At 43.0% G+C, this 60,948-nt stretch overlaps 1 protein-coding gene across 1 annotated transcript; it reads left to right on the top strand.

The window, feature by feature from the left end:
* Window positions 1-11,344: 11,344 nt before the first annotated feature.
* On the top strand, window positions 11,345-32,562 carry LOC306897127 (uncharacterized protein). The gene is made up of 5 exons (XM_079461611.1): window positions 11,345-11,523; window positions 11,750-12,179; window positions 31,164-31,502; window positions 31,645-31,787; window positions 32,045-32,562. Exons 2-5 carry the CDS (start codon window positions 12,080-12,082, stop codon window positions 32,243-32,245), a joined length of 783 nt encoding a protein of 260 aa, XP_079317737.1. The 5' UTR covers window positions 11,345-11,523; window positions 11,750-12,079; the 3' UTR covers window positions 32,246-32,562.
* The last annotated feature ends 28,386 nt before the right edge of the window (window positions 32,563-60,948 follow it).

Genomic DNA, 60,948 nt, shown 5'->3' with positions numbered 1-60,948 from the left:
GGTTACTGTAGAAATACATTTTGAATAAATGTTTTAAAAAATGTAACTTTTAAAGGTATTCTGCGTGAAAAACATATATGTTATCATCTCTAAAGAGGGCGCGTTTTTGACCAAATACATAAAAAGGGCTGCACTTTTCTACCCAAACACATAGTTTATTTTTATCCCATTACAAAACTCCCGTTGCGAAAATTGTACAATTAAACCCGTATCAACGGGGTAAGTCGCTTTGGATAAAAGCGTCTGCTAAATGACTAAATGTAAATGTAAATGTAAATGTTTATGTGTGAAAAATTCCTTTTAATTACTACAAGTTCATTACAGTATGTACTTCTGATTTTTGTAGTTTTATATTTTCCCTGCTTTGGGAAAAGGTACATCAACACCACCTTCATCTTCCTCTGGTACTATATTTCCTATAAAAGAATTACATCATTACCAGGGCCAGACGGAATCTGCAGACTTTTTTTGTTAATTCTGCGCAGAATTTTTTTCTTAATCTGCCGAATAGTTTTTATAGTCAATTAAACCTAAATAAAAACGTTATCAACATGTTTTATAAACACCATTATTGAATATAGACCTACTTGTTTATTTATAATATACATTTAACATGCAGAATGATATATTTTTATAATGATGATCATACATGTAAATGCTGTTCACAGAAATATCCGCGGGTACCCGCGTTTCGCGGACGCGCATTCCGTCTGGCCCTGATCATTACAAATACCATCAATTTAATTATTAGCAGTCCCAGAAATATTCAAAGCATTTAAGAGATCAAATCAAATAGATGTGACTTACTTTAGCTTTGCTGCTATCCTGAGCAAGCCTGATCACAAGCAAAAGTTTTTGAACAAATCTGAACCACGTAATATTCTGTCAACAATCGATAACTCCTCTGCCTGCCATCTGCGAAACGAATCCTAAACTCCGATGAATACAACTAATAAAACTATTTAATTAACGTTCAATCTAATTTAGCGCCCTCAGTTTAAAATGAATGACGAAGACGAGCAGGAAGGCGGGATCTCGCTGATGAGTTAATCCAATCATAGCCCGTTGGCGGCATTGCCTCCTCTCACGTGACTTTTCTCCATTCTTTTCAATTACCCCACTCAAACTCACGGCACACTTTAGGGGTTATACGTAAAGTCAATGAGCTTAGAGGAGGCAAGAGAAACGCTGCCTCCCTTTGGATTTCTTTCGAGCGGGGTCGCTGTTTCACACTGTTTTATACGCTGATTGATCTCATATTTCGCTTAATGCATTCTATCAGCTGTCCTATTTTATTTCTGAACTGTTAATAATATTCTCATTCGATTATTTTCGAGGGGGAGGGGAGGCACTGCTTCCCTTGCCTCCTCGGAGGAAACGCCCCTGTTCCTGAGGTACTTTTTACTTAACCAGTCATTAAATTACTTTACGTAAAAGCCGACTACAACTGTAAATGGAAAGTTAATAAAATAATGTTAATAGAAAGTACATTAAATACAGTATTTACTTGAAGAAAGTCACGAAATATGAGATAATTGCAAGCATGGACCTTAACGTGTTGTGGTCAAGCATTCGTTACTGCGCATGTATGCATTTACTTCTGGGTTTGAGGTTGCAAATTCATTATTTGAGTAAGTGCGTCTTAAGCAAGGTTTATTTATATAGCACATTTCATACACAAAGGCAAATCAATGTGCTTTACACAAAATGAGAAATAAGACGTTTCTTTGAAATGCAAATAAAACTTAAGATTTTAAGACACAATAAAACAATAAAATGTGAGCCACCTCACGGTCGACTGCCGGCCATAAAACAAACACAAACTTAACACCGGTTTTGGTGTGAGTGGTCCATTTGAGCTCATCTGTAATAATGACACCAAGGAACTTAAAATTGTTGTCTCTCTCCACTGGTGCTTGGTTGATGATAGGACTGTGTTCTCTGTCTTTCCTCACTAATGCTGAGTTCACACTGCATGAGTTTCAAAGTCGATGTTTCACTGTCCATTTCACACTGCATAACTATCTGGGGTAGCTATTTCAAGTTACTGTATTTTTATGACAGTACCACACTCCCCATCCTGTAGGATAACACTTGAATTAAGGTGTGAGGCTGTTCAACTTTAAATGGGGAATAATATGGTGTTGTTTCGAACATAATGGAGTTTCTAATATAGAATGATACATTTAGTTAGTTATAGGTCTCATGTATTTTTTTGATTTAATATGGGCCCATATATGTGAGTTTGAACACCTGCACGCACACTAAATATTTTATTACACTAAGACTAAGGAGATTGGGAGCATAAAAGGACGAGCGACCGGACTGTCAATGAGAGAGGACCAGGCCTGGAGTTTATGTTGTCTTACGTTTGTATGGCCGGCAGTCGACCGTGAGGGAGACTATGTATTTTGTTGATCGCACAACTCTTTTCCCAGAAGAACACCGGGATGAGAAGAAGTGCCACTTGTATGCATACAGGTGCCTAGTGGCTGGAGGTCTGGACTGAGTGTTAGTATTTACGACTGTGGGAGGCAGGTCACTCAGGATCTCCTCGTCCTGGCCAGGAGCCAGACGTGGAGGTTCCAGAGGTCTGGTCTCTGGTGGCAAACCGGGCCCTTCCCCTGAGAAAAAAGGTCCTTCATCAGGGGAATCGGCCAGTAAGGAGTCGTCATCAGTAGTGTCATCTCTGAGAACCAAGTCTTGTTGGGCCAATTGTCACGCTAATAAGAACAGTGGAGGCAAATGCAGGTAATCTGGTTTATTGTACAGAGTAATCCAGCTAAACAATTTAGCCGTAAATATTCCTCAGTGACAGTCTGAGAGTTCACAGACAGAGTCCGAAAGGAAGAGTAGCGCAGGCAAGTCCAGGGCAACTCGGTAGTCCAGAGGATCAGAGAGGTGATGTGGTAATTCCAACAACAAGGCGTGAGACGAGAACTGGAAACATAAACACGGGTAACCAGAGCTGCAACACAGGGACACGAGGAAAGACTGCACAACACCGGAGACAACAATCTGACAACACAAGATGTTCAAGGTGAGTATATATATATACAATTGATGATGAGAATCAGCTGGCGCTGATTCTCCCTGAGGATCATCAGTGACCACGCCCACAACAATGCAGTAAACACATAAAAACAGTGCAAGGAGGAATCAATGAATTTCTCAACCATGACAGTACCCCTTCCCCTAGGAGCGTCTCCTGACGCTCCCAGAAGAGCCTACCTGCTGATTGTAATCATCAATAAGAGACTGATCCAGGATGTCCCCAGCAGGAACCCAACTTCTCTCCTCCGGACCGTAACCTTCCCAGTCCACCAAATACTGAAATCCGCGTCCCCTCCGTCTCGAGTCCAGAATGCGATTAACCGAATATGCTGGTTCCCCATCTACGAGTCGCGGCGGTGGGGGAACCGGGACCGGCGGATTAATGGGAGAAAAAAATACGGGCTTTAATTTGGACACATGGAACACGGGATGAATTCTCCTGTACGCAGGAGGAAGTTTTAGTCGGACTGTCACCGGGCTAATGATCTTTGTGACAGAAAACGGGCCAATAAATTTAGGAGCTAGTTTGTTGGAAACGGAGCGAAGCGGAATGTTCTTTGTAGAAAGCCACACTTTGGAACCGACGACGTATACGGGAGGTTTCGACCGGTGGCGATCGGCTTTAACCTTGGTGCGTGCCCCCACCTGGAGCAGAGTCTCACAGGCTCTGGTCCATGTGCGGTGACACCTCTGGACTAAGGCGTGGGCGGAGGGGACCGCGACTTCGGATTCCAGGCTAGGGAAAATAGGTGGCTGGTACCCTAAGCTGCACTCAAACGGAGAAAGGCCCGTAGATGACACTGGTAACGAGTTGTGTGCGTACTCCACCATAGAAAGTTGCTGGCCCCAGGAGGAAGGGTTCTTAGAAGCCACGCATCGCAACATTCTCTCCAAATCTTGGTTGGCTCTCTCGGTTTGACCATTGCTCTGGGGGTGATAACCCGAAGACAGACTGACAGTCGCCCCCAGTAACTTACAAAACTCCCGCCAAAATTTGGACACAAACTGGGGCCCCCTGTCAGAGACCACGTCTGTCGGGAGGCCATGTAAACGAAAGACGTGGTCGATGACAGCCACCGCTGTCTCCTTGGCAGATGGTAATTTAGGCAAGGGGATGAAATGTGCCGCCTTCGAGAACCGGTCCACTACGGTCAAAACAACCGTCTTGCCTTGGGAGGGTGGGAGGGCGGTAATAAAATCTAGCGCTATATGGGACCAGGGTCTCGAAGGGACAGGCAGCGGTTGGAGTAACCCATCTGGGGGTCGATTGGACGTCTTACCCGTGGCGCAAACCGAGCAAGCCAAAACAAAATCTCGAATATCACGAGCCATTAAAGGCCACCAGAACCGTTGCTTGACCAAAAAACTGGTACGATTTACTCCTGGATGACATGCCATGTTAGAACAATGACCCCATCGAATAACGTCGGACCGTAATCCCTCCGGCACAAACAACCGACTCGGCGGGCAGCCAGGCGGAGGCGTTACCCCTTCTAAGGCAGTCTTGACCTTCGATTCGACCTCCCATGTGAGTGCGGAGACGAATAGAGTCTCTGGTAAAATACACTCGGGAGTAGACGGGCGTTCGGAATGATCAAAAATACGAGATAAAGAATCGGGTTTGATGTTTTTGGAACCCGGGCGGTAAGAAAGCGAAAAATCAAAACGACCGAAAAAAAGTGCCCACCGTGCCTGCCTGGAGTTGAGTCTTTTAGCAGATTGAATGTATTCCAGGTTCTTGTGGTCAGTCCAGACGATAAAGGGTACCCCCGACCCCTCTAACCAATGTCGCCATTCCTCCAACGCTAACTTGACCGCCAACAATTCCCTGTTACCAATGTCATAGTTACGTTCGGTCAGGGACAAACGATGAGAGAAAAACGCGCATGGGTGCATCTTGTCGTCTGTGGAAGAGCGTTGGGATAGTACTGCCCCTACCCCCACCTCTGACGCGTCGACCTCCACCACGAACTGACGTGATGGATCAGGGGCTACAAGAATTGGAGCCGAAACAAAGCGGCTCTTCAGTTTGGCGAATTCAGTTTCGGCTGTATTGGACCACCTGAACATCGTTCTGGGAGAGGTCAAGGCGGTCAGAGGAGCGACTAGTTGGCTGAAGTTACGAATGAAACGTCGGTAAAAATTGGCAAACCCCAGAAATCTCTGTAGGGCCTTACGAGAATCTGGACTTGGCCAATCCACCACAGCCTTAACCTTGTCAGGATCCATACGCACTCCCTCAGGCGAGATGATGTACCCTAGGAAAGGAACAGACTGTGCATGAAAAACGCATTTCTCCGCCTTGACAAAAAGCCCATTCTCTAGCAACCTCTGAAGCACTCGTCTAACGTGCTGAACATGTTCCTGGAGAGACGAAGAGAAAATCAATATGTCATCCAGGTAAACATATATGAACTGGTCTATCATGTCTCTCAGCACGTCATTGACGAGTGCCTGAAAAACCGCTGGGGAATTGGAAAGACCAAAAGGCATGACCAAGTATTCAAAATGTCCCCTGGGGGTGTTAAAAGCGGTCTTCCATTCATCCCCCTTCCTGATGCGGACCAAATGATAAGCATTACGTAAATCCAATTTTGTGAAGATAGAAGTTCCCTGCAATCGTTCGAAGGCTGATGACATCAATGGCAAAGGATAGGTATTCTTTACCGTGATGTTATTCAGCCCTCTGTAATCGATGCACGGTCGCAGGGAACCGTCCTTCTTCCCCACAAAAAAGAACCCCGCCCCCGCCGGAAAAGAGGAAGGACGGATGAACTTGGATGCCAGAGAATCAGAAATGTATTTCTCCATGGCCTCCCTCTCGGGAATAGAAAGAGAGTATAACTTGCCCTTAGGCGGAGACGTACCTGGCAGAAGATCTATAGCACAGTCATAGGGACGATGTGGAGGAAGAGAAGCAGCTCTGGACTTACTGAACACTTCCTTCAGGTCAAGGTACTCGATGGGCACGTTTGACAAATTCACGAACTCCTCCTGCAAGACAGTACTAGAAAAACAAGAACCTGCAGACATTAAACAAGAGGCGTGACACTCTGTGCTCCAGGAAGAAATGGAATTATGTCCCCAATCTACCCTGGGGTTATGCTGCACGAGCCAGGGATGACCGAGGTTGAGGGGAGTGTGAGGAGAGTCCAGTAGCAGAAAAGAGAGTCGTTCGGTGTGATTGCCAGATGTGGTGAGTGTCAATTGAGTGGTGGTGAAGGATATGGGGGGTAACTCCTGACCATTGAGTGCGTTGACGGAAATCTTGCTGGTGAGGGGTTTGGTGGGTATCAGAAGCTTCTGTGCCAGAGACCAATCCATAAAATTACCCTCTGCCCCAGAGTCGATGAGTGCTTGACATTGGTGAGACCGAGTTGCCCATTGCAATCTCACCGGAAGGAGAGTGGAAGAGGGTTTCTGGATGGAGACCCCGCCCGACAGAATCCTCTTCTTTAGTGTCGGGCCCGATCTTTTACTGGGCATTCACTGATGAAATGACCCGTACCTCCGCAGTAAAGACAAAGCCCCCGGGATCTCCTTCTCTCTCTCTCCTCCCGGGAGAGCCGGGCTCGACCCACCTGCATGGGTTCGTGATCGTCCCTGGCTCTGACCGCATCACTGCCGCTGGCGGCCTGAGAAAGTCTAAAAGTTCTAGGTACCGGAACAGAAAGGTTGCGTTGATCCAGACGATGCAGACGAGCATCCACCCTCAGCGCCAGTTCCATGAGACCATTCAAGCTGGTAGGTAGATCCAGGATGTAGACCTCTCGTTGGATGCGGTCCGCCAGCCCATGCAGGAATCTATCCCACTGCGCCTCCTCGTTCCAGCGACACTCTGCCGCGAGGGTGCGGAACTCAATGGAGTAATCCGCCACGGATCTATCGCCTTGGTGGAGGTCTGCGAGTAGTCTTGCCGCCTCCTTCCCGGCAACCGCGCGATCAAACACCCTCTTCATCTCCTCTGAGAGTGCCGCGAACGATGAACAGCATGGGTGTTGATTCTCCCAGACTGCCGTTCCCCACAAAGCTGCACGACCCGACAGCAGCGTTAGTACGAAAGCCACTCTCGAGTTCTCCGTGGAAAATGTCTGTGGCTGAAGAGCAAAAAACATAGAGCATTTAGTTAAGAAAGCTCTACAAAAATTTGGCTCACCCGAATAAGGCTCAGGATTGGGTAATCTTGGCTCATGCTGTCGATCGGTTGTGGGGGGAACGGTTGGGAGTAGAGATGGGGGTGGCGCAGTGGGTATAGCCAGCTGTTGTATCTGCTGGGTGAGCCCGGACACCTGCGCTACCAGCGTCTGAATCGCACGACCAGTCGAAACGAAATTCTCCTCGTGTCTGTCCATGCGCGCCGCATTATGCGTGAGAAATTCCGCTAGGTCAGATGATCCTGCTGCCTCCATCTTGTGGTCAGATCGTTCTGTCACGCTAATAAGAACAGTGGAGGCAAATGCAGGTAATCTGGTTTATTGTACAGAGTAATCCAGCTAAACAATTTAGCCGTAAATATTCCTCAGTGACAGTCTGAGAGTTCACAGACAGAGTCCGAAAGGAAGAGTAGCGCAGGCAAGTCCAGGGCAACTCGGTAGTCCAGAGGATCAGAGAGGTGATGTGGTAATTCCAACAACAAGGCGTGAGACGAGAACTGGAAACATAAACACGGGTAACCAGAGCTGCAACACAGGGACACGAGGAAAGACTGCACAACACCGGAGACAACGATCTGACAACACAAGATGTTCAAGGTGAGTATATATATACAATTGATGATGAGAATCAGCTGGCGCTGATTCTCCCTGAGGATCATCAGTGACCACGCCCACAACAATGCAGTAAACACATAAAAACAGTGCAAGGAGGAATCAATGAATCTCTCAACCGTGACACCAATAGGACACAACTAACAGGACGTTATGCTCCTCTTCCCTGACCTTGCGCAGGAGGATGCTCACTGGGGGGAAGGTGTACTTCCCCTTGTCCCACAGCCAGCTGTGCGCTAAAGCTCCTGTGCCGAAGGGGGCATCGGTCAGGGGGTACCATAAGGATTAATGGGAAGTGTGCTGGGAGGCGAACAGGTCCACCTGTGCCTGCTCAAGTGCGGGGGTGGAGTCCCCATTCTCCGCGGAGTGTGACCTGACGAGAGAGTGCATCAGCTGTCTGGTTGAGGTTGCCCGGGATATGAGTTATACAGATAATAATTTATACTAAACAATAGTGCAAGTGACTTAAGTGTGCATAAATTATAGACATTAGCTATTAAAGTTGCGGTTGCGGGTGCAACGCACTCATCGAGGAGGGGGTCGGACACGACGTCTGACTCAAGTGTCTGGACTCCAGCACGCTGAGGCAGCGTTTGTGGATGCATCATGCCCGCACTGCAGGCGAATGATGATCCAGATGTTGCGGTCACGAGTGGTTGTGTTCTTTCGAGATTCAGCCACCACCTCGGGGGAGGGGCTCTACGTGGTTTCTCGGGACCAGAAGCTTTCCTGACGGGATGAATCCAGGGAGATCAAGTCCACCGGGCCCGATCCAAGCCACTATATCGCTGGAGGGTCGGACCGGGACGCAAGTCCGACCCTACCCGCCTTCCAGCCCTCGTCAAGTCCTGCCCTGCCGGCCTTCCAGCCGGCGTCAAGTCCTGTCCAGGCGGCCTTCCAGCCTGCTTCTCCGCCGGCCTTTCAGCCGGTCTTCCAGCCGGCGTCTCAGCCGGCCTTCCAGCCAGTGTCTCAGCCGGGGACTCCTAGAGCCTCTATGACTCCCCCTAAGACTGTCCCACCTTATCCTTACCCTTTTTGACTGCCCCCTAGGCAATCTTGTTTGCCTCCCCCCCCCCTCCCTTGTTTGTTGTTTTTATTGTCTCACCCCAACCCGTTTGTGATTATTTCTTGTATGCCCTTAGTCATGTTTGCAATGTTCTGTTGGTTTATGTCTGTTACCCAGTCTGTCTTGTCTTGTTAGTTGCTCCCTTGGTGAACGCCAGGAGTCGTTCATTAAGGGGAGGGATTCTGTCATGATTCTGCCTTCTCTTGTCTTGATTTTCTGGTCTAGGGGCAGAATCATGACAGATCCACGTGTTTTATGTGGAGAGAAACATATTATTGTCAATCAGGACATAATATGCGTTCTCTCCTGTCTCGTCATTTGGCCCCGCCCCTCTCGTTTCTAGTATAGCTTTCTTCCTGTGTCGCATTACCCACACCTGCCCATCGTTATCTCCTTTGTTAGTCTCCCTATTTAATGCCCTTGTATTTTCTGTCCTGTGCTCGTTTGTTCTCGTACTTCTCGGTAACTGTATGCTCTGTGTAACTACTCTGAGGATTTGTCCCTACGCTGTGTCCCAGCGTTAGCGTCCTTTTTTGTTACAGCTGGTTACCTGCCGTGAGTTTTCATCCTGTTTTTGCTGTCTTTGTTATGCCCTGTATTTTACCCCCTCGTGGGTTTTTGTTTTCTGTTTTACTTTATTAAAATCTGTTACCCCGTATTGCTGCCTGCGCTTGGGTTCTTCTCTCACCTTACCTGTTTCGTGACAGAACTGGTTGCGTAAATTGTGCGTACTTACATTCAGGCAATCGACAGAGCTTGTTACAACAAAACACAGTGACTACATTTATTTCCAATGGACTGAAAATCCAACCACACCATCCTCGAGCCAGACAGGCACAATTCCTACGTCACATGTCTGGGTGAAGTGACGTTACATGCTGAAGTAACGTTAGTCGTAAAGGTATTGCGGTCACGGCACATGGCAGTGGTCGTGATATGGGAGTCCCGGTGGGCATAACTCCGTCGCAGTATTGCCACGGAGTGGCACAAGTCCACTTCATCAGCCTATCTGCCGCGATCGCAGCAGCCCCGTACCTCCGCCCCCGGCTCCGGTGACCCTTCTCAGGTGGCCCCCCACGGACTGAGGTTATAACGGAGGACATCAACTCCCTGCCAGGAAGCGGCTGGCAGGAGCCACCCGGGAGATCCAGGACATCCGGCGCAGCTCCAGCCACACGATCGCTGTCGAGCTGCATGGGATGGTCCTTGCCATGTCCCACATCAAGCCGGGACCTTCTCAGGAGACCCCACTTGGTCTCCTATAGAGCTTTCTGGAGCCCATATCTGGACCTGGATGGGATGAGGAGATCCGAAGTGATCTGTCTCCCGCTCTCGTGAGCATGGTCACTCGGGCAAGAGCACCACCACTAGGCAACTGTCACTATAAGTGGCGCCTCTTCTCGCCATGCTGCGCCTCCTGCAGCACAGAGTCCCCCGACCTGTGTCGCTATCCGTACCCTCCTGGGAACTTAAAATGGTCCTGGTGGGCCCCGTTGGAGCCCCTGGAGGACCTGATTTTTCACTAATGATGAAGACGCTTCTCCTGTCGGCGCTCCATCAGGAGGGTAGGGAATCAGCATATGTCTAGCGGGTGCCTAGAGTTAGACCCCACATAGGCTAGACCCAGAGTCCCCACCACCCCCACGCGGACTAGGTGGTGGGGAACCTGCAGGCGTTCCCCCTGGGAGGAAGTCCCAACCCTTTCCCTGTCATGTCCAGTACATGCCCTGCACCTCTACTTTGACCGAACACAGAGCTCTCGCTCTGAGCAGCTCTTTGTCTGTGTTAGGGAACAGCAGGGAGGCTGTCTCCAAACAGAGACTGGCACACAGGATCGTGGACCCCATCCGACATTACATACTTAAATGAGATGTGTCCCTTGGATGTTCCCTTGTTTTTGGATTTACCGGTTCCCTTGGATGTTCCCTTGTTTTTGAATTTACCTGTCCCCATGGATGCTTACCTGTTGTTGTAGTCACCGTTGTTCATTAAATACTCTCTTTCACCATCAGTCCACTTGTGTCCTGATCTATCTGTCAGCATGCTGTTACAGAATACCAGACAGACAAAAATATTGGATTACTTGCAGCTCAACATATCTTTAGAGGACACATAAAAACAATTGCCATAAAGTAACATTGTATTTTTAACAGTGCAACTAGGTTTATACTGAAAATAATATTCCCTTACCATTTGCTCCACTTAGATTTAAACAGCTACATAAAATTGGGGGTGTGAACATATGCTTCAATGAACCTTACACTTAAAAAAAAAACGTGCAAGTAAAAACCAAAAACTTTCTGTTTGGTTTATGAGTATGGAACTGTTCTTTTGTTACACTTTCGTGTACTTTAGTGTAAAGGGGTAAGCCTAGAATTATTGTCACACTTGGTCAAAACAACCTTTTAACAGCTTATTCTGTCAGATATTCATATTACCATAATAGATACAAGTTGATTTTGTAACTAAGGCAGTACGCCAAAATTTAGAGAAGCGATAAAAGACAGCCACAAAGACAACCCTCTTCATTGTGAAGAATGAGACTACAACAGATGGAATGTTTTAAGACATTTATGATCCTCTTTAGTCTCTGTCTTTTCCACATCACCTTAACTAAACCACACAGCATGTGCCATGGTAAGACTTATGCCTTTACTCTAGACTTTATTTAAAATAAAATTACTTTTTTAATTTGATCTAATATATGTTATTTTAGAAAGAATTCTTTATTTTTGCAACTAAAAACATGCACTGCATCAACATGTTGTTATAAAAACGATTGGCCTAAAGTAACATTGTATTTTTAACAGTGCAACCACGTTTATACTGAAAAGAATATTCCCTTACTTTTTCCTCCACTTAGATTTAAACAGTTACATAAAACTGGGGGTGTGAACATATGCTTCAACGAACCTTACACAAAACAAAGAAAACATGCAAGTACAAACCAAAAACTTCCTGTTTGGTTTATGAGAATGTAACTGTTCTTTTGTTACACTTCCGTTTACTTTAGTGTAGAGGTAAGCCTAGAATTATTGTCACACTTGGTCAAAACAACCTTTTAACAGCTTATTCTGTCAGATATTCATATTACCATAATAGATACAAGTTGATTTTGTAACTAAGGCAGTACGCCAAAATTTAGAGAAGCAATAAAAGACAGCCACAAAGACAACCCTCTTCATTGTGAAGAATGAGACTACAACAGATGGAATGTTTTAAGACATTTATGATCGTCTTTAGTCTCTGTCTGTTCCACATCACCTTAACTAAACCACACAGCATGTGCCATGGTAAGACTTATGCCTTTACTCTAGACTTTATTTAAAATAAAATTACTTTTTTTTATTTGATCTAATATATGTTATTTTATAGATAAAACTTTATTTTTGCAACTTAAAACATGCCTCAACATGTTGTTATAAAAATGATTGCCATAAAGTAACATTGTTTGTATTTTTAACAGTGCAACTAGGTTTATACTGAAAAAAACATTCCCTTACCTTTTCCTCCACTTAGATTTAAACAGTTACATAAAATTGGTGCTGTGAACATATGATTCTAACTCTAGTATTCGAACACAAAACAGGGAATGAATTTCGTTTTTTTACACAGTGGGGGGAATTCCCGCCTTCCATGAGTAACATGGGGTATTTTGGGGAAATTAATTTTGACTGTTTCTTGATCTATTTTTTTTAAACATTGACATTTATTCATTTGACAGAAGTCCAAAGCGACTTACAACATGCTAAACAGTACCATTACTTTATAGAAGTAGTATAGTTAGTTTTATATAATTGTTTATTAAACTTAAAACAGATTAAAAATGCCAGGTTACACTTTATAGTATAATACACAAATTCATTATTAACTACTAGTTTATTAATATGCATATTGGTTGGATATTAGAATGTATAAGCACATGTTAATGCATTTTTCTGCATCACCTTATTCAACGTACCTTAATCCTACCCAGTGCCTATCCTAGACGTCTGGGGGCCCTAAGCAAACCATTGTAGAGGCCCTAGTCAGTTAAATTTAGATAAACATGTAAACTGTAAACTATAAGAAAGAATGATAACACTTTACAATAAGGTGATATTAGTTAACATTATTATTAACATTTATCATTCCATGTTAATACAGTTATTCATGTTAGTTCACTGTGACACCGTTTGATTTTGTATTAGTGTATTAGTAAATGCTGAAATCAACATTAATTAATGTTAATAAATGTTTTAAAAGTATTGTTCGTTGTTATTTCATGTTAACTAATGCATAAACTAATTGTTACCAAACACCTTATTGTTACCGAATAAAAACTGAAAAAGAAAAAAACAATAAGCTGACAATTAGAACAATTAAGTATACATTTAATTTCACATTTTTATTCACATTTAAATAATTATTTACCTAAAGTAAGGTGTGGCTCTGGAACCATTTATCTGGACAAAAAAAACTTTAACACGCAAATGTGGTGTTTAACCAAATGAGTGATTAACAAAAAGAAAACATGATAAATATAGTTTACTTAAGAACACAAGCTTTTAAGTGCAAACCATGACACAAATGTAGCAGCGTATCACATGACAACCATTTTGAGCCAGAGGAAAAGTATGGATTTTCTTCGAATTTAAGATTTTCATAAAAAATAAATATGTTGCCCTCGTCTCACAATCCCAATCCTCCAAGTCATAATTAAACATCTAAAATTATCTTCATTTGTTTAAGGAAGGATCGGCTCTGATCCTACCCTATATCCTACCCTACACCTAAAAACTACCTTATTAAAGTATTACCAAATGTACAAAATTCTTGAATAAAATCTGTGTGGTAGACTCATTTAAACTATTACATCATCTGGTTTTAGAGCACATCTAGGTGATGATCCATGAATATACCAATAGCAAAACGTGTATTAGTAAAGGGATCTAATATTCAGCAAACCGAGCCATATTATTTGTTTATTAATTCATCCACATTATATGTGATTTTTATGAAAGTACCTGTAAATAACGTTTTTCTTATGTATTTACTAGTGTGGGGGACAGACGCAGTTTCTTTATATGATATTTTTGAGAGTTGTGCATTTTGTGTTCTGAGACATGAGATGGCTATAGCAGGCGGTTAGTTAAGCCACTCTGTCTGCTCCCTGACCTGGCGTCTCATTTATAAACGTTTCTTACACCACTTTCCACGCAAAGGTTATGATCTATTAAAAAACACTTTACGGGAGAATGTGCACACCATTCTGGAGCAACAAAAATGGTGAGTTAGTGAGCTCAAGTTAGATTGCAAAAAGCATTTGTTAAGAAAAACTATTGTAAGCATGTATGCCTCACACACATTTAATTTCACATCATATCCTTTAAAGATCCACATTATCACGAATATTAAATCTGCAGAGGTTTTTGCGCTTGTATTGAGTATGATTTGTATTTGTGCTTGTATTGAGTAGAAATACGATATCTGCAGAACACAGTGTAAATAAATAACTAAATATATTCTCCTTAAATTCTGTGAATAATCATCAAATGTCTGGAAACACATCCATCAGGCTGTCGCACAATCGTTTCTCTTTATATCCTCTTTATCAGTCCTAACTATGTACATAATTGCTGCAGATACCATCATTACTATAATTATTAATGACCACCATTAATATAATTATTGCTTATATAGAGAGAGTGTGTGCTGATCCCCTACCCTCCTGATGGAGTTGAGCGCTGACAGGAGAAGTGTCTTCATCATTAGAGAGAAAGATCGGGTTCTCCAGGGGTCAAACAGGGCCTTACGCAGGCCCACCAGGACCATGTTAAGGTCCCAGGAAGGTATGGATAACGGACAGGGGGGATAAGCCCCCCAATGCGCACCTTAGGAAACTGCTGATCGGGTCGTGCAGCCCAGCACAATCCAGATCGGGGGACTCAGGGCTAGAAGAGGTGCCACGTAAAGTGACAGTCGCCTAGTGGTTGGTGCTCTTACCCGAATGACCATGCTCACGAGAATGGGAGACAGGTCACTTCGGATCTCCTCGTCCCATCCAGGGTCCAGACATGGGGTTGCAGAGGTCTGGTCTCGGGTGCCAGATCGTTCCCCTCTCAGGGGAATCGGCAAGGGGGAGTGGCCGTCAGAGCATGGGCTCCGAGAGCCAAGTCTGGTTGGGCCAACCGGGCGCAACTAGCAGACTTAGATGCTCCTCTTCCCTGGCTCCGCACAGACCTGTGCAGGGAGGCTCACTGGGGGGGGATGTAAGCTGTTAGCAACTCCAGACAATTTGATTGCCACTGCAGGTGGGGGCCCATCCAGCGCCCCGACACTGCCTGCCCGTTGCACCCCAGCCGAGCAGGGAGGCGTTGCACACCTCACCACCTGCGCTAATGGGACTCCAGCCCGGAGTGGACATGTCTGTCTGAGGGGCTAGGGTGCGCCAGAAGACAGACGCACTGGGAACATGCCTTGTGCCGGTGTGCCACGCTCTCCAGGAAACCGACTCTGTAGCCAATGCTGAAGCGTTCTCATATGCATCAACCCAAGCGGCATTGCTGCCCACAAGGACGCCATATGCCCCAGGAGCCTCTGAGTGTTTCAGGGCAACTGCTGACTGCTGCCTGACGAGGGCCAGGCAGCACAGCATTGACTGGGCACACTCTTGTGAGGCATGCTGCATGGTAACAGAGTCTGGTTCCATACCAGGAAAAGAAGTGCTCCGACAGGAGAGAGCATTCTCTTGTCATAGCTGACCCGTAGGCCCAATCGGTCAAGGTGCCAGGCACAAGGTCCCTGTGCGTAGGCCACAGATCCCATGGGTGACCTCAAAATAGGTCAGTCGTCAAGATAGTTAGCATACGCAGCCTACGTGACCTTCGTAAAGGCACAGTGAGGCTGGGCCAGAATAAACGGTCTGCCGAGAATCGAGACACAAAGTACGCGTCCTTCAGTAGATTACCACAAACCAATCCTGGTGTCAGACGGACTTCAGGATGCGCCTCTACATCAACCTCGCAGGATGGGGCACAACCCCTCACCATACTCTGGGACGATGAAGTAGGGGTCATCTTGGCTAGAGGGACAGGCTCGATTGCCCCCTCCAGAAGGGTGGCGACCTCGGGCCGAAGCAAGGGAGCGATCTAGCCTCTGTTGAGGTTAGAGAATTTCCCTTGGGCGGGTGCCTGGAAAACCGAATCGCGTTGCCGAGACGGATCATCCCAGCTGTGACCAGGCCCCCAGACGTTGTGATGCAGGAACTAGCAGGGAGATCTGCTTCATTGCCCCCGTGAGGGGGAGGTTCTTTGGTGGGCAGCATGGCTGTCCCTAAGTCTTTGCTGCCGAACGTACCGTTGCTTGTGCGGAGGGCTGCGGAACTCCTTCCTGGTGGAACATTCTTCCTAACGCAATCCGGTCAACTACATCTCTCACAACATTCAAAAACTACTTAAAACACACCTCTTCTTTGAATACTTGACAGACAAATGAAAAAGAAGTACACTAACCCTCTCTTTTCTCTCAACGGGTAGTGGTCTAGCTTTTGTTGAATCTTTGTATTAGCACCTAATGTACTATTGCTCTTTTAAGACATATCGCTTATTAGTCCCTGTGATGGCTACGGCCACACAGGGTAACATCACCTAGATTCTGAACATTTGATTTCCGTTTATTAGTTTGTTGCACTGATTATTTAGTCATCTAAACTGATATTTAAATAACAAACACAAGACAGTTTATTTTGCTTTACCCTACATTGATTTACAGGGAGTGCATTAATCATATGTTTTCTTTGAGTTGCCTGGATCATTGGGGGCGGTCACTTCCTGGTTGGGCGAAAGGAGTGGCAAAGGGCTGAGGAGACCTATATCCGGAAGCCAGCTCATTAGGCCATACCATGTCTCATCATGTGCCTGGGCGGATTTTGCCTTAAGTTAATTCTTGTGGTGTTAAGTGTTAGTTTGTTTACCCCTTCTATGTTAGTTGGTTTTGCTTAGCCTTTATATACGCTCCCTTCTGTGTCTTTGTAAGAGGTCAGTTTTTTGTTCAGTTAGTCTTGGGTTACAAGGCTATGTACATCAGCCTATTTGCCATCACTGGTTTGTTGATTGTTTTGGGGCCTAGCTATTAATTCTGGTCCTTGTGTAGCTCCTCAACATCTTGGGTAATAAAACCCCATTTGTTCAAAAGACAACTTCATGTGTTTCTTTTGCCTCACTGTTTCGGTCCCTTACAATTGGTGGCAGCGGTGGGATCTTTCAGTGACGGACACAGGATATTTTTTTTCCTCTTTGCTGTTCCCCAACAAGAAGACATGAATCGTGGTGGAAGAGGTGGAAAAGGTAGACAACAAGGAGGAGCTGCAGGCCAAATTGCATCAGACAGGCTGTTAGTGAAGACGAAAATGGAGTTTCTGGAGTGGAAAACACTGAGGATGAAGGAAGGGAGTAAACCCTGTCTGACCTGGCAGCTATTCTCCGAGCGCACATGGGACAGCAGGAGGCCTGAGATGAGAAGCAGAAGGAAGCAACTACAAGACAGGAACAGAGGTTTAAAATACTTCAACATCAATTTCAGATGCTGCAGTTAGAGGTACAAGCCCGAACATCTCCACTGCAAGGGCTCCCACCAACAGATTCTGATCAAGATCTGGAGGATTTTCCACCCAATAGACCTCATTCTCAAACCCAAATGGATCCCACTCCAGTGATTGTTTCAACTACAACAGCAGCAGGTCAGGTCCCTCCACACCATGTGCCCAGATTAGAGAAATTTACTGATGATGACGATATTGAACACTTTCTCATTGCATTCGAGCGTATTGCTGTAGCCTGCAGATGGCAGAAGCTTGACTGGGTTTTTCATTTAATGCCAAGGCTAACTGGTAAAGCTCGAAATGCTTATGTGCATATGGATATTGATGACTCTGTGGATTATGACAGGGATAAACATGCAAAAAGTATGACATTAACCCTGAGACCTATAGGCAAAGATTCCGTTCCTTGGAATTGAGCCTTGACGAGTTCCCAAAGGAAATGTACGCAAGACTCAAGGAGCTGTATGGAAAGTGGATCCAGCCAAAAGGTAAAACAACACAAGAAATTGGTGAAAGGATCATGCTGGAACAATACTTGAGAATGGTGTCCCCTGAGCTGCAGATTTAGATCAGAGAGCATGACCCAGGTTCTGCCATGGAGGCTGCTAAACTAGCGGATGTGTTTGTGGCGGCGTGGAGAAAAGGACAGCCATGGAGCTACAACTCATGGAAGTCCCCAAGAGACCGACGTAAACCCCCTCAGCCGAACCAACCAAAGCCAGAGGCCAGCGGGGGTAAGGTTCCCACTGGGGAGAACCAGTCGTAGAAAACTAATTTGCTATCTGTGTGGAATAGAAGGCCATACCAAGCCCATGTGCCCTAAATATACAGCAAAGTTGCCTCAGATGTGTGTTGTACCACACCCTCATGGGGATGCTGCCTCAAAGACTGGCCAAGCTGTAAAGATGGCTGATGTGAAAGTTAATGGAACGCCTCTCAAAGTGGTAATTGATACCAACCAATATTATCAGCTCCAGAGATACCATCCCTATATGTTGTGTGCATGGTGATGAGAAGAGTTACTCAACTGCTGATATGTATATCAAAGTTGACAATCAAACATATCTCTTGAACATTGTGGTCATTGATAGATTACTGTAATAAAGTTCGTTATAAGGGAAGGAAGGAGGCGGGAACCGGCGAACATTCAAACTTTAAAACTTTAATTAAATAAACAATAAACACTGAAGTAACTGACCGACAGCCACCTCACGGTAGACTGCCGGCCATAAAACATACACAAACTAAACATATGTCCGGGCCCGGTCCTCTCTCGTCAACAGTCCTGCCGACACGTCCTTTTAAGCTCCCAATCTCCTCCGTGATAAGATGCGGGACCAGTGCGCGCACAGCTGCTTCCACTTATCACTCACGCGACCTCCCAGTACTGTTTGATTTGTGCCAATAGACAAACCCAGAAGATGCTATGCTGCTGTCACCAGGGGGCAGGTTAAGTCATCTAACGAGCACCTGGAGATCCTTAGTACCTTGCCATTCTACAATGACGAGGCAACACCCGTGAAGTCACGGATTTAGGATTTCAAATGCCAGCCAGTATCATAAACATGCAGAAATTTGATCCATCTTTAGCATCTCTTTTTCAGAAAATTAAGAAGGAGACAGGAGATGAGCTGGACATGAGCAAAGAGGAGTACATCTTGCAAAAGGGCATTCCTTACCGTCAACAGGAGTCCACATTGCAGCTAGTGGTCCCCCAAGCAGCCAGAGAGGCTATACTGGCGTTGGGGCATTATGTTCCCTGGGCTGGCCACCTAGGTAAGCACTAAACCACAGCCCGCATTAAACACCACTTTCATTGGCCTGGACTGTGTAGAGATGTTGCTGAATTCTGCAAAAGTTGTCCTCAGTGCCAAATGACATCTGCCAGCCTTCCCTCCAGAGTCCCACTCTTACCCCTCCCCATCATTGCCATTCCATTTGAACGCCTTGGGATGGCCATTGTTGGTCCCGTTGAGAAGAGTAGAGCTGGGAACCGGTACTTGCTGGTTATAACAGACTATGCAACCAAGTATCCAGAGGTGTTCCCATTGAAGCCTATAAAAGCTAAATCTGTTGCTTTTTGTCTATCAAGTTTTTTCAAGGGTGGGTTTCCCTCGTGAAATATTGACTGATCAAGGAACTAATTTTATGTCAACATTGTTGAACCAGGTCTATCAATTACTGGGCATCAGGAGCCTGAGAACCACCCCTTACCACCCCAAACGGATGGGCTGACAGAACGCTTTAACAAAACACTGAAGCAGATGTTTCAAAAGTTTGTGAACAGCAGTGGTACAGACTGGGATCTCTGGTTGCCCTATCTTTTATTTGCATACAGGGAAGTACCCCAAGCCTCCACTGGGTTTCGTACCTTTGAACTTCTATATGGGCATGATGTCAGAGGCCCTCTTTCTCTGCTGAGAGAAAGTTGGGAGGGAGACCAGGGGAGAGGGGATTCTGTTAATGTGGTATCCTATGTTGTGCAGATGAGAGACCGATTGGAGAAAATGAGCGAGCTTTCCCAGTTACACATGGCAGAGGCCCAGAAAGGGCAGAAGTCCTGGTATGATCAGTCAGCCCGCCAGAGATCCTTCAGCCCTGGACAGAAAGTGTTACTGCTTCTCCCTAGTGATGATAACAAGCTTTTGGCAAAGTGGCAAGGACCATTTGAGGTCCAGAAGAAACTTGGGCCTACCACCTATTGAATATTGACCACAGGTCAGTCACGTTCCAGTAAAGTACTGCATGTGAACCTCCTGAAGGAATGGGTGCAAAGACCTGGAAAGAAAACAGAGGTGATGCTCGTCAGAAGCATTCTGGAAGAGGAGGAAGCGGAGGAGCAATACTTACCTTCTGAAGGTGGTCCAGGGGACTTTGATCTCCGTCACCTCTCTGAAGACAGACAGCAGGAGGTCTGTAATCTTGAAGTGTTCTTCAAGATGTAATCTTGAAGTGTTCCAGGGGAACCCTGGGAGGACTGACCTTGTTAAACATGATATTGTCCTTAAAGAAGGGGCTTATGTGAGACGACTCAGTTACAGGATCCCTGAGCGCCTGCTGACCCCACTGAAGGAGGAGGTGGATCTCATGCTGTCCCAGGGTATCATAGAGGTGTCAAAGAGTGAATGGTGCAACCCGATAGTCCTGATACCGAAGAAGGATGGTAGCATAAGATTCTGTATTGATTTCAGGTACTTGAAAGTTTCTCAGTTTGACTCCTATCCAACACCCAGGATTGACAACCTGCTTGAACGGCTGGGAAAGGCAAAATTCTTGACTACATTAGATCTTAGCAAAGGGTACTGGCAGGTACCCCTGACCGAGCGATCGAGAGAGATGACTGCTTTCTGGACTCCATGGGTCCATTTCACTTCACAGTGCTTCCATTTGCTCTTCATGGGGCGCCAGCAAATTTCCAGAGGCTGATGGACCAGGTACTTCGTGATTCCCCTGCTTTTGCGGCAGCCTATCTCAATGATATATTGTTGTGTACAGTGACAGCTGTGAGCAACATCTGGAACATCTGTGTACCGTCTTGGGCTGTCTTCACATGGCTGGGCTGACTGTAAATCCCTTTGTGTGCCTTTGCTGCATCTGAGACTGAGTACCTGGGCCATATCATTGGGAATGGGATGATACGGCCACAGGTTTGTAAGATCCAAGCCATTGAGTCATGCCCTTTACCCCAAACAAGGAAGCAACTCCGATCCTTTTTGGGCATGGCAGGCTTCTATCGTCGTTTCATTCCTCAGTTCTCTATCAGGGAGGCTCTGCTCTCAGACTTGACTGGATCCCGGTAATGGGGAACAGGTGTGAATAATGACAATGATTTGATTAGCTAAAACAGAGACCAGGTGGGAGGGGAGTAGAGATGATAAGTAAATGAATAAAGACAATATATAAAAAGAAAAGAAAAAAAGAAAAGAACGAAACACACTTAACACAAAAGTGTCATGAAGATACAGCCACATGGACCTTTGGTGCACACACCTTAGAATTCATATGACACTGTTTACCAGAACGATTTGACCAATCAAAAAGCTTTTATTAAATATTATTTAGGGATGTCTTTAGAACCCATATACCAAATTCAGTGCAAACAAGACAGCTTTTGTAGGAGATGTTAAAAAAACATAATTCTATATGGCGAATGGAAAGTAGGAATGTGACAACTTTGATATCACTAGGTGGTGCTGCCACTCAATTTTTATGAGACAGACAAGATGTGCCAGTGAGGATGTATAAGTGTCATGTCAATAAATAAAAGTATCACGAATGACCTTTTGGCGAACACGACTTAGAATTCATTGGCGCTGTATACGAGAACCATTTGATTTATCGTTGTTCTGCCCTTTGTGTCAAACTCCTTGCTCGACTCGACAGTCAGATAACGCCTCCGAATGACAACAGACTCGAGAGAATCATTTTTAATGCCTTACTGTCATGGGATAACGTAAAACTGTAAAATACAAATAGAAAATTCTAAGAATACAATAACAACATGCTCACACAGGAGAAATAAATGCTATTTGCGTGGAACATAGTCAGTATTTGCTATAATAGCGTTAGCTAGAACAGTTTCCCAAATACATAAAATAAACATCCTTTCTGGTATCTAAAGACATAATAACAAAATATACTTTCGTGGGATAATATAATAAAACAATATTACATACCGAAAGTGCCTCGGAAACTTAGATCGAGGAGAAATTATAGCGATGGCTACACAGCATCCTAAACCGCTTCTAACTCACATAAATGATGTCATCAAAAAGGGACTTGGACAAATAGCACGCAATACCCAACTTTGAACAGAGGAGGTCGCTAATCTACCATTTATAATCAACCCCTATGCAAACTGTTCATAGGAAACGGGACAATCGTCAGTACTGTCTGTACTGTCTGTACACAAATGTCGTGCAAATCTGACAAATTTTGTTGGAGGAGTTTGAAAAAGTAATTCAATATGGCGGACAGGAACTATGGTGGAATATGACAAGTTTGATATCAAAGCACTCGGCTTTAGCCAACAAATATTCTTTGGATGACGTTATGTAGATTTTTTCATATGTTATAAGCATTTTAATTAATTATATTTTTTTCCTATAACTTAACAGGTCCTCTCAGAACTTTACCTCAATGAACCATACCAAGTTTCCTAGCAATTTGTCATTGTACTCCTTATTTAGTAGAAGCAGTAATATATATTATGTGTCTCTGACATTTATTCTGATTAGCAGGAGCGCTGTCATTCCTGTGCATAACTGCGTGTTCGAAAAAGTATGTTTCATAGCAGAAGAAGAATAAGAAGAACACTATCGTAAGCAAAAGGTGTTTACGGCTCTTCGTGGCTTGACCCCTACATATAGCTGCAAGCAGCAATTATACGAGGTGAACCCCAAACATGACCCAAAGAGAAATATTTTAGACATGTCAGATGATCAGATTTTGAAAACCAAATTAAAAAAGGGAAAGGCATTAAGAACATAATAAAATTACTTATACCGTTTGACCACTTGTTCACAAAAATTTGCACAAAGACGACAGGGCACAAAGCAGATTAAGAAACATATGTAATAGCATACTAATAACTTTTGAACAGTAGGTGGCGCTATCCCTAAAATGTACCAGTGATGATACCAACCAAGTTATGTGTCAATATACAAAAGGTTTGCAGAGATACAAAAACAAGATGGTTTGCTTGCCTGTAAATATGTTAATACATTGAAAAAGAAATGGGTAACACTTTATTATAACTGCAGGCTATGAATCATTGATCATTTATTAAGCATTTGCTCCATATTAATAGACAGAATAATAAAGCATTTTATAAATACAGCTATAAATGTGCTATTCTTGATTTATAAGCATGTATATAATATGCTTAATAATCTAATTTCATACTTTATTAAGGATAAATTCATAATTTCTAAATTAAAGATTACATTACTTACAAACCAGTTAGTTGGGAGTTGTCAGTGGTTTATGAGATCATTTAGAAAGTGTTAGTAAATTATTAATTAACTCTTTGAATGCACATTTATATATCTTATTATTCAGACATTTAGTAACAGTTACTCAATGTGTTAATAAATGGTTTATTAACACACATTCCTGCTGTAATTCATGATTACTTATTACTTATTTAATAGGCATTAATAACAACTTAATGCTGTATGTCGTAAGCAGAACTAAACAATAAATAAGACTTATTCAAAATAATTTTCTAACTACTTATTAATTACTTATTAACAGCTGCTAAACATAATTATATAAATTAAACTAGTTATATATAATTTTGATCACTATTAAAAATAATATTTTTACCTTTTTTGTCAAACAGTCTCATTTGGATTCTCCATACCTTTTGAACCGTACAGAGGTATAACAAACTTTGCCAAATTTCATAACATTCCCATACCTTATGATTAATGAGCCCACCTCTTGTCTATTTGACACTGTGACGCAAATAAATGTACCATACTAAATCCCTTTTCTTTGTTTGGTTGTTTGTCGCAATCGGACGATCCTGCTTACTTCTCCGCGCTTTACTCTGTCGCTTTTATACTTTTATGTTTTATCTCCTTTTATCACCTAATTTTAACTTAAATGCTTGGATTACTACACAAATCCGAATTATCTTATTTGACCAGCCTCCCACTGAAAGCTTACATTCCGGGGAAGAGAAAACACAACTGTCTACACTCATAAGGATAAGAGAAAATGCCTTCTCTGGAATCTACTTGCTGCATAAACTGCCACAAACTTTTACAAAGGATTGCAGTTCTTGAAACAAAGTTACTTGTGGGACCACCAAACCAGACGGAACACAAATCAGAGCTCCGTCATGGCAGCCTCAGCACACAGCCGGTGAGTCCCATAAATCTAGTACTCCTCGACCGGCCATTCTGAGTGTAGAGAAACAAGCCGATCGACTTACAAATAGATGGCATAAACAGGGAGCGAGACCTAAAGGCACTCGAGACATCAGACTGTCACGAGTATCACATATTGCCGCAGCAGCATCCTCTACCCCAAATACGGCTACAAGGATTGCAAACCACCGAACACCGCCTATACATCTTAAGAACAGATTTGAAGTATTATTCAATGAGGAATCCCCAAATTTGATGAATGTGTCCGAACACAGACTAAATCAGCCAGCAGCTAATTCTGATTTTAACAGGCGCTCAAGGTCGAACAGACAGCAGAACTCAGCTCAAAGCGCAGCTGAGCCCAGGACTCTGATAGTGGGTGACTCCATAATCAGAAACATTAGTAGCAGGGATACAACTACATGCTGCCTTCCACAAGCAACAACTTCTGATGTAAACAGGGAACTTCAGAACATTCTGATTAAACATAAGACTGCAAATCGACTCATCATTCATGTGGGGAAAAATGATATTCATAAACAGTCAGAACTTCTTAAGAAGGATTTCAATGAACTCTTTGAAACACTAAAAAGACTGAATGCCAGATTCCCAGTGAAATGCTCTCAGACAGCAAGTGCAGTGAGTTTGCTTCTTTCTTTTCTGATAAAATCAATAACATTAGAAATGTGATCAGCAGGAACAGTGTGGTCAACAGCCTCCCACCTCCACTGTGAACAGCATTGGTAGGGCACTGTTTCCCTCTCCTGAGGCGCCGGACGGTTTTCCAGAATCTCTTCGAGGCCAGTCGATAGTCCTTCTCCATGGCCTCACCAAACTCCTCCCAGGCCGGAGTTTTTGCCTCCACAACCACCCGGGCAGCAGTCTGCTTGGCATGCCGGTACCTGTCAGCTGCCTCAGGAGTCCCACAAGCCAACCAGGCCTGATAAGACTCCTACTTCCGGTGTCCACCACCGGGTTCGGGGATTCCCGCCTTGACAGGCACCGGAGACCTTATGGCCACAGCTCTGAGTGGCCGCTTCGACAATGGAGGCGGAGAACATGGTCCACTCTGACTCAATGTCTCCAGCCTCCCTCGGGATCTGGTTGAAGCTCTGCCGGAGGTGGGAGTTAAAGATCTCTCTGACAGGAGACTCAGCCAGGCGTTCCCAGCAGACCCTTAAAGTACGTTTGGGTCTGCCGAGTCTGTCCAGCTTCCTCTCCTGCCATCGGATCCAACTCACCACCAGGTGGTGATCAGTTGACAGCTCCGCCCCTCTCTTAACCCGAGTGTCCAAAACATATGGTCTCAGGTCAGATGAAACGACCACAAAGTCGATCATCGACCTGCGGCCTATGGTGTCCTGGTGCCACGTGCACTGATGGACACCCTTATGCTTGAACATGGTGTTCGTTTATAGACAAACTGTGACTAGCACAGAAGTCCAATAACTGAACACCGCTCGGGTTCAGATCAGGGGGGCCGTTCCTCCCAATCACGCCCCTCCAGGTGTCACTGTCGTTGCCGACATGGTCGTTGAAGTCCCCCAGTAGGACGACGGGCGGAGTCCCCAGTCGGAGTACTTTCCAGCACCCCTCCCATAGACTCCAAGAAGGTCGGGTACTCTGCACTGCCGTTCGGCCCGTAGGCACAAACAACAATGAGAGACATAACCCCGACCCGTAGGCACAGGGAAACGACCCTCTCGTTCACCGGGGTAAACTCCAACACATAGCGGGAGAGCTGGGGGGCTATAAGCAGACCCACACCAGCCCGCCGCCTCTCCCCATGGGCAACTCCAGAGTGATGAAGTGTCCATCCTCTCTCGAGGAGTGTGGTTCCAGAGCCCAAGCCATGCGTAGAGGTGATCCCGACTATCTCTAGTCGGAACCTCATGTGCTGATCACCTTTCTAATCTCGGGGTCTTGTTCACGAGTGAGGGAAGGATGGAACGGGAGATTGACAGACGGATTGGTGCAGCTTATGCAGTAATGCGGTCGATGTACCGGTCCGTCGTGGTGAAGAAAGAGCTGAGCCGCAGGCGAAGCTCTCAATTTACCGGTCAATCTACGTTCCTACTCTCACCTATTGTCATGAGCTTTGGGTCATGACCGAAAGGACAAGATCCCGGATACAGGCGGCTGAAATGAGCTTCCTCTGCAGGGTGGCTGGGCGATCCCTTAGAGATAGGGTGAGAAGCTCGGTCACCTGGGAGGAGCTCGGAGTAGAGCCACTGCTCCTCCACATCGAGAGGGGTCAGCTGAGGTGGCTTGGGCATCTGTTACGGATGCCTACTGGACGCCTTCCCCGGAAGGTGTTCCGGGCCAGACCGACCGGGAGGAGACCCCGGGGAAGACCTAGGACACACTGGTGGGACTATGTCTCCCGGCTGGCCTGGGAACGCCTCAGTGTCCCCCCGGAAGAGCTGGAGGAAGTGTCTAGGGTGAGGGATGTCTGGGCATCTCTGCTTAGACTGCTGCCCCGTGACCCGGCCCCGGATAAGCGGTAGAAAATGGATGGATGGATGGATGGAAGGTGATCAGCACATCCTTGAGTAGCGCTGGGGTCAGACAGATCACACCACAACCTGAGAAAGTAGAGTCTGATTTTGAAGAAATTGATGGCAAAAATTTGGAAGAAACCGTTCCAGACCTTAAAACATCAACCTGCGCCCTTGACGCACTTCCCACATCTTTTTTCAAAAGTGTGTTAAACTGTTTAGAAGCAGATCTCCTAGATGTGGTAAATGCCTCGCTTCTCTCTGGAAGTTTCCCAAACTCCCTGAAAACTGCTGTTGTCAAACCCCTCCTGAAAAAGAGCAATCTGGATAAGACCATATTAAACAACTATAGACCGATCTCAAATCTTCCCTTCATAGGTAAGATCATTGAAAAAGTTGTCTTCAACCAGCTGAACAAATTCTTAAGCTCAAATGGATACTTTGACAATTTTCAATCTGGGTTCCGCCCGCATCACAGCACAGAGACAGCACTCATTAAGATAGGAAACGACATTTACTTAAGTACTGATTCAGGCAAATTATCCGTGCTGGTCCTACTCGACCTCAGTGCTGCATTTGACACGGTCGATCACAACATACTTATAGACATTCTGGAAAACTGGGTGGGGCTTTCTGGGATAGTCTTAAAATGGTTCAGGTCATACCTAGAAACAAGAGGTTATTATGTGAGTAAAGGTGACCATAAGTCTGAGTGGACATCCATGACATGCGGAGTCCCTCATGGCTCAATTCTTGCGCCTCTCCTATTCAACCTGTACATGCTCCCATTGAGCCAAATAATGAGAAATAACCAAATTGCTTACCACAGCTATGCAGACGACACGCAGATATACTTAGCCCTATCGCCTAACGATTACAGCCCCATTGACTCCCTGCTCAAATGCATTGATGAAATAAATAGTTGGATGTGCCAAAACTTTCTTCAGTTAAACAAAGACAAAACTGAAGTCATTGCGTTTGGAAATAAAGATGAAGTTCTCAAGGTGAACGCGTACCTTCACTCTAAAGGTCAAACAACAAAAAATCAAGTCAGGAATCTCGGTGTGTCTCTAGAGTCAGACCTTAGCTTCAGTAGTCATGTCAAAGCAATAACTAAATCAGCATACTATCATCTGAAAAATATTGCAAGAATTAGATGTTTTGTTTCCAGTCAAGACTTAGAGAAACTAGTGCATGCTTTCATCACCAGCAGGGTGGATTATTGTAATGGACTCCTTACTGGCCTCCCCAAAAAGACCATAAGACAGATGCAGCTCATACAGAACGCTGCGGCAAGGATTCTGAGCAGAACCAGAAAATATGATCATTTCACCCCAGTCCTCAGGTCTTTACACTGGCTACCAGTTACATATAGGATAGATTTTAAAGTTTTATTACTGGTATATAAATCGTTCAATGGCCTAGGACCTCAATACATTGCAGATATGCTCATTGAATATAGATGCATAAGAACACTCAGGTCATTAGGATCGCATCTGTTAGAAATACCAAGGGTTCTGTCCAAGCAAGGAGAGTCTGCATTTAGCTATTATGCGAGCCGCAGCTAGAACCAGCTTCCAGAAGAGATCAGATGTGCTCCCACAATAGTCACATTCAAATCCAAGCTCAAAACACATCTGTTTAACTTTGCATTTAATGAATGTGCACTGTGCCTCTGACCGTCCGACTGTTTGTGCTGTACTTTATTTTATTTATATTCTATTCTAAACTATATTTTATTTCATTTTTTATTCTTAACTGGTTAATTTTTATTTTCTCATTTATTCTAAACAATTTTTTTTATTCTTAACTGGTTACATTTTATTTTTCTTATCTCTTCACTGTTTTATCAAATGGATATTTTTAATTTATTCTATGTAAAGCACTTTGAATTACCATTGTGTATGAAATGTGCTATATAAATAAACTCGCCTTGTGTCATGGAACTGAAGGAGAACCCAATTGCAGGCAGCGAAAACGGAGATGAAGGGGTTTACAAGACTTTAATATATAAAACAGAAAACAAAAGCCCACAATGGGGTAAAAGAACAAACAAGAACCGAAGAAGGACTTAACCGAAACAGACTAGAACTAACACTCACAAAGACTAACTAATACAAAACACTAAGACTAGACTTGACTTACTAAACTCTAGCAGGCTAGAGGTACAAGAACGGCATACAAATACAAATCCAAGGTACACGTTAAAACGAACGAGCACAGGACAATGAACACGAGGGCATTAAATAGGGGAACAAACACAGGATAACTACTAAGGGGTAGGTGAAGGTAATGAAACACTAATGGGAAGGCTAACGAGACAAAAGGGCGGGAAACACTGACGAGACACGAGAAAGCACATGGCTTTCTCACACAAAACCTAAGGCTATGCCATGACTCCGCTGCAAGACCAAGAATAAACATGACATGATAGCGGAATCATGACACCTTGCCTATGCAATTTACCAGAGTTGGATTAACAATCCCAGTGCCATGGGCATTTTCTTCAACTAAACAACTCCCTAGGATCTAAACATAGTACCTTAGCAAATATTTAGCAAGACCAATATCTTTGCATCAGAACCAGAAGTGTTTTGCACTGGCTAGTGTTAATTGCAGTACATTAGCTTGCTAAGCACCTCCAATATCATTTGTTCGCATTTATATTTTGTCTCTTTGTCATGATATCCGTTAATGAAACATGGACCGGAATACGATCCAAAAAATGTCCTCCACTCCATAAATCCAACTATTGGTCTAAATACCATCACACATCTTTTATTTGTACGAAAATGTTGTGTGCTCATATTGCTTAATGTCAAACATGTAAAATAACCTTTTGTAAAGCATCGCAAATGCAGACTTGGTTGTTGTATACCATGGATATCAAACCCTGTTCCTGGAGAGCTACCGCCCTGCAGTCTGCAGCCCCAACCCTGTTTCAGCACACCTGTTTGTAATTAGCAAGCAACCCTGAACATCTTGATTAGATGGTTCAGGTATGTTTAATTGGCGTTCGAGCAGAAATCTTCAGGACGGTAGCTCACTAGGAGGAGATTTGGAGACCCCGGCTGTATAAAGCTAAACGTAAAAAACATAAAACCCTAGTAGATGAGTTGTTCTCCGAGAACATATTGGATGGCTGTGGTAGTTTTGGAGCTGTTCAAACACTTCTGCAGAGGCAACAAGGGTCAATTTCTTGAAATACTGCATTGTATCTAGGGCAGCACGTTTAAATGCAATTGCCATTAAAATCGTGTTTAAATCGTAGTGGCTATCGCAAAACATTTACATTTAGTAATTTAACAGACGCTTTTATCCAAGGCGACTTAAAACTATGAAAGCATTTGGAACAACATAAGGACAAAAAAAACCATAAATGCAATAGAAATGTTCTCACATAGCCCACCAGAGTATACGAAGCTACATTTTTTTTTGATAGAAAGATTTGAAAAGAGATTTAAGTCAGAACTGATCGGTCAGGTGTTGACAGAAGAGATGAGTTTTCAGCCGATTCGTAACGATTGCTACAGAATCTGCTTATCTTGCAGCGGGCAAACCATTCCACAAATGTGGTACCTGAGATAGATTTTTCTCTTTGGGGATGGCAATACACAGCGTCGTTCATTTGCAGAGTTTAGGGATCTGGCATAAGTCTGCGCTGGCGAGTGAGGATAAGGGGGTGCCGAACCAGTGGTGGTCTTGTAGGCCTAGAGCAGAGCCTTGAATTTGATGCAAGCGACTATAGGGAGCCAATATAACAGTGAGGTGTTACATGTGCTCTCTTCGGTTCATTGAAGATCACTCTGTAGAGGTTCGGTTGTGCAAGCTGAAAAGCCAGCCAGTAGCGCATTGCAATAGTCCAGTCTGGAAAGAATAAGCTGCGATTATGTTTTTATGCGTAGCTTGTTCGTGAAGGATGACTCTGTGATCAGCTTGATCTAAAATCACTGTGAGGTTGAGTAGTTTATAACATGCTTTGAAAAGCAATACCCATCACAATCATTATGAATATACTTTATTATCATGAACATACCTGACGAGGCTTGAAAAACAGTTATAGAAAGTGCAGATAGGAAAATGGCATTTCCTCGTTATACATGTCATACTTCTTCTTTGAAGCAAATTTGAAGTTTCTCCCTGAGAGCACCCTCTCTGACTGTCACTGACAAGCTGCGCATAAAATAATCACAGCCAAACGCCAAATCGTGTGTGGTTTATTTTCGATTAAACCTGCAGCCCTAATTGTATCCGATAACAATAAATCTCTTTGAATGTTATTCTGTTCTAAAAACTAAAACTCATATCTCCTCCCCACTGTAGGTAATCTCCCACCAGTTAAGTATGTGGCACTAAACAACAATGTTACCGTGGCTTGCCCTACACTCAGTGGAATGGAAATGGACTTCATATTATATAAGGGCCCAGATAATGTCACCTCCAATTCTATTGTAAATAAAACATTGGATAACAAACAATACGACAGCCCAAAGAGCGATTTTCCTTTTCTACGTTTTAATTTTACAGAGGATAGTGCCAACTTCATCCTATTTAATGTGACAGTGAATATCACAGGCCTTTACACATGTGAGGCAGTGAAAAACTTTCCCCCTCCATTTCTAAAAGTGGAGCAGATGCCACAAACTATTGTGTTTGCTGAAGGTATGTGTCCTATTGTTTTAAAAAATGTTGAAGCATTATTTATTGAATTAAGATAACTGTTATGTTCTAAAGAAATACAGAGAATCTTAACAAGGAAATATATAATCTAACATTTAATTTCTTTATGCCTGTCTGTCAACAGAAACCCCAAGGAAACAGCTCTGTCAACATGACATTTACGAGGTTCTATGGGTAGCACTTGGAGGCATGGCCATATATGGGCTGGTAATGTCTTGTGTGGTCCTAAAACTCTTGGTAAATACATGTACAAATATAAGCAATCAATCACTACAATATATTTAAATATAAAAAATCAACTAACTTGTGTTTGTTACAATGTATTAGAAAAGATTGTTGTCATTTTCACATGAATAATCAACATCATCAAGTTTTTATTTAAATTCAAAGAGTAATTTAAGACGTAACCATCAGACACTATTCTAATTCATAATTAAACTAAACCATAATTTATATATACACTAATAATATGCTTATTTATATTACATACAGTATTGTCAGATCAGATCATTTAATGTTTCTCTATTATAGTAAGCTGCTCTAAAATAGAAGTGGTGTATAATTGCCTTTTTTGTCTTCCCATGCTCACCCACCAGATAAAGTTGAGTCAAATAGACTCTTGCTTTTATGGATTAAAGAACACAAACTTTAGAGAATGCAGACAGAAATGGCAAGGAGTTCAACACCCAACCCTGCAGAGTTTCTGCATAGACACTATACCATGAAGCTGTCTGACAACCTTGGCCGAAAAAAGCACCATTCAAATCATAATATCAGACAGCAATGTTGCGAAAAAGAACATGCTTTAGTTGTATCTGAGAAAAGCTTTTTAACATTTGTATTTTTCATAGTGTTCATATTTCATTTTAAATCATATAAATCATTTTACTTTACTCTCTATCGAACGTTGCATGATTTATTTTCAATCTTATAATAAACATAATAAATAAACACAATAAACAATAATATCTCCCCTTTCCTGTTTGCAAACACATAATAAACACACACATTTCTTTCTAAGAAAGAATCATCTATGATATGAAGATTTTTTTACCTACTGTACAAAACAAATTAAATAACGTTTCAGAATAAATCGTTTCAGTTTCAAAAGGTTTTAGATTGTCATTGATTTTGTTTTATGTTCCTTCATAAAAGAAGTAATTAATATTATCCACAATAATACTTCAGTAACAATAACTGCATTATATTTACCTATACACAGAGATAAACTGTCAAGTTTATCAAGCAGTTACCCAGTTATCACAGTTATGTTGTGAGGGCGTATCTGGACAAGACCATATTAGTTACACCGAGGTACCAAATAATGTTCCAGTGACGTAACTTTGTAAACAAAATTATAAACACAACACTTTTGTTTTTGCCGTCATTTTTCACGAGCTGAACTCAAAGATATAAGACTTTTTCTATGTACACACAAGGCCTATTTCTCTCAAATATTTTTCACAAATCTGTCTACATCTGTGTTAGTGAGTACTTCTCTTTTGCAGAGATAATCCACACACCCACCTTACAGGTGCGGCATATCAAGATGCTGATTAGACAGCATGATTATTGCACAGGTGTAAAAAATGTGCACTTTTACTCTATCGTAACGGGTAAAAAAAAACCATCTCCTTCGTTGATCGTTTTTTATTGTGGCCTGTGGAATTTTGGTCAATGCCTCTTCAATGTCTGTGCAAAGTTGCTGGATATTGGCAGGAACTAGAACACGCTGTTGTATATGCCGATCCAGAGCATCCCAAACATGATCAATGGGTGAGATTTCCAGTGAGTATGCTGGCCATGCAAGAACTGGGATGTTATCAGCTTCCAGCAATTGTGTACAGATCCTTGCAACATGGGGCCATGCATTATCATGGTGCAACATGAGGTGAGGGGCATGGATGAAGTGTACAGATCCTTGCAACATGGGGCCATGCATTATCATGGTGCAACATGAGGTGAGGGGCATGGATGAATGGCACAACTTTGGGCATCAGGATCTTGTCACGGTATCTCAAATCAAAATGCCATCAATAAAATTAATCTGTGTTCGTTGTCCATAGCATACGCCTGCCCGTACCATAACCCCACCGCAACCATGGGCCACTCGATCCACAGCGTTGATTCATACACGCTGTCTGCCATCTGCCCTGGACAGTGAAAACATCTTGGTTTTATTTATTACACATATTTTTATTGATTGATTTTATCACTTAAACTTGATAAGTAATGAAAAAAAAGAGTTGGATTTTGTGGGGGAAGTTTTCGTCTTTTACTTATTTTTACTTTCCTTTTCTAACTTTTGCTTTATTCATTTGTTGAGTATGGGACAAGAAATATCTAAAACCACTACCTGCTGAAATGCCGGTAGATTTTATGTACAGAAATAAAAAGGGTTATTGGACACAACCATTTGTTGATAATCTGGCTGGATGGTCGGAACGCGCCTGACCGCAAATTGACGAATATCCCAGATTAGGTTATTTTAAGAAAGAAGATATGGAGTTAATCAAATCCATGATTAAGGGTGGATGAGGTGATCCCCAATGGAATTATAAATATATGTGTGAATCGTAGGAAATTTGGCATTTTGTGTTAATAAATTGAACAAAATATCGATCGATGCACCGTCACCAGTACAGGCACCGCCACCTTATGATAAAGCCGTGATTTCTGTCCTAACTCATGCGCGGACCAATTCAAATTTGTATCTCTCTTTGCTTTCATTTTCCTCTACTGGACAACCCCCTTCCGAGTTAAACAAATAAACTTTACACGCTGCTGCTCAGCCGTCAATGGCGGGGGTGCAGGAGGGTCCTAGAATTATTCTTAAACCTTAAAAAATAATTCAAATAAATTTGTAGATGTTTGCGCTCACATACAAGATTCCCACAATTATGTGGTTCTGACTATAGAGCAATCTTATTACGAGTTTTGACTGATGATGTTACTGAATCGTCTCTTATTGTGGAAGTCTTGATAATGATGAATTGGATGGCGCGGGTATACAGAGAGACCCTCATGAATTTTGGTGGGCCGATCCGGATAATGTCACTTCATTTATCGAGCAGGTTTAACGTTTTCTAGAAGCCCGTGCTCATGTCTGTAGGAATCTAACACATGCCACGAATACCAAACAAAATAAGGGCGAATCCGCTTCTGCGTTTGTTTCTCGGTTTAAACGTGTGTGGGAAGAAGACGCTCATATTCCAGTAGGCGGTGAAATGTCCTCACTGTTTATAAATACGTGGTTAAAATAATATGAATCCTTATTTGGCACGTTTGGTTCTTATAACAACTGCAAATTTGATGCAACAAACTGTTTATTTTGCAAACGCATTCGTGAGTTAGATGTATCTGGTGGTTTCACTTCTATTCTGTTTAAGCCGAAACAGGAAGATATGCTGGCAGCTTCGCAAAAGCAAATGGCTGCAGTGTTGGTGCGTCCCAGACGGAACCAAAGGGGCGGACCTCAATATAATCGGGGCACGCCTCGGGGAGGTCATAAAAGGTCTGGGGTATGTCGTTATTGTGGTAAACCAGGCCACTGGGAGAGAGAGTGTAGGTTGAAACAGGAACAAGACATCGCACGTCTGCCTCGAGCACCACAGATAAACCAAACTCAAGCACCATTGTATGGGAGTGGTTCTGCTGATCAATATCAGGTGTCTTGGGTGAACAAGAGGGATGAACAAAATAATCCATGTTTAGGGGTGCCCACAGAGCGATATCAGTCCAAATGCACAGTCAATGATTTGTTTTTCTTTTAGCATTCGCACAGATGAACTACCCATTGTATATTTAGAAGTGAATGGGGTAGATTACTCATTTTTAATCGACACTGGTGCTACTTGCTCATCTATTTCTGTTAAATTTTATGAAGGGCCAATCACAAATCGTACTATGCGCTCTGTTGAGGTTTCAGGGACTGAAGTAATTTGTCATATGACACATGCCATTGAGGTCAGGGCACTTAACCATATGCCTTTCTTTCACAAATGTGTAATTTCTCCAAATTCACCATTACATCTTTTAGGCAGAGATCTCATGCATAAACTTAGCATTCAGATTGTATTTTCAGACAGCTCTGTAAATTTTTCTTTGCTTTCAGATGTCACAGATGCAACTGTGGAATTAATGCCACACTTCATGAGTAATGATGAACCACAACCGTTTACATTACCGTTTGATGAGGTAGACCCGATGTTGTGGTCAGAGTATAAAGATGAATCAGGCTTTGTTGGTATACCCCCTTACAAGGCGAAGTTGATCACACAGAAGCCTGTGTACATGAAGCAATACCCATTGTCACCTGAAAAGGTTGAGGGTATTCAACCGGTAATTGATAATTTTTTTTAACCATGGGTTATTGTCCCCACTCACTCACCCTACAATACACCAATCAATCCCATCAGGAAAGCTGACTGAACGAGTTGGCGTTTGACGCAAGACTTGAGTGTTATTAATTAATAAATAATTCCTCTGGCCCCGATTGTGCCTGATGTGCCAACTATTCTGAATTATATACCTCACAATCACACACTTAACAGTGGTGGATTTGTGTGCAGCCTTCTTCTCTATCCCTGTCCATGCAGATACTCAGCCGTTGTTTGCATTTACCTTTAAAGGTGCGCAGCTGACCTGGACACGCTTTGGTCAAGGATTTATTGACAGCCCAGCTGTTTTCTCTGCTGCAGTGAAACGTGTTTTGGACACAATAACTGATTTGCCATCCACATTATGTGTCCAACAGTATACAGATGAAATTTTAATCTCCGCTACAACTGAGGCTGACTGTTTGGAGGCCTCGATTGTGTTTGTGATGTGCTTGCAAGTGCTGGATTTAAGGTCTCGAATGACAAACTGCAGTTGGTGCAACCTAAAGTCCATTACATAGGCCACATTATTTCACCTGGCCTGAAAGTCATTTCAGCTGAGAGGGTGCAGCTGATAAAGACTATACGAACTCCTGAAACTGTGACACAGCTACAAAGTGTTTTGGGGTTGGTGAACTATTGCCGTGCATGGAGACCTGACTGTGCATATCATGACAAAGGCCCACGATGTCTTATTCAACATGGCATGGGTCCGAGGGACTGATTGAACTGGACTTCTGAAGCGGAAGAACATTTTGATGCATTGAAGATTGCTATCACATGCACTCCTGCATTGGGGCTACCAGGCTATTCAAGGCCGTTTCACTTGTATACAGGGGACGCTATGGGTGTTGCAATCAGTGTTTTGACCCAAGCGCATGGTGGCAAACCACGTCCTGTTTCTAATTTGTCCAGGCAATTAGACCCGATAGTCTATGGTATGCCTGCATGTCTTCATGATGTGGCTGCAGAGTCAGTGTCAGAGATGGTAAGAATGGCTGTAAAAAATGTTTTATCACATCCTCTGATTTTATATACCACTCACTAGGTGGGTGTTATTTTGCACAATTTGAAGACACAGCACATGACGGCCCAGAGGAGATCTGGCAATGAAGCAACACTGTTAGCCACAGAAAATGTAACCATTAAGCACACTTCAGTTCCTAGCCAAGCAACTCAGTCGCTGTATGTTTTATCCACATTGATAACTGAAACTGTACCTCATGATTGCTTGAATGATATTGGGCGCTCCACTTCGGCCAGGGCCAATCTGAAAGATTTGCCCCTGGATTGGGGGGAGCACTTATATATAGATGGCTCATGTTCAAGACCGTCTGATGGAGTGTATCTGTGTGGATATGCCATTGTGACACAGAAGAGTGAGAGGGTGGAGGCATATCGCCTGAACCATAACTCACCACATTCTGCAGAATTAATTGCAATAACGAGAGCCTGTGAGTTAACAAAAGGCAAAAGAGCCACCATCTATACCAATAGCAAATATGCTTATGGGGTCATTCAAGATTTCGCCCAAACTTGGGCTAGACGAAATTTTCAGACATCTGAGGGCAAACCAATATCACATGCAGAGTTGGTGGGAGATTTATTACAAGCTGTAATGTTGGCATCTGAACTAGCTGTAGTGAAGGTCAAAGGACATGCATCATGAGATGAAAAAGACGCTGTTGGTAACCGAAATGCTGATGAAATGGCCAAATGGGCCGTAGAACATGCAGAGTTTTCCCCATATCAGAGAGCGCAGAATAGGGACATAGAAACAATGATGTTTGCACATATATCATGCGTTCCTGACATTGATTTGAAAATTTTGCAAAGTCAACCCACACAAGGAGATGTGAAACATTGGGCAGAAAATGGATGCGCCCCAGATGCTAACGGTTTGATTAGAGATAAAAATGCCAGATTTGCATTACCAAAGCTGTCTTTGGTGGTATTGATAAGACATTACCACAGTATTTCACACAACAGCGCGTCTAAAGTTACACAGATGATTAATCGCTTGTATTGTATACAGGATACAGCAAAAACGGTCAAACTAATTCTAGACTCGTGTTTGATATGCGCCAAAACAAACCCTCACAGAAAAACACCACATGACGCATTACCGTTTCCAGAAGCACTTTTTCAGTGCCTTCAAATAGATTTTTCTCATATGCCAGTGGTCGGAAATCAAAAATACATGCTAACTATCGTTGATAGGTTTTCAAAATGGCCTGAAGTTTTTGCGTGTGCGAAGGAGGATGCGAAAACGGTTGTGAAAATACTGTCGAAAGAAGTTATACCTCGCATCGGCATTCCCATGACTATCGAAAATGATAACGGCACGCCTTTTACATCAAAAGTGACCAAACTATTGGCTAAAGCATTATCCATAGATTGGCACTATAATATACCCTATCATCCGCAGTCGTCGGGGGTGGTGGAACGAACACACCGAACAAACAAAGATAAGATCACAAAAGCCTGTATGGAAACAAGCAGGAAATGGCCAGATGTGCTACCAGCCGTATTGGCAGAAATAAGAATAACCCCATCCTCAACGACAAAATACTCACCATTTGAGATTTTAATGGGTAGACCTTTCGCAGGCGTTTCTTCCCTAGGTGACATGGAGGTGATCCTGGATGACTACGTGATTTCCCTTATTGATAAACTGAATTCTGTGTGTGCTGATGTTTCTCTTTCTCTCCCTATTCCGTCAAATAAGGCCACCCATAATTTCGTTCCAGGCCAACAGGTGCTGATTCTGAGTCTGAAACCAGTCGCCGTGGGGAACCGAGATCTGGGGCCAGCTGTAGTTATCGCGGTAACGAGAACTGGAGTGCTGACAGATCATCAACCGCAGTGGATTCACACATCCAGGCTGAAGTATATGCCAATATCCGCACTACCAATTGACACTGTAGGGCCTAAGAAGCCTGCCCAAAGTGTGTAACAGGGCACTGGTGAGAGGGCTTGCACCAGACAGAAGATCCTCTCTCTAGTAGTGAGTGAGGGGGCCACCTGTCGGCTGAACATAGGGCCTGGGCATATTTTGCCCCATTTATAGCTTCCCAATCACCTCTGAGGGTTCCCTGTTACACATTTGGGTCTATATTGTCCAAAATGTCAGTCATATTTCTGGTATTGATCATGGCCGGTGCACAAGCAGTGAATGACACCACTAGAATATTTGATAACTGAAAGAAGAAATGAGAGGTTTAAGATTAATGACGTAACAAAATAGACTGGTACTAGACCAGCTAACAGCCTCTCAAGGTGGTGTATGTGTTATTGTTGGCGATAGTTGTTGTACTTATGTTCCAGATAATGATGCGGATGGACATTTGATCGACCAAGGCATTAAGAGCATCACAAGAGCAGTTGCAGAAATGACCCGTCGAGAGGGGAATGAAGATGAATGGGACTGGAGTTTGAGTTTTTCCAGCCTGTTCTGTAAAATCGAACATTGGCTGATTGTAATCGTTATAATTATTTCATGCATTCTGGTTTTGCTTTGTTTATGGCCCTGTATTATGGCTATCATTCGCCGTGCATTAAAATAATCTATAAGTGCGATTATGAAAGGGTACCATGTTGCTCAGGCAAGACCAGGGGAAAACATGACCACAAATTTAGATATAATGCAATGTCTGAGATAAAACATCTGCTCTGACCAGATGTGGTCCTTAGATTAGGAATTTCTTTATTATTTAGCATTTTTACTGTTTATGGATGCAGAAAATGAACTGACTTAAAGAGGGCAACTGTTAGATTTAATTTCTGCATAAATGAATACAATCCCGCAAAATAATGGATTGTGAAGTTGTTAAGCTCACTGAATACATTCCTGGCCAAATAGTTGGTGGAAGGGATTCTTATCTGGTTATCTTTGTGGAGGAGGGGATCCCCTCTAAGCTTAACATTCTTTGTTTTACAATGCTGTACCTTATTGGTCATTCTGTGAATCCCTGGAAATATGAAACATTCCAGATGTCTTTTTGGTACCATATATAAATACTTGATTGTACACAGACACGGGGCTGCTCCCAGATAGGAAACGTATGTGGGCCACTTCAGGCAATGATGTGACACTGCAGGCCTTCTTGTGGCCCGGAAAAAGTGGAGGTGAATCTGAAGTGGCCCACATGTAATGTTACAAATGTGGCCCAGTTGTATTAAAATGTATCTGGGCCAGATTTGGCAGAAATATGGCACAGTTAGTGCTGGCTCATGTGGGTTTGAGTCTAAAGTGGCCCACATGTAATTTTGCAAATGTGGCCCAGTTGTATTAAAATGTATCCGGGCCAGATTTGGAAAAGATATCCCAGATAGCATGGACTTCCGGGCCTCATCTGGGCCAACTATGGCACAAACAGCTCAGTTCCGGTAGTGGCAAAGGCCATATGGGCTGTATCTGGCCCATACACTTCAAGCCGGTTTTAGTTTGAGTTGTAGTTTGCTGCATGTGGGCCAGATGTGGCCCGTGTGCAACAAGCCGGTTTTAGTTTGAGTTGTGGCTTGCTGCATGTGGGCCAGATGTGGCCCGTGTGCAACAAGCCGTCTATACTTTGAGTTGTGGCTTGCTGCATGTGGGCCAGATGTGGCCCGTGTGCAACAAGCCGTCTATACTTTGAGTTGTGGCTTGCTGCATGTGGGCCAGATGTGGCCTGTGTGCAACAAGCCGGTTTAAGTTTGAGTTGTGGCTTGCTGCATGTGGGCCAGATGTGGCCCGTGTGCAACAAGCCGGTTTAAGTTTGAGTTATGGCTCGCTGCATGTGGGCCAGATGTGGCCCGTGTGTGAAAGAATGGTTTTAGGATGCGATGTGGCTTGCTGTGTGTAAACCAGATATCGCCTGTGTTAATCAAACTGGTTTAGTGTGAATGTTAACAAAATTAATAATTATTTCTGAACCATGTCTGATGCATGAGTGGTTAGGCCTACTTGGTTTCTAAATGTTAAGGAAAAAGCCTGGAATTCTTTTTACTTGTCTTTTTTTCTGGATTTGACAAAAGCTCCTTCATACACTCTGAAAGTGCACTATATAAGGCAACAGATTACAATAAATAATTTCAAAATATAACTATGCTGTAAAATGTTAATCAATTAAATTCCTGAAAAGTATCACAATAAAATGACAAAACATGCCATGTAAAATGGGAATGTTTCTGAAGTTTTTTTTAAACTTATTTTGACTTAAGTTATTTAGTCTAAAATAAAATTAATAGACTGGTCTCAGTACTGCCATTATTGTTTATTTATCACTTCATTATAATAAATATTCTTCCTTCAGCCATAAGCAGAAACAATCCTTCTAAACAACCGTAACCACCAAACTCAAAAAATAATGAGCATTAAACACCAACAAAGTTTTATTCTTAATGAAAACAAAATAAAAAAGCTGAATTTAAAATTTACAAAAACAGTCATTTGCAAAGCATGTTTGGAACTACAAATCCACTTTACAATTAGTTATATCAACAAAAATTATATTGGTAAATTTTAATAATTGATTAAAAAACATGATAAAAGTTGAATTCACTCAACAACTGGTCAAACAAAATTAATTGAATCTTAACAAAACAATAAATAGATTGTATCCCAATTTTTTCACAACTTTCACTCAAATTTTGGTTATAAACACAAGAACACAATTCTATTCAATCTAAGGCACAGAATGCGTGCCGCCACTGTTCGGTTACCAGTTATTTTCAAAATATCTTATTTTTTTGTTTGCGGAAGAAAGTCATACAGGATTGAAAAGTCATACAGAGGGCTCTCTCAACTTATATTTTACATTTTATATATTGTACATTGTATACATTTTCAGAGGTTTGTAGGTACAGATATCTGTTGTCCATGGGTGTTCATGATAGTTTTGCTGTGTCTTTTTTAATATTGTTCATATTGTTATCAGAATTAAATCGTTTTGACCAAAATTAAGAAATATATTGCAATATAAATTTTGCCCATATCGTTCCACCCTAGAATGACCTAAAGCTGAGAGACTGATGACAGAAATAGTTCTTAATCTGTTGTTTCTCTTTCATTATAGGGTAGTGAGCATCCTGTGCTGGAACTCAGTTGGCATATTCCTCACCTTTTTTATTTTAGACTCTGTACACAGTTCACTAGTGATGAATTACAATGAGTGCAGCAATCTTAGAAAAAGGGCCCTCAAAAAAGTTGACACTTTTCTTAAATCAGTGTATGATGATATGTATGAACATACTGATTCTCCTGACATCAGCCCTTTCAGTAACATTCCTTCTTGTTGCGTTGCCCCTGACAGCAGACCTCTAGTTGGGAACCCTGCTTACATTGCTAGTGAGAATGCAGATAGTAGCTGTAATCGTAGCAGTACTGGTGAAAAAAACAGTGATCTTAGAACCAGCATTACTAACTGGGCACTTCGGTTTGGTGTATCTCTCGTTGCACTTTCTGCTTTATTGTCAATTCAATTCTCTGCCAAAGGATGGAAGGTCCCTTTTGAAAACGAAAACGGAGTACAATATGGAGATGATTGCTGGTGGATCCTTCCACTATATCGGTATTATATGCTTTCAGAAACACATTGAGAAATGTATGTTCGTTTTTTTCACATGGGCACACGTTCAACATTCAGCTAAATTTTGACGGTCTCCCACTCTTCAAAAGCTCTTCAGTTCAACTTTGACCTATTCTTGGCATGTTGAAAGGTCTGTCCAAAAAACCTGTTGTCATAGGCGTGTTTTGTGGGACTACTAAGCCAAAATTTATGTCAGAGTATCTCCTTCACTTAGTTTGTGAGTTACAGAAGTTAAGCAGAGGTTTTGTTTTTGGTGGCAAGACTTTCTTTGTCAAGGTTTCATCAGTCATATGTGATGCTCCGGCACGAGCGTTTATCAAAGGTATAAAATCCCACACAGGCTACTACGGCTGTGACAAATGTCAGCAAAAAGGGTCATATGTGAAACACTGCATGACGTTTCCTGAGAGCAATGCTTCCTGTAGAACCGATGAAGCTTTCCGACTAGAGTTAGATGAGGAACATCATCTAGTACACTGTCCTCTTCTGGAAAGTGACATTGATATGGTTACAGGATTTCCACACGATTACATGCACCTTGTGTGTTTGGGTGTAATGCAACGTCTAATGGATCTGTGGTGGTGTTAGACTTTCTAACATTCAAGTCTTGGCTATTTCTGAGAGACTGGTACCATTGAAGGAGTTCATTCCAGTAGAGTTTGCCAGGAAGCCTAGGGCTCTCAGTGAGAGACTACGTTGGAAGGCTACTGAATTCCGTCAACTGTAGTTGTACACAGGTCCCATTGTTTTTAGGGGTGCATTATCAAGACAGGTTTATGATAACTTTATGTTGCTTAGTGTTGCCATCTACATTTTGACAAATTCACAGTACTGTCTTGAAATTAATGATTTAGCTCACTCCTTTTTGGTATCATTTGTTGAGCATTATGGCTTATTGTATGGCGAAGAGCATGTGGTGTACAACATTCTTGGCTTGGTACATCTTGCTAGCGCATTGGGCCTTTGGACAGCATATCTGGCTTCCCCTATGAAAATTTCCTTGGTGAGCTTAAGAAAATGATCAGGAAGCCTCACAATCCACTTGCGCAGATAATCCGTAGGTTGTCAGAACGTGAGGAAATGCAGTGTTATTCCACTGATGAAATATCACTATGTGCCCCCACATAAATGGACCTGTACCACAGACACTGCCAGAAGCAGTACATCAGTTCAGACAGCTAGCGGCTGATGGTATCATTCTACAAATATCAAGCAAAGATGATTGCATTGCTCTGCGTGGTAAAGTGATATCTGTGAAAAACATAATAGTTAAGGTGGTAAAGAGTATGTGATGTTTCAAGAGTACAGAGAGAAAGAGGCCTTATACACTTACCCTCTTGACTCCCGAAAACTTGGAGTATTCATGGTTTCCAATTTGTCACCAGTGATGCAGTGTACTGAGCTCACAAAACCCTGGCAGAAGTGTATGAGATTGCCTGTTGGAGACAAATTTGCCGTCTTGCCACTGTCTCACACGTTTTCTGCCTAATCTCACAGAAAAATGTACATAGTTCCTCCAAAGTAATAGTTCTTGATTTCTGGATTGTATTGTCAGACTATTTTTAAAGTAAGTGGCATTTATATGAATTTAGTTTTTACTGCCTTCTGAAACTAATTACAACTCTGTTTTACAGAGAATGTGTCATATCGCAATCTGTGAGAAGACAAACGAGGTCGAAGTTGTCCCCCAAAGTTGGGTCAGGGACAATGTTTGTATGTGGCCGAACAGAATTAACAGAATTAAGGCCATAAAATCAAAGGTAAACCCAGGACCAACCTGGACAAAATCTAGATTATTTTTACAAGAGGTACAGTACATATCCTTAGCTTCAAGATAGGAGTTTTCTCTCTTTCTCATATGATTTATTCTTAATTTCGTCATATATTAAATTGGTCAGAATCTTTGTTATTTCTTCACAGAAACATACAAAGAAGCACAGAAAAAACTACCGGAGGCAGAAATGCACACAGATTTTACAGACAGGGACTCGCCTCCCATTAGAAAGAAAAGACGAATGTAAATACAGCATATACAGAGCAGAGTATGACTGCTGAATGAGGTCAATAAACTGAATAATCTGAAGAAATTTTGTTTTTTCATCAGTAAGGAGGTGCGTTTTTTTGATGATAGTGTGACAGAAGACGAGGCTAGCCTCCCACTTCCGGCAGCTTCAAAAGTGCCAGTCAGTCCCATCAGTGAATGTAAGTGATGAATTTATGGAACATTTATTGCTTCAATGATGTTTACTTGCCGATGTTCAGAGACTGTTTAATTGTTTTTAGATGCAAATTAAAACCTCATGGTGTAGGTTGTTGTGACTCTACACAAATTATTTCTTACACAATTACTGTAAATAATTGTAATTACGAATTTCTTTTCTGAAGCTCAGTGGTTACAGCATGGTGCTAGCAATGCCAAGGTCATGGGTTCGATCCCAGGGATTCAGACATGCTCAGATACAAATGCATAGAATAATCATGCAATAATCAAAAGCGTCTGCTAAATGCATGATGTAAATGTATAAACTGTATTATAATCACTTAACAAATATGCCTATGATCAGGGCATATGCTATCGTGTATTGTCTCTGCACCAATGGAGCACATTTTCATGCAACCACCTGTGTAATACTGACTTGAAATCATATATTGATGTCACAAATGTTTTCAAACTTTTCCCCATACAGCTACCAACAGAGCAGAGAATTACTCTCAACTACTGTTCACGGAGAAGGCGGAGACAATGAATTGTAAGTATTTAAAAACACAGAATATGGGAGTTATAGAATAGATGTGTGTAAGAGCAAACAATGAAACCGACAGTCTTATTCCAGTTAGATTAAAACATTTGATTGAAAGCTTTTAAATGATGTCCTCTTTCATGTCCCCAACATTTTTTACTAAACAGCTTCTAGCAGAGCAGGGAATTACCCTCGACCACTGGCCAGGAAGGAGGTGGATACTATGAGTGTTTTAAAACAGGAAATGTGAGAGACAGAGTACACGTGACGGCAATTAAAAACAACATAAATTTGATTCCAGTTAGACATGTTCTCAAAAAACTGGACCTCTCCCATTTCTCATACATTTTTACTGTACAGCTAACAGAGAGCAGTTGTAATAAAATGTATCCGGGCCAGATTTGGCAGAGATATGGCACAGTTAGTGCTGGCTCATGTGGGTTTTAGCCTAAAGTGGCCCACATGTAATGTTGCAAATGTGGCCCAGTTGTATTTTAATATATCCGGGACAGATTTGGCAAAGATATGGCACAGTTAGTGCTGGCACATGTGGGTTTGAGCCTAAAGTGGCCCACATGTAATTTTGCAAATGTGGCCCAGTTGTATTAAAATGTATCCTGGCCAGATTTGGAAAAGATATTGCACAGTTAGTGCTGGCTCATGTGGGTTTGAGCCTTAAGTGGCCCAGTTGTAATAAAATGTATCCGGGCAAGATTTGGCAGAGATATGGCACAGTTAGTGCTGGCTCATGTGGGTTTGAGCCTAAAGTGGCCCACATCCCAGATAGCAAATTGGTTGTGGGCCTTAACAGGTTGAATTATGGCTGTTGTTATGGCACACATACCACCACGGACCCACTCCCTTGATTGGCCCTTAAGCTGCTTGCCTAAAAGAAACCAAATCCATGCCTGAAACAGTCCAGAACTCACCCACAACTTTATTCAAGTCCCTAAAACCAGCCTTAACTGTCCCAGAACACTCCCTAAACCCCCACTAGTATCCCACGAAATTGCCATATACTGCCAACACCTTTACCCCAAACTCAACCACAACTTACCCTGAACCCCACCCCCAAACTTACACAAAACAGCCTTAACATGACCAATATTACCCCAAAACTCAGCCTGCATGCACCCTTAGTTAATATAAAATCAAAAAATAAATATTCAAACCACAAACTCTGAAAATGTAGTTTTATTAACACAGAGGTAAGATATTACAAATAGAGTAGTGCATAAAAAAAAAGAAACCACAGTTGTAGGAAAAACTGTTTAAAATTGAAAACCAATAATAGAAAAAGTAAATGTGAAAAATTTAATGAAATAATAACAATTATTAAATATATTTTTACATATGTGAACAAAATAAAAGGAATTTGCTAAAAAAAAAAAATCAATAAAAAATAATTGCACAAAAATGCAAATTAAAGTAAGTCAATGTTTAAAACAGAAAATGCAAAAGTATGTGCAAAAGTGTAAATTATACAACAACAAAATTAATTATTTTCAAACATTTTGAAAGGGTGTTCTTCTTTTCCTGCCACCCTCACGGTCACCAGCAAAATAGAACCACCGTCTAATGACCTTTTCAACTCCCTGCTCAGTTTTTTGGGAACAGATTGAGATTCTTCTTACAGCTTCTAGAATGTGACCATAAATATACAGAGTTAGAAAAATTTACTATAAAAATTTACAAATAGGAACATAGCAGAATAGTTCCAACGAAACAAGACAGATCAACATTCATAATTGACATTTGACAAAAAGGTTTTTCAAAGACTAACAAACCTTAAGCACTTACCAATCACAACACTCTTAAGCTCTAAACTTTGGAATGGCGTTTTCCCGTTTATACCTCTCCAGTTTATGGTTTTGGCAAAATCATTTTTTATGGTCTCCTTCATGATTCTCCAGACCGTGTCCTTTAAGTCCACTCCACCAAGCAATCCAAGTTCAAGTACCTGAAATGTAGAAATTAAGTATTTAGATCCATATGAAGAACATACACTTTACTTATAACATTAATTAGAAACAGTTATGTGATAAGGCATTAGGGCTCCATGCATAACCATTAATGTGACCTACCACTTTTCGTCTCATTTCCGAAGAGGATCGAAGATCACTTTCCATGGAAGTTAATGATCTTAAATCAGTAATCGGAAATCTTTTTGGATTCAAGTTTTCCTCCTCCAAAATCTCCCTCGTTTTGTTATGTTTCATATCTTGAATCAATCTTAAAATCCCTCTGCTGCTCCATAACAATTTCCAATTTTGTTAGGACATCATGAAGAAGTGCTAAAACAAAACATGCAGAAATGATATGGTTACCACTACTTCCCACATATGACATCAGGCTTATACTAACATTCAGTCATTATGAATAAGAAAACAAAAATTACTTGTCTGGAATGGCTCATTGCCTGGGAGGCACTGTGTCTGGAGTCTGGGCGTCAAGGAGTGATTAGAATCTTCGCTAGCATTAGAATCTTCGCTAGCATTAGAATCTTCGCTAGCATTAGAATCTTCGCTAGCATTACACCCTTCGCTAGCAACCTCCTTGCATTCATATACAACATTCGTCTCAAAACTAGCAACACCAGAAAATGCATCTTCAGTCCCTGGGCTTTGTCTCTTTTTCTGCAAAGATTCAAACAGTCTATCGACACGTCTAGCCGCCCTTTTGTGCATGTTTTTCCGCTCACTTCGCATAGTCGACATACACACGTAACTGCAGCACTTTGTAAATAAAACTTAATACTAGGTTTAGATTTCTTTAAAAAAAATTTTACCCACCTTGTGCAAGACAACGAGACAACAATTCAGCACGTTGTAAACAGCAGTTTGAATTTCACATCCAGGGCATACGGTTATATGAGTGGCTGCCGGCTGCTACGAAACTTCCGGTTCCGCTGGTGGGTGGAGCTCACGCAGCCTGATTTGTGCTTGACATTACAATACCGCAAAAGCAACGCAGTTCAATTGTGTTATCAAATGTAGATTTACTGATAGTAGTTTGGAATTATTGGATTTGTCGCTGTTTTAAATGAACAACTTTCATTTAGTCATTTAGCATAACATTCGGCTCTCGATCTTTCTCGCGGTGTCACACAACCTTTTTTTCTTTCCTTTATATACAAGACATTATAAATTTGCCAACTCTGAAATAATGGAAACCAATTAAAATAGTGAATGTATTTGTTATAATTTATAGTGTTTTAATTAATTATATATTTATTTAAATAGGCTATTACTTTTCATCTCACAAAACTGTTTTACTGACAGATCAATCAGATCTTTGTACCCTTTGGCTGACTATCAGAGTGTGTCTCATTGTTTAACTAGTGTTTTTCTCCATTGTACTATTTTGTACTATTTGCTCCATTGTAATATAAAAAATACTATTTTGGTGAATTAACCTTTATAAGATGGTGCTGTTAAGTCAGGTATGACTATTAGTAGGAACAATTTAATTCTCACCGATTCAGGCATAAACTCTTAAACACATATTCAGTCCAAGGCTATTGAACTTTGAAAGGGATGGTAACTCACACTCCCAACAATAATCAGAAACGCCAGAACTAATCCTGAAATGCCAAACGTAAGCCTGAATTGGCCCAAATTTTTTGCTATCTGGGATGTAATGTTGCAAATGTGGCCCAGTTGTATTTTAATATACCCGGGCCAGATTTGGCAAAGATATGGCACAGTTAGTGCGGGCACATGTAGGTTTGAGCCTAAAGTGGCCCACATGTAATTTTGCAAATGTGGCCCAGTGGTATTAAAATGTATCCTGGCCAGATTTGGCAGAGATATGGCACAGTTAGTGCTGGCTCATGTGGGTTTGAGCCTAAGGTGGCCCACATGTAATGTAGCAAATGTGGCCCAGTTGTATTGAACTGTATCCGGGCCAGATTTGGCAAAGATATGGCACAGTTAGTGCTGGCTCATGTGGGTTTTGTTGAACATTCATGCTATGTTCTGCGTGTTCAAAATTGGAGAGAGGCCAGTTAAGAAAATGTTGAAGTTTATTGATCAGAAGATTCAAAGATACAACAGCTGCTGGGTGGGTCCTCAGACGCACACATCTCACAAAGGACCGACACAGAAAAACAATTTTACAGCCTATTTATAATATTTCACTGGTGTCTTTTCTTAGCTGGGGGGTTGGGGAAGCTTGGGAACACGTCCAATCCGCTTTCTCTCCTTTGTTCTGCCTCAGCCAACCAGCTCACACTGCTTTCCCCGACCATCTGTGGAACTTCACATGAAACCCCACACCCCACCAAATTCCGACGAGCTCTGCGTAATCTGATCTTTACACACACACATATCATTCTGGTACAGAAAGTTTACTCAAAATCAGCCCTTAACTCAACTCACACACTGGTTATATTTTCAACACATTATGCACAGTTAGTGATCAATAATGAAATCATAAAGCATATTAAATGTAAAAGCACTTTAAACCACAATAAAAATCACAATAAAAATCCTTCAGTTTGAGCCTAAAGTGGCCCACATGTAATGTTGCAAATGTGGCCCAGTTATATTGAAATGTATCCTGGCCAGATTTGGCAGAAATATGGCAAAGTTAGTGTTGGCACATGTGGGTTTGAGCCTAAAGTGGCCCACATGTAATTTTGCAAATGTGGCCCAGTTGTATTAAAATGTATCTGGGCCAGTTTTGGCAATGCTTTGGCACAGCGAGTGCCAAATGTAGGTTTGAGCTAGCCTGTTACAGTATACTCAACAGTGTTGCAGCTTTTTTATACTGTGGACAATTGTTAAATCACATCATGACAAATAAGTGTCTGTGTTTTTGAGTGTGTTATCACTGTTAACTGTGTTGTAGTTGGGTTTTATTTTTGCAGCTTGTGTTTACTGTTTTGCAACAGAAGTGTAAAACAGTGTGAAATGTGTTTAGATGTTTGCAAAAAAGTTAATGAATGGGTTTAGACCAGTGGACATTTAGCTACGAGAATGGAGATGAGTTTTACCAATTCAGAATAACTGTAAATGATCAGTAGGGTATATTGAGCTGAATCTTCACAGACACATTCTGGACACACTTGAGACTATATCACATCTTAATATATTTAAATGTTTGTTTAAAATAAAATAAAATCCTATAAAATAATATCTAATCTAAAATAATGATATTTGCATACGCAATTTCACTTGAAAGGCTACCAGGCATCTTGTTTTAGTCACATTACTACAGTATGTTTCAGTGAAAATGGGATGGCTTAACAATCATTTTGTTTGGAAATGAATCAAAGAACGTGTTGGTGGGGAAAGAGGAGTGAAATAGACATATGAGAGGTAGACCAACAGTGGGGATCTCTGATACGATAAGGGTCACAAATGTTGACATACATTAACATTTTGTCATTTAGCAGACGCATTTATCCAAAGCGACTTACAGATGAGGGAAACCATGGAAGCAATTGGTACAACATAATGACAACAAAAGCGCAATAAAAGAAAACTGGTCTCATATGCATTCTAAAGAGCTAGTACAGAAAAAAGGAGATAGAAGTCAGAACTGAATAGTCAGATGTTGACGAAAGAGATGTATTTTCAGACGGTTTTTAAAGATGGCTACAGAATCTGCTGATCTTTTAGCAGTGGGCAGGTCATTCCATAAATGTGGAACCGATTCCAAAAAAGTATGTGACAGAGATTTTTGCTGGCAACTTGATCAGTGAAGTTAAGCTGATCGTCAATCAGCACTCCCAGATTTCTGGCCGTTCTGGAAGATGTGATGGTTGATGAGCCCAGTTGAATGGAGAAGTTTGAATGAATCTTTGTGTTGGCCAGGATTACAAGCAGTTCTGTTTTAAGCAAGGTTCAAGGTTGACCATGTTGAAAACCTTTGCTCATTCTTTCTGCTCAAAGGGTGCAACCAAAATCTGGATCACTAAACATTCAATTCAATTTTATTTTATTTATATAGCGCTTTTCACAATTTGCATTGTTCCAAAGCAGCTTTACCGGAAAAAAAACATAAAACACAAAAAAGGTAACACACAGTACATGAATAGTTTAACTTGTTATGTAAACACCTAGTAAATAATATCTAATGTCAGCAGTCTCCCGGTGGTTTATTTTGTATATTTTGCATTAAGTGAATGCTTGGCTGAAAAGATGTGTCTTTAATCTAGATTTAAATTGGGCGAGCGTGTCTGATCCTCGAATAGTATCAGGAAGGCTGTTCCGAAGTTTAGGTGCTACGTATGAGAAAGCTCGACCCCCTAAATCCCTTTGGTGGATTTAGTTATTCTAGGTATTATCAAAAGTCCTGAGTTTTGAGATCTTAGAGAGTGTGATGGCTTGTAGTGTGATAACAGAAGCTCTGTTAGGTAGGTAGAGGGTAAACCCCTTTAAGGCTTTATAAGTGAATAAAATAACTTTAAAGTCAATACGATACTTAATGGGTAGCCAGTGAAGGGTTGATAAAATTGGGGTTATGTGATCGTATTTTCTGGAATGAATAAGCTTCTCCGCGTCAGCAAAACATAGAAAATTTCGTAATTTGGCAACATTTCTTAGGTGGAAAAAGGCTGTTTTTGTGACCTTTGAGATGTGATTTCGAAATGACAGGTTGCTGTCTAATATAACGCCTATATCCTTTACTGTATTTGTCGGAGTAACAGTACATCCTTCAACTTTAAGCAGTTTATAATCAGAAGTATTCGGTTTGCATGTCTTTGTCCGATATGTAATATTTCTGTTTTATTAGAATTTAAAAGAAGGAAATTACAGGTCATCCAATGTTATATATCTTCAATGCACTCTGCCAATTTGGATAGCTGGGAGGAATCATCTGGTCTTGATGAGATATATAGCTGAGTATCATCTGCATAGCAATGGAGGTTAATTCCATGTTCCCTTTCTGTCGGTCTCTCGACGTTGTGTCGAACAGACAGATGGGGTTTGACTTGAGAACCTATCATCTTCTGAAAGTCCAATGAAATTGGCGAATGAAATTTGCCGGACTCCGCCCCCGGATACCCGGGTATAAAAGGGAGACGGCATGCTGCATTCATTCACCTTTTGTTCTTCGGAGCCTTCGCATCTGATGACAATCCTTCTAAAAGAGCTGATTTCTCGACGTGGTGCAACGGACTGTCCCTCATCAGTGACTTCCCCTGGCGTCTTAGCGGTTCCAGAGGTGTTTTTCTCTCTAAAAGAGCAAATTTCTACAGCGCAGCATGTATCGCTGTTCTCACGGGTGCAACACACTCATTGAGGAGGGGGAGGGACACGATGTCTGCCTCGTGTGCTTGGGGGTCCAACATGCTGACGCAGCCGTTGTGGATAAATCCAAAATTCAGACGTTGCAGTCACGGGTGGCTGTGTTCTTTTAAGAGCCTGCCACCACCTCGTTTGCTTCCCGTCCTGTGACCGCGGTGGCTCCGGCCATGCCATTTCCGTGAGCGTTAATCCGTCAGCCACCGTCTCGCGGACCGTTCATGCCCCGTCTCGCTCGTCTAGCCACTCCCTAAAAGACGGCACCTCGCCGTCTTACTCCTTCCCCACGTACTCGGACACGATGCGTGACGAAAATGAGATGTCCCTTGCAGCATCGGAGGGTGACGTACTGGTTTACGACCCGGATGATTCCTTGGAGCCCCCTCCCCCGGGAGGTTGAGCTCGGGATGAAACGGACGTAGAAATGTCGGCCGTGCGCTCTCGGGCCGCCACGAGCATTCCGAGGCGATGCACAGCACCGCCCACCCGGTGCTCACGCCTGGACGATTGGTCATCGGTGCGGGGCGTGACTCTAAGCCCGTACTTCGTCGTCCCCAAGAAAGGCGGAGGGTTGCGCCCTATTCTTGATCTGCGTACCCTGAACAAGCACCTGCAGAAGCTGTCGTTCAGGATGCTTACGCAGAGGCGCATCTTGACGTCTGGCAGACGTCAGGATTGGTTCGTGGGTATCGACCTGAAGGAAGCATACTTTCATGTCTCGATTCTCCCTTGTCATCGGCCGTTCCTACGGTTCGCTTTCGAGGGACGGGCATATCAGTACAGGGTCCTCCCATTCGGCCTGTCCCTGTCTCCACGGGCCTTTACGAAGGTCGTGGAAGCCGCCCTCGCTCCCCTCAGGGAGAGCGGTGTGCGGGTACTCAAATTTCTCGACGACTGGCTTATCTTGGCACACTCGCGAGATCTGTTGTGTACACACAGGGACTTGGTGCTCCGGCACCTCGACCGATTGGGATTACGGGTCAACCGAGAGAAGAGCCAGCTCTCCCCGGTGCAGAGCTCCCTTTTTTCTCTGTATGGAACTCGACTCTGTCTCCATGAAGGCACGACTCACCCTAGAGCGCGCACAGTCAGTGCTGAACTGTTTGAGCCTTCTCAGACAGCAACCAGCGGTCCCCCTGAAATTATTTCAGAGGCTCCTGGGGCACATGGCATCCTCGGCGGGGGTGGTCCCCCTCGGGTTGATGCACATGAGACCGCTCTAGCACTGGCTACAGAGACGAGTTCCCTGGAGAGCTTGGCACACAGGCAGCAGGCGTATCGTCATCACGCCTCTCTGTCGTCGCATCCTAACCCCCTGGTCTTCAATGACCTTTTTTTTACAGGCCGGAGTCCCTCTCGGGCAGGTCTCGAGGTGAGTCATGGTGTCAAAAGACGCCTCCTCGCAGGGTTGGGGTGCGGTGTGCAATGGGCAAGCAGTATCGGGTCTGTGGACGGGCCCCCGCCTGCGCTGGCATTCAATTGCCAAGAGTTGTTAGCTGTTCTACTTGCGCCCCTGTCAGTAGGTGCTGGCAGGTCGGACAGTACTACTGCCGTAGTGACCGCCAGGGTGACGTTCGCTCACGGCAGTTAACGCAACTCACCCGACGCCTCCTCCTGTGAAGTCAACAGGTGACGAAGTCCCTGCATGCCACGCACATCCCGGGCGACCTGAACCAGACAGCCAATGCGCTCTCTCGTCAGTCGACGCCTCGGAGAGTGGCGACTCCGCCCCCGCGCAGTTCAGCTCATTTGGGTGCAGTTCGGGCAGGCGCAGGTGGACCCGTTTGCTTCCCTGGACACCACCCATTGCCCGCTTTGGTACTCCCCTTGGCACGGATACCCTAGCGCACAGCTGGCCGCGGGACAAGCGGAAGTACGCCTTCCCCCCAGTGAGCCTCATTGCACAGGTCAGGGAAGGTCAGGGAAGAGGAGCATCAAGTCTGAGTAGTTGCTGATTCCTCTGACTTTGCAGGGGAAGGGCACGTTGTGGCATCCGAGACCAGACCTCTGGGACCTCCATGTCTGGTGTCTGGATGGGATGAGGAGACCCTGAGTGGTCTGCCCCCTGCGGTGGTAGAGACCATTACACAGGCAAGGGCCCCGGCCACGAGGCGGCTTTACACTTTTAAGTGGCGCCTCTTCTCGTGGAGAGGACCCACGGAAATGCTCGATCGGGTACGTGCTGTCCTTCCTTCGGGAGAGGCTGGAGAGGAAACTCTCCCCGTCCGCACTAAAAGTGTATGTCGCCGCAATTGCCGCTTGTCAAAAACCAGCAGCTGGGGCAGCATGACCTGGTCATTAGGTTCCTGAGGGGCGCGAGAAGGCTGAATCCGGCCCGTCCGCGGTCCGTTCCCTCTTGGGACCTCAATGTGGTCCTGGCGGGCCTTCAGAGGCCCCCCCTTCGATCCCTAGGAGGCCGCTCTTTCTCACCTCTCGATGAAGACGGTCCTCCTGCTGGCGCTTGCTTCCATCAAGAGGGTAGGGGACCTACAAGCATTTTCCGTATCCCCGGATTGCCTTAAATTTGGGCCCGGTAACTCTCACGTGATCATGAGACCCCGGCCTGGCTACATGCCCAAAGTTCCCACCACTCCCTTTCGGGACCACATCCCCCTTCAGGGAACAGCGCTTCCCCAGTGGCCCTACGGTACTGGACGGCTTCTCGCCATTAGAGATACAAGGCCTCTGTCTGTGGTGGCCGAGGGCAGGTGCCTCTCATTGTTTGCAAAAGCTCTGGGACACCCTGCCAAACCCACTGGATGGTTACAATTTTGCGCTAGCGCTCGCGTCTGACACGCCTGGGCCAGTCACCATCGCTTCGCAAGAGATTGTGACGCGGCATAGTGCTGTGGCGTTTTCCATAGGAACCCCATCTGTCGGTTCAACACAACGTCGAGAGACCGACAGAAAAGGAACGTCTCGGTTACGTATTGTTGCACTGATGCCACAAAACTTGTCGCCGCCTGCAGCAGTCAAGAGATGCTCTCAGGCTCCTCAGCACAAAAGGTGAATGAATGCAGCATGCCGTCTCCCTTTTATACCAGGATATCCGGGGGCGGAGTCCGGCATGCAAATTTCATTCGCCTTTTCAAAATAGTCAGAAGATGATAGGTTCTCAAGTCAAACCCCATCTGTCAGTTCGACACAACGTCTCGTTCCCTCCATCAGGGAACGGAGGTTACATTCTGAGGGGCAGCATGTATACGGAGAACAGCACGGGTCCCGGAAACGATCCCTGAGGTAATCCATAATTTACTTGCGTTAGATTTGATGATTCCCCATTTAAATGGACAAATTGGGTTAGGGTTAGGGTGTCTGTCTGACAAATAAGATCTGAACCATTGTAGTGCCTGTCCCTCAATACAGGTATAACTGTGTAAGCGATCTAGAAGTATGTTTTGGTCTACGGTATCAAAACCCAGCACTAAGGTCAAGCAGGACTAGGAGTGAGATGTTACCTTTATCTGATGTTATAAGCAGGTCGTTTGTCATTTTAACCAGCGCAGTTTCAGTGCTATGATGCGTTCTAAAGCCTGACTGAATTTTTGTGTATGTCGTTATTTTGTAAGAAAGAGCACAACGGAGTGGACACTACTTTTTCTAGTATTTAAGACAGGTAAGGGAGATTTGAAATCGGTCTATATATCCCTAGTTCATTTGGATCTAAGTTTGGTTTCTTGATTAGAGGCTAAATGATGGCCATTTTAGAGGGTCCTTGGACATGGCCTAGATTAATTGACGAGTTGATAATGTTATAAATGGGCTCAACTGCAACCGGTAGTTACTCTTTTAATAATTTAGTTGGTACGGGGTCTAATAAGCAAGTTGTAGGTTTAGATGTTGCAATAAGTTTAATTCAATCTTCCTGTTTTATAGGTGAAAAACTCTGTAGCCTTTCTTTCGGAGCGATGGTTGGTGCTAATTCATAGGACAGACTTGGAGGTTGAGTTTTTACTATTTTTGTTTCTGTCTTTTTTTCGATTTTCTCTGTAAAAAGTATCATGAATTCATTGCTACCGAGGTGCGTCGGAATAGCCAGGTCAGTTGATGTCTGATGTCTGCAACTGTGCTAAATAAAAACCTTGGATTGTTTTTGTTGGTTTCTATGAGGTTACGGAGGTGCTCAGCCTTTGCAAATTGTTATAAAAGGCACTAAAAGCAGCACTCTCTTTCCACTCCATTTTAAAGACCTCTAATTGCGTTTTTATCCATTTGCAATCTAGTTTATGTGTTTCTCTTTTAAGGGCGCGAGTGGTGCTATTGTACCGTGGTGCAATATTTTTCTCATTAATCTTTTTTGACTTCATAGGTGCGACAGATTGTAATGTATTAGAGAAAATAGTGCCCAATTTGCTGGTAATGTCATCGAGCGATTCTTTATTTATTGGTATGGTTATTAAAAGAGTCAGATCTGGCAAGCTCTTTGCGAAACTATCTTTAGTGGTGGAGATAATTGTTCTACCCTGTCGATAACGAGTCAAAGGGCTGATTCCTGCCGTGGGCAATGTACCTGTTATAAGATAAAGTTCAGTGACATTGTTGCTTTGAGGCGTAATACCTATATTGGTTGGATCGGCTCTGTGAGATATAATCAGGTCTAGTGTATAATTAAATCGATGAGTGGGTCCTTTAATGTGTTGTATTACTCCAAAAGAGTGTAGTAGTTCTGTAAACGCCAGTGCTAATGCATCGTTAGCGCTATCTACGTGGATATTAAAATCTCCTACAATTAGTATTTTATCAACGTTAACCAATAGGTCTGATAGGAAGTCCACGAACTCTTTCAGAAAATCAGTATAGGGACCAGGGGGTCTATACACCGTAGCCAATGTAAAAGAAAGTAATGTTTTTTTTACTTTTGTTAGGAATAATTATGTTCAACGCAAGCACTTCAAATGATTTAAATGTACGCTCTGTTCTCTGGATGTGGCTCATGCATATAACAGTAGCTTGGTGGGGTATACTCATTTAGACCGAAATAATAATTTGGTTTAAGCCAGGTCTCGGTAAGACAGAGTATATCAATAACTGCGTTTGAATTTAGTGATGTAATATTAAGTAGGCCGAACTTTATGAATTGGTTTTGGTTGTTTATTACATTGTCTTCAGGTTTAATCACGATCAGATTTTTTCCAAAATATTTACTTTGTAGAATTATTCGGGGGACACATACATTTGGATATATTTGGAAACCGTAACATTTATAGCAGTTGAGGAGCACAGACTATGATTAAAGTTTTGACTTACCTGAGGGAGACTTACCGGAGGGAGACATAGTCAACAGGTGCGTAGCGCCTTTGAGATGTTGTCAGACAGGAGAGCCGCTCCGATGCTGCTGGGGTGCAGGCCGTCGGGGCGGAAGAGCCTAGGTCGCTCCCAGAACAGATCAAAATTATTAACAAAGAGCAGCTTCTGTTCAATACACCATTGATTAAGCGAAAAAAGTCTGACGGATGATGCGTTGCGCACCGTCTTGTTCAGAATCCTGAAGTCCCTCTTCAGGATCTCCGACTGCCGCACCCTGACGTTGTTCACTCCTGCATCACAGTGTTGCATTCGGTCTCAAAGAGGGCAGCAAAGCGGTTCCTGGCTGGGATCTCGAAGACCAGCAGCTGAGTAATCTCACTTGTCCTGGCTTGCACCTTTCGCCGTGGGTGTGCCGGTGCAGAAGTGAAGTTCATTCGGGCTGATCGTGTTCTCGAAGCCTGGGCTCTGTGCAGAGAAACACACGGAGTAGAAGTGGAAGAAGTATTATAATCGCGATGAAAACTTACCGTGGATTTGCGAGCTTCAGCACAGGATGTTTCCAGCGCCATTTTACGTTCTCGCAGCCGTGTCTGCTTCTCAAGTAAATCCTGGATCTGCTTCTCCACAGCCTCCAATTCCGACTGAAGTGCAAGCGTTTCCTCATCTGCACTCAAAGGAACAAACACGTCTGAAGCATTAGCATTAGCCATTAGTGATGTAATAATGAGAACAGCAAATCAAGCAGTATGCTGGCTGGTAATGCTAACAGCAGTGGCGGTTCTACATTGAATTGCACCCCGGGCGAGAACATCTTTGAGCGCCCCCCCCCTCGAAAAAACTAAATTATGTCATATTTTTCTTGACCTAAACTACAGTGGTACAAATTGAATTTGTCATTAAAATGTAATTGTACCACTGTAGTTGAGGTCAAGAAAAGTATACATGACATTGTTATAAAACAATTTGACAGAGTATTCACACTTAATGATATTTTACTGACATTCAATTTGTACCACTGGAAAAAAAGTGGTCAGAAAAAGATTCATGACAGTTATTAGATTAGATTCAACTTTATTGTCATTACACATATACAAGTACAGTGTAACGAAATGAAGTTTAGGTCTAACCAGAAGTGCAGTTAGCAAGTGCAGGATATACAGTTAGAATAAATACAGAATACAATATTGAGAATATAATACAGTGGGCATGGATTATAAAAATATTTAGCAGTAGGTGTGTTCTATGAAAATATGACAGAAGGTATATACTATGAACAATATATACAGATGACTATGTACTATGAACATTAATGTACAGGTGGATATGAACAGATAATAATTTAGACTAAAATAGTGCAAGTGACTTAGGTATGCGTAAATTATTGACATTGGTTATTAAAGTTATTGCAGTGCAATAGGTGAGTTAATGCAGTTGAAGTTAATGCAGTTATTAAAGTTACGGTGCAGTATATGAGTTAATGCAGTTAATAAGGTTACAGAGCAGTAGATTAGTTAATGCAGTTATTGAAGTTATAGTGCAATTGATGAGTAGATGCAGTTAATAGAGTTACCGTACAGTTGGTTAGTTAATGCAGTTATTGAAGTTACAGTGCAATTGATGAGTAGATGCAGTTAATAAGGTTACAGTGCAGTTGATTAGTTAATGCAGTTATTGAAGTTATAGTGCAATTGATGAGTAGATGCAGTTAATAGAGTTACCGTACAGTTGGTTAGTTAATGCAGTTATTGAAGTTACAGTGCAGCAGATGACTAGATGCAGTTAATAGAATTACAGTGCAGTATATAGGTTAGTGCAGTTATGGAAGTGGTCCATTAGTGCAAATGAGCATTCAGTTAAATATTCCTGGTGTGCAAGTGAGCAGTATAGAGTGCAAATGATGCTGTGTGTGTGTAAACAGTCCGGTAGAGCAGATAACATGAAGTACTGGTGTGTACAGTTCAGTCTTGCATGCAGCCCTGTAGTGCAATGTAAACAATGTTGTAGCAGCATTGGAGTTAAGGGTATGAGAGGTACTGGAATCAGTGAGGGGCAGAGTTCAATAATGAAACAGCTCTGGGAAAAAAGCTGTTTCTTAGTCTGCTGGTTCTTGTCCGGAGGCACCGGAAGCGCTTACCAGAAGGCAGGAGAGTAAACAGTCTATGAGCGGGGTGAGAGGAGTCATTGAGAATGCTGCAAGCTCGACGCAGACAGCATTTCTTCTGGGTGTCCTCAATGGCAGAAAGTGTAGTCCCTGTGATGCGCTGGGCTGTTTTCACCACCCGCTGTAGTGCCTTGCGCTCAGCAACAGAACAGTTCCCGTACCAGACTGTGACACAGTTGGTCAGGATGCTCTCTATCGTGCAGCGATAGAAGTTCACCAGGATAGTTGAAGACAGTTGGTTCTTCTTCAGTGTCCTCAGAAAGAAGAGACGCTGGTGAGCCTTCTTGACCAGGCATGAGGTGTTGGTGGTCCAGGACAGGTCCTCCGAAATGTGAGTCCCCAGGAACTTAAAACTGGAAACACGTTCAACAGCCATTCCATTAATGTGGATGGGGTCGTGTGTGTCTCCTTTCGCCTTCCTGAAGTCCACGATGATCTCCTTTGTATTGGAGGTGTTAAGGAGCAGGTTGTTGTCTGAGCACCATATGGCCAGGTGCCGGACCTCCTCCCTGTATGCAGTCTCGTCGTTGTTGCTGATGAGACCAATCACTGTTGTATCGTCTGCAAACTTGATGAAGGAGTTAGATCCGTTCACAGGCCTGCAGTCGAGTGTGAAAAGGGAGTAGAGAAAGGGGCTCAGTACGCAGCCCTGTGGTACACCAGTGTTGAGGGTGGTGGTGGTGGAGCAGATGGGGCCTAACCTAACAAGCTGGGGCCTGTTCGTCAGGAAGTCCATAATCCAATTGCAGGTAGGGTTGTTGATGCCTAGGTTTCCAAGTTTGACGATTAGCTTGGAAGGGATGACGGTATTGAAAGCAGAACTGAAGTCTACGAACAGCATACGGGCATAAGTGTCCTTATTGTCCAGATGTGTGAGCACGGAGTGCAGCGCCATGGACACTGCATCATCTGTGCTCCTATTGTTGCGATAGGCGAATTGGTATGGGTCCAGTGTGGGTGGTAGAGAGTCCTTTAGGTGTGCCAGGACCAGCCGCTCAAAGCACTTCATAACAATTGGTGTGAGTGCTACCGGGCGGTAGTCGTTCAGGCACGTCGGGTTTGAATTTTTGGGGATGGG

Source organism: Barbatula barbatula (genome assembly GCF_947034865.1).
Source record: "Barbatula barbatula genome assembly, chromosome: 8".
Classification (NCBI taxonomy): Eukaryota; Metazoa; Chordata; class Actinopteri; order Cypriniformes; family Nemacheilidae; genus Barbatula; species Barbatula barbatula.
Note: the sequence above shows the minus strand (reverse complement) of the source record. Positions and strands in the feature narration are given on the sequence as shown.

Excerpts from the sequence above, each read along its gene's own strand:
- LOC306897127 (XM_079461611.1), top strand. The coding sequence starts at position 12,080 with ATGAGACTACAACAGATGGAATGTTTTAAGACATTTATGATCGTCTTT. Across the intron at positions 12,180-31,163 it reads ACCACACAGCATGTGCCATG|GTAATCTCCCACCAGTTAAG; the intron begins GTAAGACTTATG and ends TCCCCACTGTAG. Across the intron at positions 31,788-32,044 it reads GTACAAATATAAGCAATCAA|ATTATAGTAAGCTGCTCTAA; the intron begins TCACTACAATAT and ends TAATGTTTCTCT.